The following is a 72089-nucleotide window of genomic DNA, read 5'->3' on the forward strand; positions in this document are numbered from 1 at the left end:
AAACTATTAAAATAGTTCTAATTGTTAATAATCTTCACTCGTTATTTTCATCGTCGATTTGCTCTCCATATATGATCAGCAATTTCATCACGAACATTAGCCATTTCACGAAATTGATCTCTTGAAATGCTAAACTCAACATTATCATTCAAAGTTTCGTGGGTGCTTTATATAGTAGCATCTTGTACTTCAGGAATGTCTTCATCTCCATCAAATATACGTCTTTTTAGAATTTGTCCTTATAAAGTTATGAATTCCACAACAGGCAATCACAATGTACTTCTGTATTTTAAATCATAGGAAGGCATTTGCTTTAAAATAGGAAAGCGAGCCTTCAATATGCCAAAGCACTGCTCGATGACATTTCTCAAAGATGAATGTCAATAATTGAACAACTCCTTTTTTCCTGAAGGATTACGATCTGCATATTGATTCAAATGATATCTTTCTCCTCGACATGGGGAAAGAAAACCATGCATGTTTGTATATCCAGAGGAGATATATCAATTTCAAAGAAAGTTAAGTTTAAATATTTTAGTTCTTGCCAAACTTTGAATAAGCTGCATTTAATAGTCATGTACTCATGCAATGGAGTAAAAAACATATACTCAAAAGTTTCATATCAAAACATACATACATCAAGAGTGTTGGTTCCATATCAAAACATACATACATCAAGAGTTGAGTTGAGTTGATTTGAGTGAGTGAGTGTAGGCAATGAAACAGTTATAATAATCACATCACATGTAATTCATGTGAAGCTTTTCATATTTAATGCATCCCACATGACTCTCTAAGTCTCTAGTTTGTCTAGCTACTTGAGGCTAGCTCAAGTGACCATAAAAGAAGAGTAGGTGTGTGTTGAAAGTCTTGAGTTCAAGTCCTAAGTTATGCATTATTATATATAAATACTTAAATAATAATAATAAAAAAACTACCCATAAATCACACAAATGGGTTGAATCAATACAATTGGTAACTCCCAAGTTAAAATGTTTCATTTCAAAAAGGTATTTGTAAATAAGAAACATGAAAGGATGATGTCCCTACTACACAAGAATCAACAAAGTATTCCACGTCTAATTCAGAATAAAGAACAGACTTTTCAAGCTCTTGCCTGAATTTGAGAAACAAAAAATGGAATTATATATATTTAAAACATGTTTAGGATAAAATCCACTATTTAATTGAATAGCATGGAAAAACTCAAGTGAATTTCCAGTAGTTATGTTTCAACAACACAATTGCAAAATTTCCACACAACCAAATTGAGGGAACAAAATGGTCAGTAGTTCATCATAAACAACACATAGACAACCGAAACTACACGAACCCAATGCCTTGAAAGTGAACAAAATGGTCAGTAATTCATGTAATTCAATGAACCCATATATATGTTGGGTTTTATGCCCTAAATAAAATTCCATTTCAATGTAATCCATTTTATTCAATATCAATAAAGAAACAGAAGTATTTTTCATTCATTTGTATGTTTTGGTTCATCTTATCAATTGTTTGTCTATTTGATTTATAAATTCATCCAAACCCTTTTCACATACTTGATCCTGTTTATTGTGTTGTCAACACAGTGGAAAGTAAACATGACTATGTGATTAAAGATTCCTAGATTTATCAGAACACTGGGGTTTTACTGATATGACAATCTACAACAGAGTTTACTTACATTTGGAGAAATGCTATGTTCTTTCCAGAGCATTGGTTAAAGTAAAGCTTGGGTTGGATGCATGGAGTATGCATCCGAAGGGACCGATATTGAACTTTGACATAGATTTGTTAAACTTACCGTAATATCTATTCAAGTCAGTATCACCTAGTTGATCCTAGATCAAATGATCTTAATCCTGATATGATTAGGTTCTATCTCAAGAGTGTTACTCGTGTTCTTTGATTTGTTAGTTAAGCCTACTTTTGGGTCAGGGTGATACGTACATTTTGGGAACACGGTAGTGCAATTGAGTGGGAGCGCTAACATAAATATGGAATCTATAGCTTCTATCTGGCAAATAAAAAGTAAAGGATGATTTCCTTCGAGCTTGACCAAAATGAAAATAAATGGTGGAGTACTCATTTCACTTAGCTGAAATATCATTTATACGGGGTTAAGTGTTTTAAGGATAAAATACATTGTAGGGTGTTACGGTAATCTAATCCCTTTACAGTGTAGATCATCTATATAGAGGATCATTGATCAAATTAGGATTATAACAATGGATAACTAATGACGTGTCTATATGGTGGAACATATAGAGCGTTCTATATACTGAGAGTGCAATTCTAAGTTCTATGCGTGGATTCAACAAAGAATTAATAAGTCAGTGAATTTAGGATGTAAATTCTTGATTTGCTTATTGGAAGCTCGGATATATAGACCCATGGTCCCCACACTAGTTGAGACAATACTACTTGTAAGACTTATTTAATTGGTTTTGATTAATCAATTATAATTCTCAAATTAGACTATGTCTATTTGTGAATTTTTCACTAAGCAAGGGCGAAACTGTAAAGAAAGAGTTTTTAGGGTATATTTGTTAATTAAAATACTTTGTTTGGTCTAATTAATAAATATGATAAATGATAATATTATTTAATAATTATTTATAGTTATTAAATAGTTGAAATCGACATTTAAATGGTTGAATTTGAAAATTGGCGTTTTTGAGAAAATGAGATGCAGAAATGATAAAACAGCAAAATTGCAAAAGTGAGGCCCAAGTCCACTAAGCCATGGTCGGCCACCTTTGAAGGTTTTATCATTTAATATTTTCATTATTTTAATGCCAAATAATTCAAACCTAACCCTATGTGGCATGCTATAATTAGATAATGATGGCTTCAGGAAAAAGTAACTTTTGCATCTTATTTCCTTCAGAGAAAAACCTGAGCCATCACACTAAACTGTTGGGTTTTATGCCCTAAATAAAACTCATTTCAATATAATCAGATTTACTTATTAATAAAGATCAGAAATAACATTTTATGTTGCATGGTTCACATGATTTATTTCATGATTATATGTATATAATGTATGAATTCTTTTTAAGTCCAGAACATATGAGTTTGTTAAAGATTATAGTGTTGTCAGCACAGTGGAATATAATCTTTATTATATGTTCAAAAGTTTATTCCCTGATTTGTCAGAACACTGGATTTAGACTGACATGGTATAATCAGCGATAGGTATTCTTAAACCTTGGAAAAGTGTTATGTCCTTTCCAGGACATTGGCAAAGTTTACTAGTATCGGATGTATGGAGTATACATCGGAAGGGACCGATATTGAACTTTGATTAGATATATTAAAATTTACCGTAATATCTATTCAATTCAATATCACCTGTTGATCCTAGATCAAATGATTTTAATCCTGATATGGTTAGGCTCAATCTCAAGAGTGTTACTCGTGTTCTTTGATTTGTTAGTTAAGCCTACTTTTGGGTTAGGATGATACGTACATTTTGGGAACACGGTAGTACTACTGAGTGGGAGCGCTAACATAAATATGGAATCTATAGCTTCTATTTGGTAAATAGAAAGTAAAGGATGATTTCCTTCGAGCTTAACCAAACGAAGATAAATGGTGGAGATCGCATTTCACTTAGCTGAAATATCATTTATACAGGGTTAAGTGTTTTAAGGATAAAATACATTGAAGGTGTAGCGGTAACAGTAGTGCCTTTTCAATGTAGATCATCTATATAGAGGATCATTGATCACATTAGGGTTATAACAATGGATAACTAATGACGTGTCTATATCATGGAACATATAGAGCGTTCTATATGACTGAGAGTGCAATTCCAAGTTCTAAGTGTGGATTCAATGAGGAATTAATAAGTTAGGGAATTTACTTGGTAAATTCAGTTCGACTTATTGGAAGCTCGATTATATAGACCCATGGTCCCCATACTAGTTGAGACTATATTGCTTGTAAGACTCAGTTAATTGATTTTAATTAATCAATTATAATTCTAAAAGTTAGACCATGTCTACTTTATGAATTTTCACTAAGCAAGGGCGAAATTGTAAAGAAAAGAGATTTTAGGTTTATTTATTAATTAAGAGACTTTATATGTCTAAATTAATAAATATATTAAATGGCAACATTATTTAATAATTATTTTCAAGTTATTAAATAATTAGAATTGGCATTTAAATGGTTAAATTGGAAAATTAGCATTTTTTTTAGAAAATGGGAATGAAAAATAACAAAATGGTAAAATTGCAAAGTCAGGCCCAATATCCCTTGTTTGGCCGCCAACTATGCATAACAATTACCATTTATAGTTTTCATTATTTTAATGCCATACAATTCTAACCCAAACCTAGAAGTAATTCTATAAATAGAAAGTGTTGGCTTCAGGAAACTGATCACTTTCCATATTGTTTCATTCAGAGAAAAAGCCATGCATCACTTTCCTCTCTCTTTTCTTCTCTCTAGATTTCGAAACCTTGAGTGTATGAGTAGTGCCCACACACAACCTTGAGTGTATGAGTAGTGCCCACACACATCAAGTGGTACCTCAATCATAGTATGTAAGACTATGGAATTTTTGCATCAAAGAAGGAGAAAAGAAGATCCAGATTCAGATCTTGATTATGCTCTGCTACAGAAAGGAATCAAGGGCTAGAGATCTGAATGGAAGGAGTCATAATATTCCGCTGCACCCACTGTAAGGTTTTCTAACTTTATATGTGTTTATTTTCATTGTTTTAGAATTCATATTAGGTTGTTAATCCAACATACTTGTTAGTAAATCTAGATCCTGGTAAAATAATTTCCAACAACTGGCACCAGAGCCATGGTAATGATTTACTTTCATGTAATATGAATTAAAACAATGTGTTATATGTTTCTGTGTTGATTTGGATGGTTTCATGTTGGTTTATGTGTTGTTTGATGAATGTTGATGTTGTACAGTTTCGTTTTCCATGAAAAATATTTTTTCAATTTTTGAAAATATTTTATTTGGATTCCTTGTGAAAAATTAAGCAATTTTGTTTTTTATGGAACTTGATTCCGATAAAAATTGAGAAAGTTATGAATTTTGAAAAAAATGGATTTCGGGTATGCATGGATGCTCAATCGCACGCCCAGGAGCTTCGGACAAGCTCCTCCTCCGCGCGCGTGAATTGAGCATCTAGCCCATGTGCACCCTGCTGTCCGCCCAAATACGCCCACGAAAACCCTACTGGCGCCGAGATTTCTCGCCCAGCTTCAACCTCTCCGCGCGCGTATGGGCTGCTAGCAACCCTCCTGGGCTGCAGTTGCAGCCTACTGGGCACCCAAACCCAAAGTTGCGATTTTTGGGATTTTTTCCCCAAAAATCCAATTTTTTTCATGGGATTGTTTCCCAAAATTCATTTTTCCAATTTTAAATATTTTTAAATTGAAATGTTTCCAATTTTAAATATTTTCAATTTGGAATTTTTCCAATTTCTTAAATATTTTTATTTTGGAATGTTTCCAATTTTAAATATTTCCTATTATGGTCAGATTTAAAAATTTGTTAACTTCTTTAATATTTATTTATTATTTAATTATAAGATTAGATATTTTGATATTTTAGATATTTTAAATTAAAAGATAACTTTGTATTTTTATTTAAAATATTATATTAAAATTATCTTATATGGCAAATTAAATAGTTAATAAATTTGAAATTAACATAGATATTTTTATAGATATACTTACCATAATGTTTTTCAAATTCAAAAATTTGTTATTTTGTTAAATATTTAATTATTTATAAATTATAAGTTTAAAAATAATATTTTTTCTATATATATATCATTTTTTTCTTATTAGAAATTTATAAATCATATCCTAAATATTTGAATAACATAGATATTTTTGTAGAAATTTGAATATTGCTTAATTTGAGATATTTTGACATATAATTATGGTAATTATTATTCATTTATTATTTTATTCCTAAAATAATAATTATCTAACCAAATCTATTTTAAAATTAGTTTATTAAATTATAAGATCTGAAAGTGATATTGAAGATTTTTTCCTTTCAAATCATTGATCTTATTAGATATTTAATTTAATGTGATTCAAATAAACCTAGATATTTTAAAATTAGTTTCCTTTATTTGGTTAGTTTAAGAATAATAATTTAATTATATTAATATCTTATTTTCACATCTGTTACATGGACAATGTTTGTTTATTTATATTGTTTAGTCAAAACTTTTTTACAAACCTATTATTTATCTGATCTAAATTGCTATGATTAACTTGTTGACAGATCATGATCCAATGATTTGATTTTAATCATAGTTCAATTGACGATAGATCTTATAAATAATTTGTAACAGGTAAATTTTGTACTTCTTTCATCTCTGTAAACCTAGTAACATGATAGGGCCCATCCAAATCATTTGACCTGTGTGAGCCTATATGTTAGCTTTTGGGCTTAGATGCATATAGGAAGCCCATTTAAGTTTTTACTAAGTAAATGGACTAGGTTGCTAAAATAAATTTTGACATAAGGAAATTTATTTAGGTCCAATTAGATTTGGGATTATTCAATGAATAACAATTACTTATTTAAAGGTTAAATTCCTCTCTTTTGGGCCTTGTGTGAGAGTTGGGGGCCTTAGAAGTGGGTACGACATACTGAACCCAGCTCCCCCTCACATGAACTACCCCAATTGTGAAGGCCCATCTGCCTTATTTAAATAATTGTATTAGGTTAATTATATTAGTCTAACCTAATTAAAATTGAATTAGCAACATAATTAACTTTTAAAATATATGAAATTTATTTTTCATGTAATATTTTAAAGTTAATTTTAGAAAAATACTTAGTTAATGATATATTCTAGATAGTTATTTCTAGTACTAATTATTATTTCTAATATTAAATAAGAAAATATCATTGATTGTAAAATTAATTGTTTCCTAATTAATTTTGGTACAATCTAAGTTTAGTATATTTTCCTAGTATTAAACTAGAATTAATATTTAAGTTTCCTCTTTACTTAATTATTTATTTCTTGAATTTAATACATTTAATTAAATTGAAAATTTCAATATCTAAGTTGATTTTTTTAATCATGATACTTAAATATTGTTATTTTCATGTTATTTAATTAAATTTGAAAATTATTTTAAGTTTGGAATCTTATTTTAGAATAACTTAATGTTGCCCCTGATTTTGCCCAATATACGTGGACCAACCAAACAAGGACACGTAGATCAAGCAATGTACAATCCAAAAATATTTGCTAAGTCTTTATGCCGTAAGGTGGCTTCCAGGACGTAGCTATCGGAGAAAGCATATGGAACCCCATATGCTCCCGGAAGCTCGAAGTAACGTTAAGGCATCTCCGCGAAGTGTCAGGTTTCTCCTGAGCAATCAAGTCGCATTTAATGCCGCATGGGAGGAAGCGTATTGGGACTGCTACACGCAATAAAGTTTGACGACACAACCCCCAACCAACAGCTACAAAGTAATGATCATTTAAGTCTAGCGACGGCTACACTATGAAGAGTCACATCAGTCAAAAGACAATAAGGACATTCCACATAAAAGCCCTACAGCACCTAGGGATTTGACCATGCATTACTCATGGTATATTCATTGGGAATGCCCAACTTTATGGATACTTACAAATACATTTGTAAGGAGAATTCTGGGGATCACCCCACCAAAAACACTATAAATACCCCCTCAAAGCTCATTAAATGGGATCGAGAATCTTGGGCTGCATAAGAGCAAGAAGAGTAAATACTCACCAAGAACATTCTCTGTATTTATAAGAGTGAAACACTCACCCAATACATTCTCTGTATTAAATACATCCATAAATAACAAAGACTCGTGGACTAAGGCTCATTAACGCCTCAACCACGTAAAAATCCTTCTCTAATTTTCTTACAGCTCTATAACTTTATAATATTTTATTAGTTGCCGAAAACCTCGGTCAACACTTAAGTTTGAATAATTTTCAAAATATATTTTATTTTATTTTATTAATCATTTCCCAATATTTTGAAATTGCATTTCTTTAATGCAGAAATTTTGAATTTTATTTGAAAAATAAATTAAAGTTGAAAATTATTTATTTAATTTTGGACCAACTTAAATCAGTGACTTTTTCATTTAATGGTTAATTAAAATAAATGAACTAAAATATATTATAATTAGAAATCGGATTAATTAGTCTATGAAAATCTAGATAGATATTATCTGTTTTGCTTGAAGTACTTTTCTAGTGTATTTAATTTAATAGAAAATTAATATTTAAGTTGATTCTTTATCATGATACTTAAATATTTGAAATTTTTCTTAGATATTTAATTAAATAAGGAAATTATATTTTTTGTTGAAAATTAATTTTTATTAATTTTGGGCCAACATAAAATTAGAACAATTTTCCAGGATTTATTTTTATTTTATTTAAAAGCATTTTCGAAAATGCAATATATATTTATAGAAAATTAAATTTGAGTTGTAAATTAATTTAAATTAATTTTGAAACAACTTGAATTGAATAATTTTCTAAATATTTATAGAAATTATTACTAAGATGGAAATAATTCACGTTATTTTAATATCCATCTAAGTATAATTTATAAATATTAAATTAAAATTTATATTTGGAATTTTTCATTCTAAATTGGAAATTTTAATTAAATAAATATATATTTAAAATAAATTGATTAAAATAAATATTAGAAGAAAATACAACCTTCATTAAATAATGAGCTTTATTATTATAAGGATATTCGATCTCCATTGTTGGTTTTACATAGCTATTGTTTTAGTGAGTAATCCTCCCTAATGGAGGAACGTTCATTAGCAAGTTAGCACCGTTTAATCTCGAAAGATAAGTAATCTTGTAAATTTTTTATATAGTTTATGACCACCCTAATGGTGGCGACTGTATAAGACTTGCAAGAATATGAAACAATGGTGGAAGCTCATAAGATAGAATAGCCTTGACTCTCGCCTAAACGGGACAACACGGATTTCAATCTTGATCGAATAAAAGGTTGCTAGAATGTTGATCATTTTAGATGAGCTGACAACTCTATTCAATGAATGGTAGCTTTGACTCTCGCCTAAACGGGACACTGATATCAGTTTGTTGAAAACCTTGGAAATTATTTAGGATTGTATGTTTTAGTATTTTCACTTGTCATTCCTACTTGCTATGTGCTTCATAATTTCTGAATTGTGTATGAATTTGTATTGAACCATGATATTTTCTGTTATTAAATTGTAGTTTAATTTCGAATCTTCATTATTGGTCTAACTTGGCTTGTTTTTCTATTGCGATAAATCTCTAATGGATTTTCACCATTAGACTAACATAATAGTGTTAGATCTCGAAAGATAAATATTGTATATGTAACATCTAACTGTTCATCAATTGATGACATCTTAGACTAGTATTTTACAATATGAAACAAGAAGATTGTATAAATAAGATTACTTTGACTCTCGCTAATCGGAGCATCGTTGGATTCTTATTTAAAATGAAATTATCTTAATTCCTCTTAGCTTATTCATTTCGAATCAGCTTAATAACATATCATTGGATGAATGGTCTATAAATCATATAAAGTCATTCAATATTTTCTCTTAAGAAATTAAATGACGCATATGATTATATTCCTGGAATTCTATCCCAAAATGATATAAATCCTCAATCTTAGAAATCTCCTACTTGTATAGGCAAATCATAGAGTTAGATTAGTAGTGGTGGTCCAAGAAAGAATTACTAATTATACAGTTACACTTTCACAAGTGTTTCATAACCATTTTCTTTCAATGGATTTAAACTGTATGAGTTTAGTATTCTGTGACCAGAATCCACTTGCACTATTCTAAGAACTCTTTGATGTAACTAAACTTAAGTCATCAAAAGATACAACCACATATTTTATAAATCTATGGCATTTGTATCTTGTTCATAGTGGTTTTGACAAGATCATTCTCTGCAAAGAGTTAATATGCCTATATCCACTGAAATTAAGTTCATCTCATTCGCAGATGGATGTACATTCAGGGGTGGATATGAGTTTTCGTTGTATTCTTAAAACGATCACTCTAGATTTTACCTTACGCAAAAGAAATTTGAAATATTTGAAATTTTTTTCATGAATTTCTAGCAATAGTAAGTGGTTAAAGATCTTGCGAACTGATAGGGGTGGAGAAAAAGTTAGTAGATATGCAGTTCAAAGATCATTAATTTGATTTTGAATTATATCCAAACTTACCTCCCCAGAAATTCGAGTTGCATATTGATGATTAGTTACTAGTCGTTGCCTAAATCCTTCTATGGTAATAAAATTTTAGAATGATGCAATGGTTGTATACTTAATGTAAATCATTACTAGATTCATGGATGACCTAATCGAAATCTTAAGAAAAGCTAGAACTGCTAACCTTGGTTTGCATGTTTGTTAGCTATTCGAAGTGATTAGGGGTGGAACATCCCATAGTCAATAGATAAGAAAGTGTTTGTTTAAACAAGTACTAATGTTCTAAGAAAATGACTAAGTCTGAAAATAAAGTAGCAAATAAAGGAGATATTTTTTCTTGATTCTAAAAGTGTTCTATCATCTTATTTTACAAGATGATCCCACTGCCTCTGTTGTCTTAACACAACTGAAGAGGTCTATACCATTTAGTTTTCTTAGACATAGTTCACGGTACCTTGTTGTAGTGGGAGAGTTTCTAGGAACTCACCTTCTTATGACTTGGAAGACACTAGTGATTAAAATCCATTGTGAGTTTAAACAAGTAATGGATTGTCAAGATAAGAAACTAAGAAGAAAGCCAAGAGAACTATGGTTTGATCCATTCACATGGAGTAACCTAAAATTTTCTATTACAAGGACATGAAAGGAAATTTCGTTAATAAGTCTATTCAATGGACTTAACAAAACTTTCTGCTCCTAGTATTGTAGGTTTGAGTTTATCTGAACCTATGGCTTGTGGTATACCTGGTAATTACTTACTCTAATGCAAGCATGAGATGCTGATGCATTTTCTTTCCAATGGAAATCTATAGAAGCTTTTCAACTTCTTAGATATAGATTTTATTTGTGTAAGGAAAAGTCTCTACTATTCCAGAAAAGATAAAGCCATGAAAGAATTCTTAAGTCAACAGTGAGAGGTCTTAGATACGCTTTTGTATGCCTTAGACCAGACACCTGCTATTGAGTGGGAGTAATGAGTAGGTATCAGATTAATCCAGGAGAGGAACATTGGAAGACAATCAAGTAAATTTTAAGATTAAGAAGAGGAACTATATGTTAGTCAATAAGGGTGGTTTTGAAACTCTTAGACTACACCACATCAGATTTTGAGACTTGCCTGTGTGCTAGAAAGTCTGATGAGATGGTGATTACTTTGGGGGTGGAGTAGTGATTTTGGAGAAGTGTAAAAACCTATCTGAAATCACTTGGTCTACCAGAGAGAGACTGAATGTTAAAAGTTGCAGGAAAGATACTTATTCAGTCTAAGGAAAGTTCTATACATTTGTGGCACTGTTCCAACTTGCCTTAACTACTAGGGTTACTTCCTGAATAACCAAGAAGTAGTTGCCCAAAAGTATAGAATCCAGTATCCCAAGAGAGTAGACATATAGAGAGGAATTTCACAATATCAAGGATTTTGTGGTTAAGGGAAAGTAATAGTGGAGAAGAGGTTGTGTTTAATTCAACCTGTCAGATCCTATTACGAGGAGTTTACTACTATTACACTTAATTTGTCTATCAAGGTGTTAATGATTATTTGAAATGCACTTTTTGTTTTATATTAGTGCAAGTGGGAGTTTGTTGGGTTTTATGCCCTAAATAAAACTCATTTCAATATAATCAGATTTACTTATTAATAAAGATCAGAAATAACATTTTATGTTGTATGGTTCACATGATTTATTTCATGATTATATGTATATAATGTATGAATTATTTTTAAGTCCAGAACATATGAGTTTGTTAAAGATTATAGTGTTGTCAGCACAGTGGAATATAATCTTTATTATATGTTCAAAAGTTTATTCCCTGATTTGTCAGAACACTGGATTTAGACTGACATGGTATAATCAGCGATAGGTATTCTTACACCTTGGAAAAGTGTTATGTCCTTTCCAGGACATTGGCAAAGTTTACCAGTATCGGATGTATGGAATATACATCGGAAGGGACCGATATTGAACTTTGATTAGATATATTAAAATTTACCGTAATATCTATTCAATTCAATATCACCTGTTGATCCTAGATCAAATGATCTTAATCCTGATATGGTTAGGCTCAATCTCAAGAGTGTTACTCGTGTTCTTTGATTTGTTAGTTAAGCCTACTTTTGGGTTAGGATGATACGTACATTTTGAGAACACGGTAGTACAATTGAGTGGGAGCGCTAACATAAATATGGAATCTATAGCTTCTATTTGGCAAATAGAAAGTAAAGGATGATTTCCTTCGAGCTTAACCAAACGAAGATAAATGGTGGAGATCTCATTTCACTTAGCTGAAATATCATTTATACAGGGTTAAGTGTTTTTAGGATAAAATACATTGAAGGTGTAGCGGTAACAGTAGTGCCTTTTCAATGTAGATCATCTATATAGAGGATCATTGATCACATTAGGGTTATAAAAATGGATAACTAATGACGTGTCTATATCATGGAACATATAGAGCGTTCTATATGACTGAGAGTGCAATTCCAAGTTCTTAGTGTGGATTCAATGAGGAATTAATAAGTTAGGGAATTTACTTGGTAAATTCGGTTCGACTTATTGGAAGCTCGGTTATATAGACCCATGGTCCCCATAATAGTTGAGACCATACTGCTTGTAAGAATCAGTTAATTGATTTTAATTAATCAATTATAATTCTAAAAGTTAGACTATGTCTACTTTATGAATTTTCACTAAGCAAGGGCGAAATTGTAAAGAAAAGAGATTTTAGGTTTATTTATTAATTAAGAGACTTTATATGTCTAAATTAATAAATATATTAAATGACAACATTATTTAATAATTATTTTCAAGTTATTAAATAATTAGAATTGGCATTTAAATGGTTAAATTGGAAAATTGACATTTTTTGAGAAAATGGGAATGAAAAATAACAAAATGGTAAAATTGCAAAGTGAGGCCCAATATCCCTTGTTTGGCCGCCCACTATGCATAGCAATTACCATTTATAGTTTTCATTATTTTAATGCCATACAATTCTAACCCAAACCTAGAAGGAATTCTATAAATAGAAAGTGTTGGCTTCAGGAAACTGATCACTTTGCATATTGTTTCCTTCAGAGAAAAAGCCATGCATCACTTTCCTCTCTCTTTTCTTCTCTCTAGATTTCGAAACCTTGAGTGTATGAGTAGTGCCCACACACATCAAGTGGTACCTCAATCATAGTATGTAAGACTATGGAATTTCTGCATCAAAGAAGGAGAAAAGAAGATCCAGATTCAGATCTTGATTATGCTCTGCTACAGAAAGGAATCAAGGGCTAGAGATCTGAATGGAAGGAGTCATAATATTCTGCTGCACCCACTGTAAGGTTTTCTAACTTTATATGTGTTTATTTTCATTGTTTTTGAATTCATATTAGGTTGTTAATCCAATATACTTGTTAGTAAATCTAGATCCTGGTAAAATAATTTCCAACATAAACCTAGCCGCCACTCTCCTTTCTTCTTCTTGATTGAATGTTTCGAACCCACTTAGTGATAGAGTAGTGCCCACACACAGCAAGTAGTACCTCAATTATAGTGTGGAAGATCGTGAAGAAAGAAAATCAACAAGAAGGACATTCGGGCTCAGATCTTGATAATACTCTGCGAAAGAAAGGATACAAGGGTTAGAGATCTGAGTGGAAGGAGACATATTATTCCGCTGCACCCAATATAAGGTTTCTCATACTTTATATGTGTTTATTTATAATCATTTTAGAAGTTCATATTTAGGGTGTTAATCAATATACTTGTGAGTAGATCTAAGATCCCGGTAAAATAATTTCCAACAATATATATTACACAATCAATTCCATTTACACATACCCATCTACATCAACCATCAACCGTACACTTCATTTTCAGCCCACAAATCCAACAACAAAGCATTCTCACTTTTTTGCAATTCCTATTGAACAAAATGATAAGGATATAGATGAAGATTATAGGAGGCTATTGGAATATTGCTAATGTATAATCCTATCTCAAATATTATTAATACAGTATAAATCATATTAAATTTAAATAATATTTCATCACAGTAAACTTTAGCACTTAATTAGACCTTATTGGACATTAACTTATTCAGCAAGAAGTCCATTTATTTTACAGCATATAAATATATGGGTATAGGATATATATATATGACTAAGTGTTCAAATTATAACTTTTCATGAATCGGATTTACCAGTTCACTCTAATTTCCTCTGGGCTTTCGTTTCTACCGATCACTAACATACTTTGTATATTTATTAGAACAAGAATCAAGGATAATGGTAGAGGGTCAAAACGGACGAAAGGGAAGAAGCCTAATTCTCGACGAGGCAACAAATACAATACTTTTCTACAGCTCTATTGTTCACGATCTGGCCTACAAGGCTGCAACAATAGCACTGGACAAGGAAAGTTCACTGTACCACTTTTAAATCAGTGGTCAAGTGACATATTTGTTGGACCCTCTTCAAGAAATGGTAATTTTTGTGAAGAAATTTCAGTAAAAGTGTGAGGATCACAAATGGATAAATATGGAGAAATTACAGTGTTGTCCTGGAGGAAAACTAGGCAAGGTAGAGGTGGATGATGGTGGAAGTGAAGATCGATAAAATAAGGCGTCTGTAGAAGAGAGAGCCAAGCTTTAGAGACGCACTCGCACCGTTTGAGAGATTTGTCATTGAGTCTTGAAAGAATCTCTACAAGAATATCACTAAAATGTAGAACCCAATTCAGAGTAAAATACTAAAATCTCATTTCAGAGATGAAACCCTAAATCTCATTAAACCAAAAATCTTTCAGAGAGAGAGACAGTGAGTGAGTGAGAGCAATATACATAAAGGAAGAGCTTACCTGAACGGAAGCCATTGAAGATGGTAGAGCTTGAAATCGCAGAGGACGAAGAGCTAGAGAGAAGCTAGAAAAGGGGAAAAAGTTTTTTTTTAAATTTTTTAAAATAAATTTGTTTTTAAAATTCACATAAATTTGATTTTAAATTAAAAAAACAAAAAAGAAAAAGTTTTACCGAACGTACGCTTTATTTAAAATTGTTGAATTTTTGATTAAAAAACAAAAAACTACTTTTAAAATTATTACCGAACATAAATCTGTGTGTATGGTTGATAGTGTAAATATAAGTGTATGCTTTTTTCTTATATATATAATATGTATGGATATGTGTTGTATGTTGATATATAATATATGTAATATATACAATATTTATACAGTATATTATATTTTGAAATATGTGTTAGTTTTGATTTTAAATTTTTACTTACTATATATTATATGTATATACAGTATATTATATATTTTGTATATTGTATATTGTATATTGTATTTTGTATATTGTATATTGTATTTTTTATATTGTATATACAATGTATATACAGTTTATATACTGTATATAATGTATATATAATATATACAGTATACATAAACAACTTGTAAATATGTACAAAATTATAAAATTGATATATAATTGATTATTTTTAAAAAATGTAGTAAAAAAAATTAGAATAAATCTTTATTATTAGAAAAAATACTTAGAAGTAAATATTTTTTAACATTAATTATATAAATGTAAATAAATATAATTAATTTTTATGTATGTAAAACATAAAAAAAATAAAAAATTTCATGTAAATTATTAAATAAGATTTTAAAATCTAAATTATAATTTTTTAATAATAAAAATTTAAGTTACAATAAAAATTTTATGAAATAAATACTTAATAATTAAATATAAAAAATTAATTAAATAATGAAATTTTAACATTAAAATATGTAAAAAATAAATATTAATAAAATAATAAATTTTTTAATATAAAAAAATTTAATAAATGAAAATTTTATTGTAATATTTACTTAAAAAATAAATATAAAAGCAAAAAAAAAAAATATATTTTGATGTAAAGAATTAATTTTTTTTTACGATTTTAATTATATATTTTTTTTAAAAAGATTTAATATAGGAAAATATTTTTAAATAATATTTCTTTAAAAATTAAAAATAGAAAATATATTTAATAAGGAATGTTAATATTATAATAATATATAAATAATTGTGTAAGTTATATTAAAATAATAATGTAATTTTTTTTTAATAAAATAGCATAAAATAGCATAAAATATCTTGAAATAGCATAAAATTTTATCATTTAATTTTTCTTTATACTATTAAATCTTATGTCTTCATAAAATTTTAGATGACAATCGACAAGTCTTGGACCACTTTGCGAAATCGTAGATGTCCACAATATTGGGATGGTCTAAATGCATTTTTAGAGATGGCCTCGAAATGTAAAGATTGTGATGGTAGAATTAGGTGCCCTTGTGTAAGATGTGTGAACAATAGGCTTCAAACTTTACCTGTTGTGAAAGCACATATATTCGATTGGGGTTTTTTTACTGGTTACGAGAAGTGGACTTACCACGGGGAAGCAGAACCTAGTGCCACTAATGCAATGAATGACCATGATGCCGCTGATGATGATCCTGAAATTGACGAGATGATTCCGATAGTGGATGACTTCCTTCAGCCATCATTCGAAATGGATGATAATCCAGATGCAAATCAATGGCGCGACGAATTATTTGAAGAAATTGAGGCAGAGTTGTATCCTGGTTGTAATTGGATATCTTCTCTTAAATTTTTAGCAAAGTTATTGCATTTGAAAGTTAGGGGAAAGATTCCTAACAACATATTTGATGAATTACTGAAGTTATTAAAATTAGCTTTTCCAAAGGAAAATAAAATTCCATCAAACTATTATGATGCCAAGAAAAGATTGAAAAAATTAGGGTTGGGGTATGAGTCAATTCATGTGTGCAAGCATAATTGCTGTTTATTTTACAATGAACATGCAAATAAAGATTCATGTCCAGTTTGTGGCACTAGTAGGTGGATAACTTCAGAAAATCCAGGAGCAAAAAAGGTGCCTCATAAGGTGATGCGTTACTTTCCGTTAATTTTGCGACTGAAGAGACTGTATACTTCAAGACATACGGCAAAATACAGGGTATGGCACCACAGTGGTAAATCAAAAGATGAAAGTGTGATGCGACACCCTGTGAATGGTGCAGCGTGGAAGGACTTTGATGCCAAACCTCCTGATTTTGCTAGTGAACCTCAAAATGTTCGTCTCGGTTTAGCTGCCGATGGCTTTAATCCATTTGGCAACATGAGCCAAGCTTACAGTATGTGGCCTGTAGTTTTGGCGAACTATAATCTTCCACCTTGGTTATGTATGAAAGATAATAATTTTATGTTGACCATTCTTATTCCTGGAGATAAATCACCGGGAATGGACATAGATGTATTTTTAAGACCCTTGGTGGATGAGTTGAAGGAGTTGTGGGTTAACGGAGTAGATACGAGAGATTGTCGAACCAACACTGTCTTCAAGTTGCGTGCAGCTCTTTTGTGGACAGTGAGTGATTTTCCTGCTTGTAGTTATTTGTCTGGTTGGAGTGGTCAGGGATACAAAGCTTGTCCCACTTGCAATGAAGATACATGTTCAATTCGAGGAATTGGTAAGACATCTTACGTAGGTCATAGAAGATTTTTGCCAAATAACCATCGAATGAGAAGGGATACTCAATTTGACGGACAAATTGAGAGAAGACCTCCTCCAAGATGTTTTGCTTGTGAAGAAGTATTAGAACAAGTAAACAAACTCCCACCCCATCTCCCGGGAAATCATGAGCTCTTTGGTGGTGTGAAGCGTAGGCGAGTTGCAGAAAATCATAATTGGCGGAAAAAAAGCATCTTCTACGAGCTTGACTATTGGTGTTCAAATATTCTTAAACACAATATTGATGTCATGCATGTTGAGAAGAATGTTTGTGATAGTTTATTGGGCACAATCTTGGACAATGAGAAATCCAAGGACACTACCAATGCAAGACACGATTTAAAGAAGTTAGGAGTCAGAGAATCGTTGTGGATTTATGAAGATGGGAGGGGAAAGCTATTGAAACCTCATGCACCTTACGTGCTTAAACCTGATGATAGGATCCAATTTTGTAAATTTATTAAGGATGTGAAATTTCCCGATGGCTTTTGTTCGAATTTGAAAAAAAAGTAAATGAAAATTTAACAAATGTCATCGGATTGAAATCACACGACTGCCATGTAATAATGCAACGATTACTGTCTGTTGGTGTTCGCAAGTTTCTCCCGAATGTTATATCGACCACCATCTCTGAACTGTGCAACTTTTTCAGGCAAATTTGTTCAAGGACTATAAATGTTAAAGACATGGAGGTTGCTCAACAAGATCTTATTTTAATCTTGTGTAAAATGGAGTCCATATTTCCTCCTGTATTTTTTGACATAATGATTCATTTGGTCCTTCATTTGCCTGAAGAAGCAATTTTGGGTGGACCTGTTTTTATGAAGTGGATGTATCCATTCGAAAGGTACATGAAAAAATTGAAGAACTACGTAGGAAATAAAGCACGTCCTGAAGGGTCGATAGCAGAAAGTTACGCTATTGATGAGGCTTTGACATTTTGTTCAATGTATTTCAAGGGGGTTGAAACAAGGTTTAACCGTCTTGATCGTAATGAAGATGAGGTTGTCCCACGAAAGCTTTGTGTGTTTCAATCTCAATGTCGACCCATTACAAAAGGCAATCTCTGACCACTTGATCGCGCATCTCGTGAACAAGTAGAGTGGTATACATTCAACAATTCACCTGAAATTCAAGCTTACTTAGAGTAAGTTTTTTTCTTTATTAATTTTTTTTTCACCTTAAATTTCAATCAATCAATTCAAATCTATTTTAAATTACAGTGAAAACTTGGAAGTGATCCGACAAAATTACCTGAATAGAGATCATAATGTTCCACACAAAAAACATTTTCGTCTGTGGTTTCACAAGAAGGTGCATATATATGTGTAGTAAACGTTTATTATCTTAAGTGGTGTTTGCCATTTCTAATGAGGTACTTATTTTTATAGATATATGACTTGCAGAAGTCTGGATCATTAGAGAATGGCAAAGAGTTACTAGCTTTAGCATCCGGGTCTGATCACTTAGGTACTTACAATGAAGGTTGTATTGTGAATGGAGTTCGATTTATGGCTACCAAACGAGATGAGAAGAGGAGTACACAAAATAGTGGAGTGTTTGTGGCAGGAACATAAGGTTTTAATTATTACGGCACACTCACTGAAGTGCTAAAGTTAACCTTCACTACTGTTTACTCTGTCACATTATTTAAGTGCAAGTGGTACAATACAAATCCAAGACGGAAGAAAAAAATCGTCGAGAACTTTATCACTAGTATTAATGTCAGTGGTGTATGGTATAAAGATGACCCATACATACTTGCTAGTCAAGCAAAGCAAGTGTTTTATCTCGATGATTTATTGAGAGGGAAAATTGGAAAATAGTTGAGAATGTAAATCACCGACAAATTTGGGACATCGTGGATGATGATGCTAATGTCGAAATTGATTCGGTACACGACACGAACTCATCCAATTTTGTGTTAACAATTGATCTTGGGGAGTTAATTTTGCTACCTAATCAACCTCCGATGGACATTGGCACTGAACCAAGTTTGCATGTCAACGAAGATGACCGCAACATGGACGACGAAGATGCTATTGAAGAATCTGACGAAGAAATTTTAGTTGACTTGTGTGAAGATGATGTGAATGATCATTTAGTTAATAATGATAGTGATATAGATGATTAATTTTCAATCACTTTATTTTGTAATACATACAATTATTAATTTCAAGTTAATATTTCTTATTTCAAGTTAACTTTATTAATTTTAAATTATTGTTACTATTACTTATAAATGAAATATTTTTTTTCAAAAAAAAAGTAATGTCAGCTGATGTATCCACTTATCATGGTGGAGACAGGGGTGGTACCGATCCACCAGACCCTAGTAGGGTACCGCCGACTTGTCAGACGGCTCCACCGCCAAGAAGAGGGGACGTGGCCTTGCTACCAACTTGGATGTTGAGCAAAGAAGGCGGGATGCAGGAAAACCATTACCACTAAAACTTGATGTCGTGACAGGCAAAGTGGTTGGTAAGGAAAATCAAGCTTTTGTACGTCAAATGGGTGTTGAGGTCACAATTACGTTGCCAGGACACTACTTGAATTTTAATGAAATCCCTCAACACTTTAAAGACCAAATTGTAGAAAAAATGAAGGTAAAACACATTAACAAGTTTAATGTTTCAAATATTTAATTTCAATTAATACATAATTTTTTAACAAATACTATTTGTTTGTAGTATTTGTACGATATTGATGGTCATCCTGAGCCTGAAAGAGTGATGAGAACTCTTTATCATGAGATGAAGAGAAGATATTCTGAGAGAAAGAATATCAGGCACACGTGGTTTCAGGAACATTATTCTAGGGATCCAAATGATTTGGCAAATGTTATTGAAGCTGTACCTGATCACTGCACTACAGAGAGTCGGAAGCAAATTATTGACTTATTTTTTAGCCCAAAATTCATTGCGCATTCAAATCAAAACAAGAAAAATAGAGGGGAAATGCAGTATTTGTCAACGCAAGGCTCGAGGTCGATGGCAACGTCTCGTAATGAATATGTAAGTAAAATTATCAACTTTCTATTAGCAATTCTTTTATTAAACACAAACTAACTCTATTTTTAAACAGGATGTCCCTGAAGACTACGCAATTCATACTTGGAAGAGAGGCCACCTCAGAAAAGGAACAGGAGACACTTGGATTAGCAAGACATGCAAAGAACTACATGTAAGTTTCAATATGTTTTTTAATAATTTTTTTACAACTAATGCATGATGTTGGTATTGTATTTCTAATATTTTATTTGATCAGGAGAAAATGCTTGAAGATGTTGCTAGCATGACGGATACAGAAGATGATTCCAGCAATGGGTCTGCTAGCAAATAAAAGCAATTAAAAGCTATGAATAAAGTTCTTGGGAGCCGATCAGACTATGTAAGAGGACTGGGTTATAAATAGAAAGGCAGCTCGGAAATAAGTTCTAGTACTCAAAATCGAGCTCAATCACAAGTACCGACTTCATCCATTACCCTGGAAGATATGGGAGTCTTCGCCGAGTTTATGTTAAAAATGCGTGATAAGATTGATCAGTCTGCACCTCCAGTGACGCGTCTCTGCATGACCCGCGGTTTGACAATTTTTTACAAAAATTTCTACCATCACAACTGCAAGGTAGCGCGTCCAGTTCAGCCCCCCCTCCAACGTCAGTGCCACAACAACAACAACAGCAACAACAACAACAACAACAACAACAACAACAACAACAACAACAACAACAACAACAACAACAACAACAACAACAACAACAACCATGATCGCCTCAGCTGCCTCAGCTTTTTCAACAACAACAACAAAATTCTCCCAACATGTCTGATGGCTCTTCACAATCGCCTCAGTTACATTAGATATTCGGGCTTCCCTCACAGTCTCCTCCTATATTTTTTTTCGGATGCCGCTGGAGGATCTCAGACACAACCTATGGTTGGCAATATTGGAGGCTCATCCCAACAACAATACCCTATGTGTTGGAAATTTTTTACCAGGATCTAGATTTACTACCAAGTATGTTTTATTAACATCCTAATATGAATTCTAAAACAATAAAAATAAACACATAAGAGTTTAAGAAAACCTTACATTGGGTGCAGCGGAATATAATGACTCCTTCCATTCAGATCTCTAGCCCTTGATTCCTTTCTGTAGCAGAGCATAATCAAGATCTGAATCTGGATCTCTTTCTCTCCTTCTTTGATGGTTGATTTTCCATAGTCTTACATACTATGATTGAGGTACCACTTGATGTGTGTGGGCACTACTCATTCACTCAAGGATTTCGAAATATTGAAGAGAAGAAAAGAGAGAGGAAAGTGGTGGCTCAGGAATTCACTCTGAAAAGAATGAGATGCAATTGTGTGTAAAACTTGAAGCATTTACCTTCTATTTATAGAATACCACATAGGGTTAAGGTTGAATTACTTGGCATTTAAAAATGAAAAATAAAATGAGAAAATAGGAAGCATAGTGGCCGGCCATGGAATAAGGAAACAAGCCTCTCACTTTTGTAACTTTCCTATTTTATCATTCCTAGTTTCCCATTCTCCAAAATTGCCAATATTCTCATTCAACCACATAAATGTCAAATCTAATTATTTAATAACTATAATTAATTATTAAATAATATATTGTCATTTATTTTATTTATTAATAAAAACTAATCAAAGTTTCTCAATTAATAAATATACCCTTTAAACTCTCTATTTACTGTTTTACCCTGGCTTAGTGAAAATTCATAAAGTAGACATAGTCTAACTTTAGAATTATAATTGATTAATTAAAATCAATTAACTGAGTCTTACAAGCAGTATGGTCTCAACTAGTATGGGGACCATGGGTCTATATAACCGAGCTTCCAATAAGTCGAACTGAATTTACCAAGTAAATTCCCTAACTTATTAATTCCTTGTTGAATCCACACTTAGAACTTGGAATTGCACTCTCAGTCATATAGAACGCTCTATATGTTCCATGATATAGACACGTCATTAGTTATCCATTGTTATAACCCTAATGTGATCAATGACCCTCTAATAGATGATCTACATTGAAAAGGCACTAAGTTACCGTTACACCTTCAATGTATTTTATCCTTAAAACACTTGGCTCCGTATAAATGATATTTCAGCAAAGTGAAATGAGATCTCCACCATTTATCTCTGTTTAGCCAAGCTCGAAGGATATCATCGTTTCACTTCTAAATTTCTATAGAAGTTATAGATTCCATATTTATGGTAGCACTCCCACTCAATTATACCATCATGTTCCCAAAATGTACGTATCACCCTGACCCAAAAGTAGGCTTAACTAACAAATCAAAGAACATGTATAGTACTCTTGAGATCGAACCTAACCATATCAGGATTAAGGTCATTTGATCTAGGATCAACAGGTGATATTGAATTGAATAGATATTACGGTAAGTTTTAATATATCTAATCAAAGTTCAATATCGGTCCCTTCCGATGTATACTCCATACATCCGATACTGGTAAACTTTGCCAATGTCCTGGAAATGACATAACACTTTTCCAAGGTGTAAGAATACCTATCGCTGATTATACCATGTCAGTCTAAATTCAGTGTTCTAACAAATCAGGGAATAAACTTTTGAACATATAATTAAGATTATATTCCACTGTGCCGATAACACTATAATCTTTAACAAATTCATATTGTAACGCCCTAATCTATAGGGACGTCACGTGTGTGATTTTATAAACTAATTTATAATACTAGTAGAATAATTAATTATTAAAAACCGTGATAATATTAAAAACTTGACTAAAAAAAACACTAAAAATGGACATTATGACGGCATAAAAAACGTGTTCAAGGGATCCCTGTTATAAAAAGTTTTGCTAAAGAAATATATACGACAACCATTTAAACACAAAATCAAAATACACAATAGATACAACCAGCCCAAAACAACTCCTGACAATTCAGCACGCAGGCTGGTGAGGTCAATATGTACATTGTTGGAGAAGACTGTCACCTCATGGTTGATCTAGCTTTTCTTTGCCTTTACCTGCACCACATAGCACCCGTGAGTCACAAGGACTCAGCAAGAAAAGTAATAATAACAATCATATAGTTTGTTATTCGAATATTTTCATTTATACACAATAAGAATCAAACCATCACACTTTGTTCATAAGATGAAATCCAAATCACTACTGGCATCTGCCACGAATAAACATTAGTATACAGATATTTGGTAATACAAAACCATTATACCAATAATGGAATTCATATTCATTTAATCATATAAATAATATATATGTTACCTCATAAAGCAACCATCTTCATGACATCATGTTGCCTAATCAGGCAAGTCGATGCTTTAATCTGATGATCTTGTATTGTATCGCCTAATCAGGCAAGCCCGTGCCATAGCCTGGCACCCATATGTCGTATAACTGCATCACCTAATCAGGTGAGCCTATGCCCAAAAACCTGCACCCATATATCATATAATTGCATCACCTAATCAGGTGAGCCCGTGCCACAATCTGGCACCAATATACCGCATCGTCTAATTAGACGAGCTCGTACCTACGCCCGGTACTTATCACGTCACTGACGCCCGTACTTACGTCCAGTACGTCACCAGGAAAATCGCATCACCTAATCAGGTGAGCCCGTACCTACACTCGGTACTCATCATATATCACTGACACCCGTACTTACGCCCAGTACGTTACCAGGAAAATTGCATCACCTAATCAGGTGAGCCCACATATCACATGCATAATATTATCACATTATCAATACTCAACCAATCAATCTTTTCAATATAAATAATATTAACTATATCTCAATATTAATCAATTCATAACAATACTAATTGTATTACATACAACGTACTATAAAGTACAATATACTTTTCAATATATAACAATATTAACTATATCTCAATATTAATCAATTCATAACAATACTAATTGTATTACATACAACGTACTATGCAGTACAATATACTTTTCTTACCTTTAATCTAGGTTCATATATTTCGGCCAACCCAAGTGGAGAACTATCCCCGATGATCTCGGCCCTTAAGCTTTCCCTCTTCAAGGATTTGCTATCCTGCTACTACCAGAGCTTAGATCGCTAAGTTTCAGATTGAAAATTGAAGAAAATAGATATAAGAAGAGAAAGTTTTATCGAAAGAGGGAGAACGAGAGTTCGTTCGTTCTTTCGTTAAACTGCTTACTGATATAACTTAATATATATAACTTATATAATATATTATATATGTAAACTTTCATCAGCGTGAAAGTTAAAAAAAATTAATAATAATAATAATAATAATGATAATAATAATATATAATAATAATATAATATTAATAAAAACTTTATTATTAATAGTTATCTTATTATTACTTAGTCACTAAGAAATCTCTATTTTTTAGGATATTTGGCCAACTTTGAGTACCCCAAAATACCTCGATATTTCTAAAATCAACTTATCTCAATAATCTCATTAATATTTCTAACTAAAACTATTGTGACATTTTTGGCCTCTGATCGGGTCTCTAGGGTCGCCAAACTTAAAAATATTTTTATTCCACGTATAACTCATATTATATCCACGTATTTCAAATAAATCTCCGTAATTAACAAATTACGCTTATATATCCACTTATTGAGTCTCCAGGGTCGTCGAACTTGAAAAATATTTTTATTCCACATATAACTCATATTACATTCACACATGCTATATAAATCTCCGTAATTAGCAAATTACAATTATTTACTCACTTATAGTAAAATTTAAATTTTATGCTGAAATAAATTAGTAGGATCATAATCCCACTTATTACCTGATTAACTCATAATATAAATATAAACCCTAATTATTCACCATTAGACTTATTGGGATATTACACATATGTTCTGGACATATAAAGAATACATACATTATATACATATATTGATGAAATAAATCATGTGAACCATGCAACATAAAATGTTATTTCTGATCTTTATTAATAAGTAAATCTGATTATATTGAAATGAGTTTTATTTAGGGCACAAAACCTAACACTATGTACGGTCAATTTGGGTCATTGTTGCAGCAACAACCTGTGTATGGTCAAAGGGGAGGATCTCCACAACAACCTATGTATGGTCAGTTTTTCAGTGCGCAGAGTCAGCAACAACAGCAACAACCTATTTTGGTTCGCCCGTAGGCTCGACAATTTGTGGAGATCTTACCTACACCGCAGACTAACCTTATTACCCTACCTCGCCGGCTGAATCCCTTGATAATCTTGATGGTTCAAGACTTAGCTCGAATGCAGATGAATTTTTAGAGTATACTGATTTGAACAATGATAGTTAAGCTTTTTTAATTATGTCAATTTTTATGTTTTAAAGTTTATTTAAAGATAATTTCCTAATTTTATTTAAGATAATATACTTTATATTGTAATGGATAAATTTATTTTAATGCTTAATTTCTTAATTTTAATGTTTTATTTCTAATTAATAATATATTTATGAAATAATTATTATATATAAAATAATTATTATAATTAATTTAATTATATTAAATAATCAAAATAATATTTTTTTTAATATTTAAAATATTAAACCGGCGAAACAATGATTGGGGTCCGCCGGTATTAATGCATCTGCGTGTAAAAGTGCAGACATTAATATTGGCGGACCCCACCGCTATTAATCCGCCGGTATTAATATTATTACCGGCGGAATACCATTTTTGTCGCTAATAGTCACTTATAGCAACCAATTAATAGGGACGGATAATTACCGGCGGATTCCGCCGGTATTAATTATTACTGGCGGTCTGTCCTATTAATACCAATGGATGCCTCCGCCGGTAATGTCATAATCTGTTGTAGTGAGAACACAATAGATTGAACATTCCATTTAGAAAAGAGTAAAATCGCGAGTGAAGCATAAGTGATTCAACTTTAAACTCTTGCACCTCGGATAATAATATTATTTAAATAATAATAATATTTAAATAATAATAATAATAATAATAATAATAATAATAATAATAATAATAATAATAATAATAATAATAATAAGGCTAATTAGTAATTATTCCCCCCGAACTTTGACATGTGCTAAATTATGCCCCCTAAATTTTTTTTGCCGTTAAAAATTCTCCTTGAACTATTAAGATTGTTAAATTTCGGGACTTTTATCTAATTTTAGTAAAAAAATTCTAACATTGATGAAAGTTTAGGGGGCATGATTAAATACATATCAAAGTTTGAGGGGCATAATTTGGTAGATATTAAAGTCTGGGGAGCATGGTTTAGTACATAAACAATCACTGAAACAGTAAAATCGAATGAAAGTAGACAAAAGTCCTTAAATTTAACAATCTTAATAGTTCAAGGGAAATTTTTAACGGCCAAAAAAGTTCAGGGGCATAATTTAATACATGTCAAAGTTCGGGAGAAAAATTGCTAATTAGCCTAATAATAATGTAAAACTATCTATATGAACAGTAATTACACATTACATATAGTGCATACTGCACACTATATGTTGTCAACGTTAAAATGAGATAAAAAAAAAAACAAATTTTTGCATCAAATTAATATATTAGGCGTTGGAAATGCTTTTACAAACCCAAAGCTTTGAGTACTCAAATATCTTTTGTTTTTCAAGAAGGCATATTTTCACTAGTTCTTAGAGGGATAGAAACTCAAGGAACTATAAATTGTCTAAGTCAATATATCTAAGAATGGAATGAATTATATAGCCAGCACCTTGTCAACACCAGCAATAGTACGTATGTTACATCAAAATTTATCCAAAATGATGGTGAACTTGTGGACAACCTAGGCTATATTCATCCACACTATTGGATAGTGGATGTGTATGATCACACGACCGAAAACATACTTCTCATCATGAGAGACTAGCTAATAGATCACGTGTACATAAAAATGTAATAGTGTATTCTCATATTGTCATTGTCAATATGTAAAATTTATTCTCTTCTCAACAATTATGGCCCAGAATTAATTCTGACAAGTGGCCATTGTCATGGCCACTAATTAGTGCAGATAATTAAATCAAATCCAAATAGGGAAATGCCACTAAGAGTTAGAGTGTCCTGAGCTAATTATTCATGAAGAGCAGCATCAGGTGCTACTCCATTATTTAAACCCCAATATACCCAACACCAAGAGCACCCCTCAACTTGTACCACTAATCTCTTGACCCTCTTAATTCTCCTTTTTTTACCATTAATTATTAAGTGCTAATCATATGGTGATGATGAACAATTTTGCTTCTTTCAGTAAGAAACTTGATTTGTATAGTGATTCCCCTAACAGATCACGCACCAGCACCTTATTTCGCCACTTACTCTTTCGTTCTAACCCTCTTTTCATCCAGCTTACTTACTTCTTAACCATATCGTTGGTGGGTTACTTGGCTTTGAGTGTATTCACAAAGCCAAGAACTTCTCAACCTTTGATCCCCAAACAGTTAGATCTGTTCTATACTTCTGTGTCAGCAACTACTGTTTCAAGCATGTCAACCATCGAAATGGAGGTTTTTTCCAATTCCCAGCTTATTATTCTCACCATTTTAATGCTATTGGGTGGAGAAGTCTTCGTTTCCATGCTAGGAATCCAAATAGAAAGGTCTAAATTGCCCAAACACCAAACCACAGCAGTAGATCCCACCAAAATCGAGCTACATAGCATCTCAAATGCCGCATGTCCAGATAATAATAATGATCGTTATTCTAACAATCTCTTAGACATCGACATTAATAATGAATCTCTAAAAAATAACTCTATTAAGTATTTGGGTTATGTGGTTTTGGGGTATTTGGTATTTGTTCATCTAGTTGGTTCTGCCTTACTTTCTTCATACATAACTCTATCTTCTTCAGCAAGTAAAGTACTAAACACCAAAGGCATCAAAACACAAACATTTTCAGTGTTCACCATAGTTTCAACCTTCGCAAACTGTGGATTCGTTCCCACAAACGAAAACATGATTGTTTTCAAAAAAAATTCAGGGATCTTGCTCATCCTCATTTCTCAAATCCTTTTAGGTAACACTTTGTATCCAGTGTGCCTTCGTTTAGTAATTTGGAGTTTGGGAAAGATAACAAAGAGAAGAGAGTTTGGTTACTTGTTAAGAAACTGTAAGGAAATAGGGTATGACCATCTGCTGTCTAGTGTTCGTTCAACACTTCTTGGGTTGACTGTGGTTGGGTTCATAATGGTACAACTCGTGCTATTCTGCTCTCTGGAGTGGAATTCTGAAGCCATGGATGGTATGACATTGTATCAGAAATTCGTGGCTGCTTTGTTTCAGGTTGTCAATTCCAGGCATGCAGGGGAATCAGTAGTCGATATATCCACTATTTCTTCTGCAATCTTGGTGCTCTTTGTCATCATGATGTAAGTATATATATATACATATCTACATAAATATATATACATATTACTCTATTCATACGTACGGACAATAAGAGCAACTACGTATAATAATTAACGGTAAATATATCATGACCACCTTTAAGATCGATTGGAACGTGATACTATAAATTTTATAATTTTATATATGTAGGGCGGTTATTTATATAAAAAAAAAAAGACCAACAAACACGACGAGAGAGAATGAGAGTAAATAATAATATTTATCAACTTTGTTCATGCATCAGTGGCAGGTCCACTTCCCATGCATGCTTGTAGAAATCCACTTCAACCACTAAGAGCAACTCAGTTGGCATAACATAGCAATACAAATTAATGGAAACATATATATCAATGGACTATGACATTATATATATGACAGCATATATAGGGGGCTGCTTCCCATATATAATATTCTACAGTATATAACAATATGTCTTGGAACAATATTAATTCAGAAAACCCAATCAAAGCCCTAGTGCATGCACACAAAAAACCAAAACATGCACTTTAACCACTTATCCTTTTATAAACAAATTTTAGTCAATGACTTTTATTATTATTATTATTATTATTATTATTGTTATTATTATTATTATAACTGATTTCTTTCTAAATTTTTCAACAAGCTAGTTTTAATTCTAGTTACATAAATTTACATAATTATTCTTTTTTTTTTTAAGACATATATCAATCATTTTAAAACAATTGATTTTTGAAGGTCTCTTAATTCAAAGTTTTTTTAAAATAAACTTATCATTGAGGATATATAATTATTGAAAATGTTATGATCCATCTCTAAAAATATAGGTTATCGATTCATTACTTTTATATTTTTAACCTCGAAATAATTTTGGTCTTAATTCTTTAATATAATATGTTGTAATTATTTAATACATTCTACAAATATTTAAAAAAATAAAAATAGTTTAAATTATTCTAATTTTTTTTTTTTAAAAAAAACAATTACAGTAATATAATTAAACAACTACCGTATACATCATTATTGATATCATAATTAACTATTTAAGTATCCGAAATACAAAAAATATAAAAATATATAGTACATTAATACAACTATTTTTTTAGGGTGCAATTTGAAATCACCCATTAATTACGTACTATTTTTTTTGTAAAAAAGAATTACATTTTTACATTTAAAGAATTTTTTTTACATTTTCACGGTTTTAACATGAAAATAACAAGAAAATTACATAAAAATAACATCTAAATAACATTAAATAAGTAACATACAGATGACAAAAAATTGACTGCAAATTAATTAACAAGAGTACAACATAAAAAGACCGTATTCTCTGTAAATAAAATTAAAAAAATCGTAAAAATATTTAAAATTTCGTAAAACCGTATTTTTGTAATTTTTTATTTTATTATTTTTGTGTATTTGTGAAATAATCCCTTAATTATATATGAATGTACATTAGATTTTAAAGAGGTCAACTATATAATATTTATAAATATATATTTTTTAAAGTTTGTAATAAATAATGAGAAAAAGTAATGAAAATTCTAGAAAATAATCTATTTTTATTGTTTAAAAGTTATTTCATTAAACAATATGTTAAACACTACTTGTATTCAAAAAATAATTTTTAAACATAAACATAATAATTTTTTAACACTCTCTCTAAAAAATAGTAATTCTCTGTAACATATATTTTAATTTATTTTAATTTGTTGCTATAGTAGGATAAAACTTATTTGTGTCAATATAATCTTTGCAAATGTGTTATTCAAAAGTTAAAATTTATATAATTACAGTAAAATATATAGTGCAAAATATAAAATAGAATAAAATAAAAAGCAAATACGATCAGCAATCGAGATTGATCCATTTGTTTGAAGGGGTAAAATGATTAAGCAATTAAAAAAGATTAAAAGTCTCGTATCTTCTTTCAGGTATGCATGCTTTTTTGTTTGAACAATCTTTGTATGCTTTTTTTTTTTTTTTTTTTTTTTTTTTTTTTTTTGAATTAAATTCTGTTATGCTTTTAATTATACTACAACCTTTTTCCTCTTTTTTGACAGAATTTTACATACAACTTTTTTTGATCATATAAAATCTACAATGATTCTCCAAATATTCGACCATGTACTTCTCTTTTGTGCAAATTAAGCTGAATACCCAATTGCCGGTATTAATTTTAAAATTTTCCAAATTCTTATAAACTATTAAAATAATGGAAAATTTACATAGTATACTAATTTGTTATTTTTTTCAAAAATATTTTTTTCAAAAATATTTTTTTCAAAAATACTGTCAGGCGGAATTTTTTACTTTTTTACTGTAATTTTTTATAAGTTTCATACTGCAATATACTGTGTTAAGTTGCACTGGTGTTCTATTGGTATTTTTTAATTGTTCTACTGTTGTTTTGAGTTAATCTACTTTGTGTTTTACTAGTGTTTTATAAAAACACAGTATTTTTGAAAAAATTTCTGTGTGACAGTATTTTTGTAAAAATTTACTCAAATTTCAATATTTTTATAGATTTTTCTTTAATATATGGTCTAATTTAAAATCTCGCATAAATATGTTAAGCTAACAAAAAAAAAAAATGGAAAAAAATATCACAATTAAAATAAATGAGAGCAGTTCTTTTTACGTTTTTTTTTTTCAAATGGAAATCCCTTCATTCATGACTAGCACAAGGAGAGTAAAAATGAAAAAATATTTAGAAAAAAAAAAAAGCCAAAAACAAAACACCAGAATTGTTGTCAATAACCTTACTTACATGTATGTGTTCACAGCGAAAAAATATTGTATATGTCTTCAACTATTTTTTTTTTTTTTTTGAATAATGAAGGTCTTCAACTATTAGAGCAATAAATATATATATCTTTATATATTAAAAGTGTCTATCTAACGACAATTCTTGGTTTAACAGAATATACTTAAAAATAAAAGAATATTCTGTTAAATTTAACGATTAGGTTTGATCTCCCGTTAACAAATAAACCCAATAATTAAACCCAAAAAATTAAACAATCTTTTAAATATTAATAATCTCTTTTTAAATTAAAAAAATCATCTTAGCCACATATCTCTCTAACAAACATATTTTGGGAGAATATTAAAAAAAGAACTAAATAGAATAATCTACTACTCCAATAATAAATTTATTTACAATTTTATAATTACACTAATATTATTTTTAATACATTATTAAATAATATTTCAAATATAAATATTTAATTTTTTCAAACAAAAAATTTGTAATCTTTAAAACCTAGTATATATATATATATATTAGAGATTTTTTAATTAAATTATCTCCACTATTATTTTATTTGCACTTAATTTTATAAGATCAAATTTTAATATAGTAAAACCTTCCAAACTTTTAAACTGTTAGCAAATTTAAGATTATTTCATTTATTTTTCCCAGTTAACTGCCAATATAAACTGATTATGTGTATACTTTGTACATGTGACACGTTTATATTAGTACACCTAATATTATTATTATTTAAAAATTATAAAAAAATATTTTAAAACTTATAATATTTTTAATTTTTTAAATATTTTATTTTTTATTTTTATAATTTTATTTAGGTTTGAAATAATAATATTAAATGTACCAATATAAATGTACCACGTGTACAAGAGTTTACACATAAACAGTCCATTGTGGCAGTTAACCGAATGATATCTTATATTTACTAACAGTTTAGTAGTTTGAAAAATTTTACAGCTAAAATTTAAACTTGAAGGATTAAGTACAAATAAAACGATAGTTGAGAGTTTAGCCACTAAAAACTCTTTTTTTATTGGGGGAGGGGGATTCCAACTTATAATTTTCTCTTTGCCTTTGTGTAGAGAAGTGTAGAACTACTAAACTATATAACCAATATTAGGGCTCGTTTGGAACGTCATATTAGATCGTATTGTATTGGTTATATATTATATTTTTATATAATACTATATTAAAATTTAATTTATACTAAAATATTACATATTTAGATGCCCATAAAAATTAATATCACATATAGTTTTACATAAAAATATTATATAAAAAATAATTCAATATAATACGGTATAATAATACGGCGTACCAAACGAACCCTTAAAGCAATATTTAATATATATAGAATTTCTCATATGTTTCTTTTTAATTTTAAACTAATGAGATTCTTCACATTTTTTTGGATACATTATTATAAATTATCCCAAACATATAATGAAAGATTTAGGCTACACCTATAGAGCTACAAATTACGTACCATAAAGGTTCAAAAACTTTTTGGAAGTGGAACAGGCATGATGGAAATATCATTAGAATAGGAAACTATTAATTGGAAACATAAAGAATTTATTTTTATTGCAAAGCTTATCTTCATTGTTGTTTTCATACAAATAATCTTCATTCCTATATGCCCATGTTGCCAATTTAGTTAATTAATATTGAATACCATTCCAAATTTTATATAATATATAAATATATATAGATATATATATCATATAATGTTGTTCAATATTCCTACAGGTGATATTATACTCTTTTCTATCAACATAAGATCCTACATATTTATATATCCAATTCTTATAAAATTTTATCGATAATTTTATTTGTGAGGGTGACTACTTGTCACCTCATCACCAATATACGAGAAGTAGTGGTAGCACCAATTCTTGTTTCACCACTACAATATTCACAAGACAAAATAAGAGAATACAATCAAAATACTTAAATAAAAGTATTACAATACATCAAGATTACATGAAAGCTAGAAGAAAAAAAGGATAATACACAACTAGCTTGACCAAAGCTTAAGAATCTTTGCCTTAAAAGTTATTTTCTCCATCATATACACTTAGGAAACTCTAAAAATGTTCTTAACGATTTATCAAGCCTCATATTCTCAGTCTAACACCTAAGAATGAGTATATCCTCATAATATTTTTGTTAGAGATATTATTGCAATGGAAGAAAATTACAACTCTATTGCAATATAATACAAGGACCAACAAAGAGATTAAAGAAATGTTACAACACATAATATACAATATATACACTATATATTATATATAAGAAAGGTAGAAGAAGATATACAACACATGTAATATAATATATATATAACAAGAGACTAATATATGTATAAACACTCACTCACAACCTTGACTGTAGATTAGTGGGGATCACCATGACTTGAACAAAGTATTACACCTTTGTCCAAAAGCTTATTTCTCCTATCTCTAAGCACTAAGGGAACTCTCTAGGAAATGGCTTTGGAAATTATCAAGTCTTAGGGTTTTCTAGCAAAGTGCTTTCTTGATAGAAAACTTCTTCTCTCTCTCAAATGAGCACTAAAGACCTCTTTTTATAATGTATAGGTGATCACTTAGAATTAAAAATACACAACACTCATTTCTCTTATATAAATGAGTATTAATATAGTTTGTAACAACTATATTTTATAACATCTGAATTCCATCATCAATTGTGTAACATCTCTTTTGTTACACAAAATATGATCAACCAAAAGAAGTTACAAAATTAATTAATCTTGTAATTCCTCTCCATATTACAAAGTGTAGATTACAACTATAGGTTAAATAAATTATATATTACACAATTTATTTACCAAACACTTAATATATATTATTCACATAATAGTATATATTACCATTTATCAAATATATATATATATATTACCACATTTTAATCTATACTTATTATATTATAAAATAATATAACAATTTCCCACTAGATTAAAATGTGTGACACACTTGTAACATTTATTTAATCAATCAAAATATTATATCAAATTATAACATTCCCCCACTTTGATTGAATAAATACACACTTTCAAAGAAGTCTTGCGTAGGTGCATTAGGTAAAATGTCTTTCGACTTGAATTTTACCTTAGTGTAGTTACCACAAAGTTTGATGAAATTTTGGTTGTCGTAGCATTGAACCACTATTTCTTTAGTACAAACCTGTGATAACACACACACCATTGCTAATGCTTACTTGAGATCGCATGTCTCGCTCTTGCACCGTTAATGGCCATGTGCAAGATTCAAATTCATGGACTCTCTAGAGAATAACTCTCAATTCTCATAAGAGGCGACACCACCTCTAGTCCATATAAGTAGAGTTTTAGTGTCTCACAACTCTTTAGACACTTCTTAAGCTTAAGTGAGTTTTCTTAAGCTTAAGCTCCATTAAAAAATCTTTCGGTTTTAACCCTCAATTTTCACCACATGTACTCATCTATAGATGGGACAATTGAGTACCATATTCACTCTATTGACTTGTTATTACCTATTGAACTTAAGACTAGATTTTTACTAGTGTTAAGATATGTTACCGTCAATGAGCAAAACACAAAGGGAGTTTAGGTCCCATCCCTCGAAAATTCATGCTTTAATCTTGTACAGAGATTAAGCGATTTGTTATAACCTCTCACTATTGATTCCATGTGAATCATGCATGCCAAAATATAGTGTTCACTTTGTGACCACTTTTCTCCTTAAGTACTTAAGCTTTGAAAATTCAATCATGAAAGATTAATAATTTTCACACAACTCAAATTCTCAATAATTTTGATACCAAGCATATCAAAATTAAGACTATTTTAGACACCAAACATGTTTAAATTACACTTTATTTTAAGACACCAAGCATGTCTCAAATTCTCATATTGGAGTATGCACCCCACACGTTTACATTTGACTTATCAAGATAATATCTTGATTTTAAAATATAGAAGACCATTTTGTCTCTGTAATTTCTCTTAAATTTAATTTCTTAATTCATTGAAATTATTTTCACCAAAATTTGACACCAAATATGTCAAAATTTTTACATATGCACATAGCCAAACTTGATTTAGAATTTGAATTCAAAATCAAATAAATTAATCAGCAATGTCTCAACACATTTTGATTAAATTTGTGGCTCACTCTCACATTTTTAGCATAAAGTGTATATAAAATATCACTTTTGTGTATTTCCTCTTGAAATAACTTTTTAAGGTAACTTTAAAAAATACCATTTGACATTTTTAGTTTTCTCAACAAAACTAAAATACCAAACTCACATTACTACTTACAAAATAATGTGATTATTTTTACTCATAATTTTAAGTTATCTTCTCATTGAGATTAGCCCAAAATTATATCAAAGTTAACAAAATTCTCATCAATTTTGTTCACAACTTTGATTAATTAAGATTCAAAATTGCTTCTCCAATTTTGTTATCTTTTCACAATTTTTGAATCTATATTGATTCATTTACTTTGAATCTAAAATTGCTCTTCCAATTTATGGCTCATTTTACAAGTTTGGATCTACTTTTGATCTATTTGTTCTTGCTATGACAAGACAATTCTCATAAGTGTAACTCTCATAGTTCACTTTTGTTATCTCATAATATGAGATGATTATCTCTTATAATCTAATCAAAGATGTAACTTTTTAAAATTTATCTTTTATTATCTCGATCTTCACCACTAAATTAAAAAAGAATTCAAAACTATTCTTTATTCACAAAATAAATGATAATAATTCTCACAATAATAATTAACACTATTTTATTACTATCAATATTAATATTATTATCATGCTATGTAACTCATATATTAATATAAAATAATATATAACTCTCATACATAAAATTATAACTCTCAAATTGTAATCTTATGCTAATTAATATACTATGTATGTTATTATCAACATCTCATATGTAACATACACATAATATATTAATTATTATACAACTATTATGTTACATATCTCACACATATATAATATATATAAATTTTAATATACATGCGTGATATATATTATACACATATAATATATATTATATATGTATGTCTCATATAAATACATACAAATAATAATTATTTCTACATATTTAATCTCACTAATATATATATTATATCACATGCTCTACATATATATAATATATATTACTCATATATACATGTTATATATTATATATCTCACATATATACATATAATAACATGATATAAAATTCAAATATCATATTATATACTACTATATATATTAATATGATACAAACCCATAATCACATATATGTCACATATATATAACTCATATATATATATGATATATATTACTATCATATAAAATAGTAAATCACATATACACCACCATGCTCACCCATGAATGGTTTTCATACAAAATCTTTTATTCATGTATTCTCACAATCTTGATTTATCTCCTCTTCCATTGAAAAAGGGTTAAGCTTTTGATTGTTAGAGATATTATTGCAATGGAAGAAAATCAAGATATTACAACTCTATTGCAATATAATACAAGGACCAACAAAGAGATTAAAGAAATGTTACAACACATGATATACAATATTTATACTATATATATTATATATAAGAAAGGTAGAAGAAGATATACAACACATGTAATATAATATATGTATATATATAACAAACAAGAGAATAATATATATATATAAACACTCACTCACAACCTTGAGTGTAGATTAGTGGGGATCACCATGACTTGAACCAAGTATTACACTTTTGTCCAAAAGCTTATTTCCCCCTATCTCTAAGCACTAAGGGAACTCTCTAGGAAATAACTTTGAGAATTATCAAGTCTTAGAGTTTTCTAGCAAAGTGCTTTTTTGATAGAAAACTTCTTCTCTCTCTCAAATGAGTACCAAAGACCTCTTTTTATAATGTATAGGTGATCATTTAGAATTCAAAATACACAACACTCATTTCTCTTGTATAAATGAGTATAAATATAGTTTGTAACAAGTATATTTTATAACATTTGAATTCCATCGTCAATTGTGTAACATCTCTTTTATTACATAAAATATGATTAACCAAAAGAAGTTACAAAAATAATTAATCTTGTAACTCCTCTCCATATTACAAAGTGTAGATTACAACTTTAGGTTAAATAAATTATATATTACACAATTTATTTACCAAACACTTAACATATATTATTCACATAATAATATATATTACCACATTTTAATCTACACTTATTATATTATAAAATAATATAATAATTCTAACCACAACAAATGATTTCAACTACATCTCTTACAAGTGAACAATATATGTCTCGATAGAGTTTTCACTCTCATATGAACATAAATGGCCACCATAAAATCTTGGATGTTACCAATCATAAATTGAGCATTTATGGTATTAATTGGATGGTTTAGTTGAGTTTTAGGCTATTAGAAAGACTCCCAAACTGTCAAAAATGTATACATTTGTGTGCTGAAAAAAAAAATAGTAACTAGTTACTAGTTACTATTTTTTTAGCTTTGGCCAATTCTTCTCCAAATTATTCCAAATCACTCCCACTTAATTTTGAACTATTTATACACCCTATAAATGAATAAATCAAGTCTCCAACAACTGTATTTTCAATAGCTATCATTCATTCACATTCATAAACAATTAATAACATCTTTTACTAATTTAAGAGTGAAAAGATGTGAGAATTCCATATTCAAGTGATCATCAAATTAAAGGATTTGCAACTCTTATTTTGTGATCATTCTACACACATCTTATAACTTCATAATGTATGTTATAATTTGACAAAATTAATAATTTGCCGAATTAATTTATAACTTAATTATTTAATCTAAATTATAAAATAATATAGTATTCCTCTACTAAATTAAATAATATCTCATTTGTAGCAAATAATATTGTAACACAATATTTTATTTAATCAATCAAATATATATCATGTTATAGAGTAATATAATATCCCCATCTTGATTGAATAACTCCACTCTAATTGAAGTTATTACATTTATGTATAGTGTAAAATATATTTCGACTTGAGTTTTACCTTAGTATAAGTACAACAAAGTTTATCAAAATTTTGGTTATCGTAGCATTAAACCACTATTCTTTAATAACAAATCAGTGATAACACACACACTTTTGTTATGTTCACTCAAGAACCTTATGGATTGCTTTTACATCGTTAATGGTCATGTGCACAAATCCGACTTTTTAGAGAATAACTCTCAATTCTCAAAGTCCATATAGGTAGAGTTTTAGTATCTCACAACTCTTTAGACACTTTCTTAAGGTTAAGTGAGTTTTCTTAAGCATAAGACTCTATTTAAAAACCTTTCAATTTTAAACCTCTAATCTTCACTACATGTACTTATCTATAGATGGGACAATTGAGTATCACATTCATTTTATTGACTTGTTATAACCTGTTGAACTTAAGACTTAATTTTTACTAGTGTTAAGATAGGTTACCATCATTAAGTAAAACACTAAAGGAAGTTTAGGTCTCATCTCTCAAAATTCATGCTTTAGTCTTGTATGAAGATTAAGCGAATCATGCTAGCCAAATATAGTGTCCACCTTTAAGGTGACCACTATTCTCCTTAAGTACATAAGCTTTAAAAATTTATTCATAAAAGATTAATTTTTATACAATTCAAATTTTTAATAATTTTAATACAAACAGAGACAGACCTACTCTTATCAATGGCCCCCACTAACAAAAATATTGCATTTTAAAAAATTAAATATATATTTTTTTTAATTTGATAATTATAAACCAAAATAATAAAAAAGCCCCCATAAAATTAAATAAATATAGTAAGAGTGATTATAATATAAGTATAAATATTTTTTAATGATAAATAAGCCCCCACAAAGTAAAAATTCTGAGTCTGTCACTGAATACAAAGCATATCAAAATTAAACACTAATTTAGACATCAAATATGTTTAATTACACACCTAACCTTAGGCACTAAATATGTCAAAGTTACACTTAATTTAAGACACCAAGCATGGCTGATGGCTCAAATATACACATTTTTAGTTTTAGACACCAAACATGTCTAAACTTCTCATATAGGAGTATACACCCCCACACTTTTACATTTCATTGACAATATAATATTTGTATCTTGATTTAAAAATATATAAGATCACTTTGTCTCTAACCATTTTAGATTTAATTTCCTTTTTGAAATAATTACTACCAAATTTTAACACTAAATATGTCAAAATATCACATACGCACATAGCAAAATATTAATTTAGATTATTAAATTCAAAATCACATATATATAATCAATAATTTCTCAACAAATTTAATTAAATTTAAATCTCACCCCCACATTTTACCATAAAGTGAAAATACCATATCACTTTAAAATAAAACCTCTTTATTTTATTCTCTATTAACAAAATTATACTTAAATTTTGTTAATAGATAACACAAAATTATTATAATAATAAAATTACTTATTTAATTTTATGGTTATCTTCTCAATAAGATTAGTCTAAAATTAACAAAATTATTTTTTCATCAATTTTGTTTCACCATTTTGCTTTTTAAGATTCATAATTGTTTCTCCAATTTTATAATGTTTTATCTCATTATTTGAATCCATAATGATCTAATTTCTTTGAGTCGAAAATTTTCTTTCCAACTTTATGTGCTCATTTCACAATTTAAATCCACTTTGGTCACTTTATTTTTGCTATGACAAGAAAAAATACAAAAAGGTATAACTCTGATAGTTCACTTTTCTTATCTCATAAAATGAGATGATTATCATTAAAATGAAATTTTATTTCCAAGTAATTATCTTTAATCACAATATAATCTCAAAGTAATAATAATAGAATGAACACATTTTTCTTATCATCATCTCAATTATCATACCATATAGTACATATATTAAATATGATAATTTATATACATATATTAATATACAAAATTAATATAAAACTCCGATAAAATTTGAACTCTCAAATAATTTTATGTTGATTAATACTACATGTATGATATTATACTATCATAAATAACATACACAAAATATCAATATTAATTTCACAATTAAATATACATATATGAGTGCACTATTAATGGGTATTACCCATGAATGCATAAAATTAGAAAAAAATTGAGTTTTTATGCTTAATTTTTCTATCTAATTAGAAAAATCTCTCACTTTTACATCATATGGGCTGAGATTGTTCCATCGGTTGAAAAAAAAATTAAAAAGAAAGTTTTTAGCAAAAAAATAAAATAAATAAGTAAAAGTTGAGTTTCACTTAAATATTTTTATGTGAACATATTTTTGATATAATATAAAAAAGAGATTTTTTTTATATATATCTTTTTAATTAAGCAGTTAAACTAAGCATAGAAATTTAAATTTCTCTTTTATTAATTATTCGTTATTAGATCAAAATTTGATGATTTAATATTTTTAAAATTAATATTTATAGTTAAATTTGTTTAGTAACCATTCATGGTAATACCCATTAAGAAATGATCCATATATATATATTTTACATATCTCATATATATAACATACAAATACATTAATATACATATACACAATATTTAGAAATCACTATTTTTATATATTTATTCTCACAAATATATATACATAAAAATATAAATATATCTTATGGTCTTCATATAATGTACATATAACTCATATATGTCACATGTGATATAATATATCTCTCTCACATATATACATATACTAATATGTTATAATCTCAATTATAATATTATATATCACTATATATAATAATTTAATATACACATATATATCATATATATTAGCATGTAAAAAATCTCCACCAAAATATCATATCTTATCATATGAATATGTTAAGATATTACTATCAAATAAATAGTATATCACAAAATAAATCCACAATGCTTACCCATGGATGGCTTGAATCTCTTATCACATGTTTTTCTTCTCATGATCTTGATTGATGCTCTCCCTCATGGATAACTTTTTGATTGTATGACCTCCACGTCAAGTCTTTTAGAAATAAATATATGCCATCAAAATGACTTTTAGATTGTTAGAAAATGTTTTCTTTACAAGAGAAAATAGGAGGATTACAATAAAATACTCAAAATACAAATAAAAGTATTACATCAAGATTACAAGAAAGCTAGAGAAGAAGAAGAATAACATATAATAAGCTTGACCAAGACTCAAGGATCTTTGTCCTAAAAGTTATTTCGTTCCTCATAGGACACTTATGGAAACTCTAGAAATATTTTTAAGGATTTATCAAGCCTCATATGCTTAGTCTAGAGTCTAAGGATGAGTATATCCTCACAAGGTTCTAACCGCAATAAATTTAAACTACACCTCTCATAAGTGAACAATATGACCTCTATTTATATAGAGTTTTCACTCTCATATGAACATGAATGATCACAATAAAGCCCTTAGATGTTGCCAATCATAAATTGGGCATTTATAGTATTAAATGAGTGATTTGGAGGAGGTTGGAGCTATTAGAAAGACTCCCAAACTTTCAAAAATATATGCACTTGTATGCTAAAAAAAATAGTAACTAATTACTAGTTATTTTTTTTTTCAGCTTTGATCAATTCTTCTCTAAAGTATTCTAAATCACTCTCACTTGATTCTGAACTATTTATACACCTTATAAATGAATAAATCAAGTCTCCAGCAGCTATATTTTCAATAGCTATCATTCATTCACATTCATAAATAATTAGTAACATCTTTTACTAATTTAAGAGTGAAAAAAATGTGAGAATTACATATTCAAGTTATTATTAAATTAAAAGATTTGTAACTCCTATTTTGTGATTATTGTATACATATTTTGTAACTCCATAATATATGTTACAATTTAACAAAATTAATAATTTGTCACACTAAATTATTTGTCTAAAGATTATATTATATAAAATAATATAACACTACATGGTTACAAATACCATAAATATATATTTTGCCTCAATATCATTATCATACACATTACCTTCTTATGAAATACATCCTTTATATAATTCTATTTGTTTTTCTACTATAAACGGTCAAACTCAAAAATTATTTCATATACAATTATGCTAACCATAGATATATATTAAGTTATAAAAAAAAAAATAACAATTATAATATGTACACACATAAATTACACAAAAACATAATACACACTTATGTGACAAGTCACTTATAAATAAGACTCATCTTAAATAAGAATAATTGTTTATAATTACTAGCCAATAAATGTGTAAATTATGTGTGCACATATTATTAATCAAAAAATAAATAAATAAATAAAGATACATATACAAAGTAAAGGGAGGATGATATTGATGTACGTTTGTATGGTTTTTGTACGCTGTTGTTAGAAAGAATAAAAAATTATAGTCTTGTAGTTTATTTATAAAGATAGATCTAGTAATAAATTGACTCGGATGATTATATGAAATTCTCTTATATGTTAATTAATAAATATATATACATAGTTGAGTTTACATGAACCTTATTTAATGTTGTAGGTATCTTCCTCCATATACTTCCTTCCTCCCCATAAACTACAAAGATCAACAAAAGAAGATTTTGTCACATGACAATAATAACAGTATTGGTGGAAGAAAGAGTTTATTGGAATGCTTCATGTTCTCACCACTCTCTTATTTATCCATCTTTATAATTCTTATTTCTATAACGGAGAGAAAAAACATGAAGGACGATCCCCTCAACTTCAATGTCTTAAACGTTATCATCGAAGTAATAAGGTTAGTTATTATTCTACTATATATTTCTACCTACATTCACTACACAGCTATACAGACGAGCTATGTCTTTACCTAGATCCCCACACAAAGAAGTCCCATGTTTTGGACAAAAAAAATCATATGTTTACATATACATAAAAGCTTCTAAAATTTTGAAAAATATTACTTTATACTAAAATTTTGAAAATTAACTTATTTTAAATAGAGTCTCTAACAACTCAAGTTTGATTTTGTGTAAATACATAATGTTATCAAATGATTAATATTTTTATATATAGGTTAATCTATATCAACATATATACTTAATTGCAGTGCATATGGTAATGTTGGCTTCTCAACTGGCTATAGTTGTAAACGACGACTCCATCAAGGAGGTGACTGTGTAGACAGGTGTTATGGCTTTTCTGGGAAATGGAGTTCTCAAGGAAAGTTTATCTTAATCATTGTCATGTTTTTTGGAAGACTTAAAAAGTTTAGTTTGAAAGGTGGTAAAGCTTGGAAGTTGTCTTAACTAATTAATTAGCTCAAAATGTTACTGCCTTTATGTATTAGTTAAACTTTTATATTAAACTATGAAATATTATTGTGAATGTTAGAAAATAAATTTACAAGTGTCAGCCCCAGTTAACTTATTCTGTCCTTAGTGTCCTACTTTGTAGGATTCATTGTGAAATCATATTATAATAATTGTTGCATTTAATTTTGTTATAATGTCAGTATGATATTTTCTTTTTGCAACAAACTTTTGGTGAGTTATATTATTCTAAAAGGGTATGTAATCGTTTTTCTTTGATTATATAAGGTCGGGGCCAATTCCATAAGCTCATTGAGCTATTTTTATTAAAATCTTCTATGCATTTCTTAAGTTGGTATTAGAGCTATACTTGGAGCCATGGTGACTAGATAATCAACTCTACCTCATGGAGATAGTGTTGGAGTTTCATGTTTGAGCATCCAGGTTGACATATGACATCAACCTGGATATTGGGTAAGTGTAAAAACATACAAGAGAAGTACTTTAGGATGCCTAAGTGATATTTTGAAATCCCTTAGCCTGTTTTTGTGTTCTGGCGAAGTTGGTCACTACTTCACAGAGATGTTATTGTTCAGTAGAAATGAGAGACTTGAAACTCTTCATTTCCGAGTGAGTTTTCCATGTTAGAAATGAGAAATGTGAAGTTGTGAATTTGACTTTTCTAACTTCATGGATCTTAGTTATTGTAAGAAACTAAATAGACAATTGAAACTGAATAAGAATTGGATAAGAAAAACCTAGCGCACCAGACCATATGTCAACTTGGGTTATGGATACCCTATTCCCGAGCTCCTAGGATCTTGTTTTGATACTTCTAAGGTTTCTGAACTTCAGAACGAAGTCTCCTTTCCTGTTTTTGACCATTTTGAATTCATTGGTCAAATCAAATTTGGTATTTGAGCAATTAAAGGTAGCATCCCAGGTTGGTTGTCAACCTGGGCACTAGGCCAAGTACTAGGTCAACCTAAGCACTGGGTCCTGTTTCCAGGGGCTCAGGTTTTTTGTTTTCTCCCCGAGTTTAATGTAAAGTCTCTAGAAATTCTAGGAGAGGCTACTAACAAGTCTGTAAGAGATAGTTATGAATGTTGGCATGCTGCCAATAATAAGACTCGTTACTATATGCTAAGCAACATGGTCGATACTCTAAGGACAAGGTTTGCATCTGTAGAAATTACATCCGATATCTTAGTAAAGAAATAAATCAAACTAGGTTTGAAGCTACCAAGAATTTTACCAATGCTCATATGAAACCAACGCAACACAGTTGTGATCATCTTCTTTAAATAACATACTAATTTTAGGAATTTGAACTCCATAGAGTTATTATTGATCAAGATACTCAAGTGAGTCCTCAATAGATTTGACTCTAAATTTTCTACCATTCACCTCAAACTATGATATGAACAAGTTTAACTTTGATCAGGCTAAATTAATCAATCAAATGTAGACATTTGAAAGTTTGATGGGTGAACCACAGAAACACTACAAGAAACTTAAGTATTAGCAGCGACTATATTAGGGGCGACAAAAGTCGCCTCTAATAATATGGGTATTAGGGGCGACAACCCCTAAAGAAAATATTTTTTTTATTTTTTTGACTTTGTATATAATTAGGGGCGACAAAAGTCGCCCCTAATAATTTTAGAGACGTTTTTTAATTATTAGGGGCGACTATTAAAAATTTTAAAATGTGTTTGATGGATTTGGGCGGGATTTTTCCCGCTTATAGTATTAGGGGCGACAAAAATCGCCCCTAAAAATTTGACTTCTGACACTCTACTTATTAAGGGTGACTTTTAGAGGCGACAATTGTCGCCCCAAAAAGTTGTTTCATTAAAAATCATTTCGTCTTCCCCGAGCCCCATTCTTTGTTACCCTAAAAAAATCTAAAAATCTCTCTCTCTCTCAAATTTCTTTATTACCACCAATGGTGGTCTCTTACCACCGGTCGTCGTCCCCTCCCAAGGCCTGAACGAAGTCCTCCACCAAATCTAAAACCCCTCGAAACGCCGCCCAAACTTCAAGTCTTCCCTCCCTTACTTCGTTCACTCTCGTTTCCTTTTGCTCTGCCGCCCAAACAAGCCCACAACGGAGTACGATGATGGACGAACATCGAGCTGGGGATCACGAATGTCAGGGCTTCGATGGATCAGGTAAGATTGTTATTTTTCTTCTTTTTTTTTCTTACTCTTCTGATTTGGGGCTCGATAGGAATTTTTTTTTTCGTCTTCTTTTTGGGTTAGGGGACTCTGTATATATGAATTTTGTCAAGGAAACTTTATCATCCATAAATTTTTTGGTATAAAAATTTCTGTCATTTATATATATATATATATATATATATATATATGTTAAGATTGATTTGTTTTTTTATTAATTTCATTAGGAAGGAATGCACCCATTGCAGCCAAGTCTCCGTCTCAGGCGGCGTCCTAAAGCTGGTGCAACCAAGGTCATTAATCTTTTATTTTGACTTTGATTCTTTTTTGAGATTCTGCTTTTTTGTTTCTTTTTTTTTTTTTTTTTTGCCTAATATAATAAGCTTTTTTTTAAAAAAAAAATAAAATAAAAAGGATATATGCTTATGAGGTAATTTTAACTTTAGTGTTTTGCATTATATAGAAATTTTGTGGTTTTGGTAATTGGTTGTATTTGTATTTGTTTTTCCTTTCTAAATTTTATTATAATCCTTTTAGGTTAAACATTAGATCCAGACCCTTGTTTTCATTCCATAGTGTAACTTTGTCATTTGATTTTTTTGTTTCTATAAGATGCTCTATGGATTTAGTAGCTGCAATTAGGAGTTTGAATTAAAGTGAATTGGGAAGAATATTTTTTTTTTATGTAAGTCAAATTATTTTTTGAAATTATATTTATTATTCTTACAGTATCAAATTTGCTTCTTTTATTCTCAATCCAATTTACATGAATTAGTAATGAATATTGTTTGATTTTGCTTGGTATTTAATGTGGTGTGCTTTGATTCAGTGTATTATCACCAAATATAATTATAATAAACGATAAAGATTATATGTTTACTCATTTTTTCAGTTACCAAATTAGTAATATTTGCTGATTTGTGTAGCAGTGTGAACTCCAAGTTCAGAATTGTCTATGAAAGCTCGAATCACTACCAGTCAGATCCTAAAAATGATATGGAAATTCTTGAAGACAACTATGCTTCTACTGGAAAGCCTAACCATTTGAGGAAAAGGGGAAAAGAATATAACCCTAACCTGCGAAAGCTGTAAAACCAAGTCATAAATCTGGGAAGAATAAGAAAACAAAGGGGAGGTGTTTTTACTGCAAGGATAAGGGTCATTGGAAACAAATTTTCCCTAAGTTCCTAGCAACTAAAAATCTAGGTATATTTCTAGATCTTTTGTTTTAAAAGAATGTGTTTTATAGAACGATACATATACATTAGGAATATAAATTCTAGATCTACTAAACATGCATGTACTTTTTTTCAGCTACTTTATTCGTGGAAGGGGTTAGAAGATGGAGAGTTGGAAACTAAGAGTCAATAATGGAGCATTAGTATCGTTCCAAGCTAGACGAAATGCCCGTCTTAGTTTTTATTTTTCTAGTAATGAAGTATCATTTTATTATAATGTTGTATGTATGGAAAATGAGCTTTATATTCTATGATCTAATAAATTAGTTGCTTTAATTAACTCTTTATTATAGCTAAACTTAGAACACATAAGCATAAAAATATTAATAGAATACTTGTGGCATCTAAGTATAAATCATATTGGCTATGATAGGAAAAAGTGGCTATCATTAGGATGGTCCTTTACATGAGTTAACTCTTGGTGAGTTACCAACTTGTGATTCTTGTCTAGAAGACAAAATGACTAAGAGACTATTCTCTGCAAAGAGAAATCATCAGAACCAAATAGGTAAAATGTTTAATGGGGGTGGAGAATATTTAAATATGCAGTTCAACGATCATTTAAATGGACATAGAATTCTATCACAACTGAATACCCCAGTAACTTCATAACAAAATGGTGTTGTGAAACGCCAGAACTGCACTTTGCTAGACATAGTTAGGTTAATAATTAACTACTCAACTCTACCTACGTCTTTATCAGGATATGCTATAGAAACAGTGAATAACATTTTAAATGTAGTTCTATCTAAGTTAGTTCCCAAGACACCCCTAGAACGGTGGAATGGTAAACAACCTCATATCCTTAGGAAGAAAGATTCAAAACTTGAGTCTCGTACGAAGGCTTGTGTTTTTGTTGGCTATTCCAAAGAGACTAGTGGTGGACTACTTTATAGTCATCAGGATAAGAAGGTGTTTGTCTCAATAAATGCTACTTTTCTTAAGAAAGACTATACACATGACTTCAAACCCCACAATAAGATAGTATTAGAGGAGATAATATCAAAATTGACTCCTAGAAATGTTCCTTCAACATCTACTAAGGTAGATGATTATTCTACTTCCTTTGTTGAACTAACGCAAGTTGTTGTATATGAAGAGGAAAAAAATCAATGTTACTCCAAATTAGAATGGCACGGTACTTCTATTGGTTTTATGGTACTAAATCTGGTACGCAGCGAGAGAATTTTGTATCTGATTATCATCGTACCATAGTCCGTAGGATCTCCAGATGTATATACATTAAATCAAAATATAAATTACATGAAAAATATATATACCTCTTGATAACTATCAGGGTATCCTCAAAACTTCTTGTAACTTGGATCCAATAATCCTCTCACTATAGTCTTCAAAATCGATTCACTATACACAAGGAGTAGTTTTGAGTACTAAGCTATATAAAGTATATAATTTGTTCTTGTTGAATTCTCAATACATGACCAAGAACAGTTTGAGAGAAAAACAAAAGTTTTCCTTTTCTTTTTGGTATTTCCAAAATAACAGTGTAAAAGCATCATTTGATTCTTAATCAGGCTTATATTTATCATAGTCAATTTCCAATTAATTAAATCATATTTAATTATTTAAATAAATATCTATAATCGAATTTGGTTATTAATATTTTAGATGAGGGAATATTTTAACCACTTGAGAGAATATCTCAACTAACTTGGAAATATCTTTAACCACTTTTTAAATTTAAATATCTATCTAATTGAATTAATTTATCAATTAATTAATCCAGAAAAGATAAAATTAATAGGAACACCCTACTATAGGGTAGTCGCCTACCTTGTCTTAATAAAGACAAGGATGTCGTCTTTTGTCCTAATAAATTTTTTTCCTATTTTATTAATTTTAAAAATTATTTATTACAAAAAAATAAATAATTACTACTTTTCCAATTCAAAATAGATTTTTTTAAACAAAATTATACAACTTTTTATCCCCACCCTTCACAGTGTTTTAAAATGGTGATACGAGAACTATGAACCTATAATTCTAAGCTCTAACAAACTAGATTATTTATTGAGTCTGATCAACCAAATAATTATGTTTATTAATTCCATGATTACTCCACTATAAATATTGAATTGAACTCTTAGTATTTATAGAATTATATTTAATGAGTTTTACTACATCGTCCATTGATATAATCAGTTCTCTCTTAGTTTTAATGGCTCATTACATGGCTTCTTTGAAACTAAGAGGTGCATTAGGTAGGGGGTGTTGGAAATTATTTTACCACGATCTTAGATATACTCACAAGTATGTTGATTAACACCCTAAATATGAACTTTCTACAACGAAGAAATAAACACATATAAAGTTTAGTAAACCTTACATTGGGTGCAGCGGCATATAATGACTCCTTCCGTTCAGATATCTAGCCCTTGATTCCTTTCTGTAGCAGAGCATTATCAATATCTGAACCTGGATCTTTTTCTCTGATTCTTTAGTGTTGAAACTCCTTCTTGCTGAAAGTCTTTCTTCAAGATCTTCCTCACTATGATTGAGATATCACTTGCTGTGTGTGGGCACTACTCTAACACTAAGAATTTCGAAATCTTTAGGAAGAAGAGAGAGAGGGAGTGGTCGGCCAAAGATAGGGAGAGAGAAGGCTCAGATTTTTCTGAATGAAAAAAGTCAGAAGGAAAGTGTAATTTTCCTGAAGACTTCACTATCTATTTATAGCATTCCACTAGGGTTAGGTTTGAATTATTTGGCATTAAAATAATGAAAATATCAGAGGTAAAACCCTACAAAAGTGGTCGGCCATGCAATGTGGATTTGGGCCTCACTTTTTGCAATTTTGCAGTTTTATCTTTTCTGCATCTGATTTTCTCAAAAACGCCAATTTTTCAAATTAAACCATTTAAATGCCAATTCTAACTATTTAATAACTATAAATAATTATTAAATAATATTGTCATTTATGATATCTATTAATTGAACCATACAAAGTATCATAATTAACAAATATGCCCCTAAAACTCTTTCTTTACAATTTCGCCCTTACTTAGTGAAAAATTCACAAATAGACATAGTCTAATTTGAGAATTATAATTGATTAATCAAAACCAATTATATGAGTCTTACAAGCAATATTATCTCAACTAGTGGGGGGACCATGGGTCTATATAACCGAGCTTCTAATAAGCACATCAAGAATTTATAACCTAAATTCACTGACTTATTAATTCTTCGTTGAATCCACGCATAGAACTTAGAATTGCACTCTCAGTATATAGAATGCTCTATATGTTCCATCATATAGACACATCATTATTTATCCATTGTTATAATCCTAATTTGATCAATGATCCTCTATATGAATGATCTACACTGTAAAGGGATTATAATTACCGTTACACCCTACAATGTATTTTATCCCAAAATGTACGTATCACCCTGACCTAAAAGTAGGCTTAACTAACAAATCAAAGAACACGAATAGCCTCTTGAGATTGAACCTAATCATAACAGGATTAAGATCATTTGATCTAGGATCAACTAGGCGATATTGACTTGAATAGATATTACGGTAAGTTTAATAAATCTAAGTCAAAGTTCAATATCGGTCCCTTCTGATGCATACTCCATGCATCCAACCTGAGCTTTACTTTAACCAATGCTCTGGCAAGAACATAGCATTTCTCCATATGCAAGTAAACTCTTGTTGTAGATTATCATATCAGTAAAACCCTGTGTTTGATAAATCTAGGAAACGTTATTCACATAGTCATGTTTACTTTCCAATGTGTTGACGACACAATAAACAGGATCAAGTATGTGAAAAGGGTTTCAGATGAATTCATACATTATGTACATATAATCATGAAATAAATCGTGTGAACCATGCAACATTAAATGTTATTTCTGATCAATATTAATAAGTAAATCTGATTATATTGAAATGAGTTTTATTTAGGGCATAAAACCCAACAAACTCCCACTTGCACTAATATAAAACAAAATGTGCATTTCAAATAATCTCAACACCTTGATATACAAATCAAGTGTAGTAGTAGTAAACTCCTCGTAATAGGATTTGAAAGGTTGAATTAAACACAACCTTTTCTCCACCATTACTCTTCCTTAATCACAAAATGATTGATAATGTGAAATTCCTCTCTATATGTCTACTCTCTTGGGATACTAGATTCTATACCTTTGGCAACTACTTGTTGGTTATTCAGGAAGTAACACTAGTAGTTAAGGCAATTTGGAATGGTGCCAAAATTGTATAGAACTTTCCTTAGACTGAATAAGTACCTTTCCTGCAACTTTAACATTTAGTCCCTTTCTGGTAGACCTAGAGACTTCAGATAGGTTTTTACACTTCTCCAAAATCACTATTCCACCCCCAGAGTAATCACCATCTTATCCAAAGATTTTCTAGCACAAAGGCAAATTTCGAAATCTGATATGGTGTAGTCTAAGAGTTTTAAACACACCCTTATAGACTAACATATAGTTCCTCTTCTTAATCTTAAAATTTACTTGATTGTCTTCCAATGTTCTTCTCCTGGATTAATCTGATACCGACTCATTACTCCCACTCAACAGCAGGTGTCTGGTCTAAGGCATACTAAAGCATATCTGAGACCTCTCACTGTTGATATAAGAAATTCTTTCATGGCTTTATCTTTTCTGGAATAGTTGAGACTTTTCCTTAGATAAATAAAATCTATGCCTAGAAGTCGAGAAGCTTCTATAGATTGCCATTAGAAAGAAAATGCTTCAGCATCTTACTAAAGTAAGTTGCTTGCATTAGAGTAAGTAATTACCAGGTATACCACAAGCCATAGGTTTAGATAAACTCAAAACTATAATACTAGGAACAGGAAGTTTTGTTAAGTCCATTGAATAGACTTATAAACGAAAATTTCCTTTTATGTCCTTGTAATAGAAAACTTTAAGTTATTCCATGTGAATGGATTAAACCATAGTTCTATAGGCTTTCTTCTTAGTTTCTTATCTTGACAATCCATTACTTGTTTAAACTCACAATGGATTTTAATCACTAGTGTCTCCCAAGTCAGGTGAGTTCCTAGAAATTCTCCCACTACGACAAGGTACCGTGAATTATGTTTAAGAAAACTAAATGGTATTGACCTCTTCGGTTGTGACAAGACAACGGAGGCAGTGGGATCATCATATGTCAAATAAGATGATAGAACACTTTTGGAATCAAGAAAAATATCTCATTTATTTGCTACTTTATTTTCAGACTTAGTCATTATCTTAGAAAAGTAGTATTTGTTTGAACAAACACTTTCTTATCTATTGACTATGGGATGGTCCACCCCTAATCACTTAGAATAGCTAACAAACCATGGTTAACAGTTCTAGCTTTTCTTAAGATTTTGATTAGGTCATCCATGAATCTAGTAATGATTTACATTAAGTATGCAACTATTACATCATTCTGAAATTGTATTACCATAGAAGGATTTAGGCAACGACTAGTAACTAATCATCACTATGCAAATCGAAATTTCTGGGGAGGTAAGTTTGGATATAATTCAAAAATCAAATTAATGATGTTTGAACTGCATATCTACTAACTATTTCTCCATCCCTATCAGTTCGCAAGATCTTTAACCACTTACCTTAATGGTTTTAACCATTGCTAGAAATTTATGAAATTTTTAAACATTTCAAATTTCTTTGCATAATGTATAATCTAGAGTTATCATTTTAAGAATACAACGAAAAACTCATATCCACCTCTGAATGTACATCCATCTGCGAATGAGATGAACTTACTTTCTGTGGATATAGGCTTATTAACTCTTTGCAGAGATTGATCTTGTCAAAACCACTATGAACAAGATACAATTGCCATAGATTAATAAAAATGTGGTTGTGTCGTTTTGATGACTTAGGTTTAGTTACATCAAAGAGTTCTTAGAATAGTGCAAGTGGATCCTGGAAACAGAATACTAAACTCATATTCCATACAGTTTGAATCCATTGATAGAAAATGGTTATTAAACACTTGGAAAGTGTAACTGTATTGCTTCCTGGAAATAGAAATATAAGAAAATTTCTGTTTGGATTCTAAAATTAAAGTCAAAGACTTAAATTTATACCAAATATAATGAGTAATTCTTTCTTGGACCACCCCTACTAATTTAAACTCTAAGTCAGATTTGCCCATACAAGTAGGAGATTTTTAAGATTGAAGATTTATATCAATTGGGAATAGAATTTCGGGATCATAATCATACGCGTCATTTAATTTCTTAAGAGAAAATATAGAATGACATGAAATGATTTATAGACCATTCATTCAATGATATGTTATTGAGCTAATTCGCAATGAATAAGCTAAGAGGAATTAGGATAATTTCGTTGTTTAAATAAGAATCCAATGATGCTTCGATTAGCGAAAGTCAAAGTAATCTTATTTATATAATCTTCTTGTTTCATATCGTAAAAATACTAGTCTAAGGTGTCATCGATTGATGAACAGCTAGATGTCGCATATACAATATTTATCTTTCGAGATCTAACACTATTATGTATGTCTAATGGTGAAAATCCATTAGGGATTTATCTCATTAGATAAACAAACCAAGTTAGACCAACAATGAAGATTCGAAATTAAACTACAATTTAATAACAGAAAATAACATGGTTCAATATAAATTCATACACAATTAAGAAATTATTAAACATATAGCAAGTAGGAATGACAAGTGAAAATACTAAAACATACAATCCTAAATAATTTCCAAGGTTTTCAACAAACTGATATCAGTGTCCCGTTTAGGCCAAAGTCAAAGCTACCATCCATTGAATAGAGTTGTCAGCTCATCTAAAATGTTAAACATTCTAGCAACCTTTTATTCAATCAAGATTGGAATTCAGCGTTGTCCCGTTTAGGCGAGAGTCAAGGCAATTCTATCTTATGAGCTTCCACCATTGTTTCATAATTTGCAAGTCAAATATGGTCGCCACCATTAGGGTGATCCATACCATATAAAACACTTACAAACTACTTATCTTTCGAGGTTAAACGGTGCAAAATTGCTAATGAACGTTCCTCCATTAGGGAGGATTACTCGCTAAAACAAACGCGATGTAAAACCAACAATGGAGATCGAATATCTTAATAATAAAGCTCATTATTTAAAATGTATTTTCATTATTATTTATAATAAAATATATTCATTAAATATCGAATTTAGAATTAAAATTCTAAATTAAAATTTAATTTAATATTTATAAAATTATACTTAGATGGTGATAAAATAAATTGAATTATTTCCATCTCAGTAGTAATTTTGATATATAAATATTAAGAAAATTATTTAAGTTGTATTAATTTGCAACTCAAAATAAATTTTCATAAGAATATATTTATTGTATTTTTAAAAAGAAAGTATAAAACTTTATATTTTCGAAATACTTAAATAATAATTACTTAGAAAAATACTTCAAGCAAAAACAGATAATATCTATCTAGATTTTCATGGACTAATTAATTCATTTTCTAATTAACTATATTTTACTTCATTTATTTTAATTAATCATTAAATGAAAAAAAAAAATCATTGATTTAAGTTGGTCCAAAATTAAAATAAATAATTTACCACTTTAATCTATTTTTCAAATAAAATTCGAAATTCCAGCATTTAAGAAATGCAATTTCGAAATTTGATTAATAAAATAAAGAAAAAATATATTTTGAAAATTATTTAAATTTAAGTTGAAAAAATAAATTTCAACTTAAAATAATTTTCTATTTAATTAAGTGTCATGAAAAAGAAATATTTAAGTATCATGATGAAAATCAACTTAGATATTTAATTTTCAAATTAATTAAATGTATTAAATTCAAGAAATAAATAATTAAGTGTAGAGATGGCTTAATTATTAATCTCTAGTTTAATACTAGGAAAAATATACTTAAAATAAATTGTACCAAAATTAATTATTTAAATAATTAATTTCACAATGTATAATATTTTCCTATTTAATATTAGAAATAATATGTAGTCTAGAAATAACTATCTAGAAAATCTTATTTGACTAGGTATCTTTTTCTCAAAATTTAAAAAAAATATCTAATTTAAGTTGTATTAGAAAAAATCTAGAACTTAAATATTTTTCAAATTTAAATTTAATTAAATATCAAAAATTAAGTTGTAACCACTTAATTTGAAAATATTCCATTGTAAGTTAATATTCGAAAAGATATCAACTTAAAAAAATATCTAAAGAATCTTAATAACCAATACCTAAAATTCCTCAACTTAATTTTGAAATTTTAAATCCAAAAGATATTCAGATTTAAGTTGATTAGTTATATATAACTAAATATCAACTTAAATAGGAATATTTAATGAAAATTTTAAATTAAGCTTCAGAAAGAATCTAGATGGTTATAATTCTATATTTAATTAAATACAAGAAAATACATATAGTTTAGCTTAGAATAAAAAATTCTTTAAACTATGATTTTCTTAAATTAATTTCAAAATAAATGAAATTAATTATGATGCTAATCAATTTTATTAGGTTAAACTAATTTAATTAACCTAGTACAGTTATTCAAATCAGGCAAATGGGCCTTCACAATTGGGGTGGTTCATGTGAGGGGGTGTTGGGTTCAGTATGTCGTACTCACTACTATGGCTCCCAACTCTCACACAAGACCCAAAATTAACCTTAAAATGAACAATTGTTATTAATTGAGTAGGCCCAAAACTAAATGGGCCTAAATAAAATCTATCAAAAACTATGATATTTTATTTAGCAACAACAACCTATATGCATCTATAATAAAATTAAACACATAGGCTAACACAGACACACAATTTGGATGGATCCTATCATGTTGCTAGGTCATACACAGATGAAAAAAGATTGTAAATATACCTGTTACAAATTATTTACTTGACCAAGGGAGCCATGAGTTAAAATCAGATCATTGGATATGTCAACAAGTTAACCATGGCTATTTGCAATCAAGCAATAATAGGTTTTAAAAACTTACAAACAAGCTAAAACACATACTCCTGCAACAAGGTTAGCTGGATAGTTGGATGTAGGATTTATTTAATTTTAAATAATTAAATTTCGAATAAATAATTAAATAATAAAAATATTTAATTTTCGAAAAATTTAAAAAATATATATATTAATTAAAAATAATATTTAAAATTAAACCTACAATTTTGAAAAAATTAGGTTTCAACCAACCTAAATATCATTTCAAAATTTGCTAACTACTTTTAAAAATTTAATGTTATTTTATAAATAAAAATTAAAAAAGATAAATAAATATCTTTTTCAGATTTTATGATTTAATTTAAATAAATAATATAACAAAAATTTAAAAGTTAGCAAAATATCTTACATCCATTTAAAATTACATGATTATAGTTATCTTATTTTAAATTTAAATAAGGTCAAATTATTAAAAAAAAAATTAATTTAAAATTTTTTTAATATCTGACCTTAAATTTTAAAAATAAGATAAGATATAATCAAATTTAATAATAAGATAGATAATTAAGCAAAAAAGATGCATATTTACTATTTTCAAATTCAAATTACACTAATATCATGAATTATATTTAAAAAATATTAATTAATTTAATTATGATAATTAGAATTGAATTAGGAATAGTAAATGTATAAATACAGAACTACACAAAAAATCGGAAGTTAAATCCATGAAAAAGCATGAAAATTCGAAGAAAAACGAAAAAAATGCAAGCTGTACGGAAAGTATGCTGAGCATACATGTCCGCGCGCGCATGGGGAGTGCATGGGCGTGGTTTCTCAGCGCCGGAGGCTGCATGCAGCCTGTTCCGCGCGCGCAGGAGCCCTGCTGCTCAACCCCGATTTTTTCGAAACTTCAAAAAATCATAACTAATTCAAATTAAATCGAAATTGAGTTCTCTAAAAAAGTAACTTGCTTAATTTTTTCCATACTATCCAATAAAAATAATTATAGAAACAGATATTCAATTATTTTTCATGAAAATTCACAAACATCAATCAATCATCAAATAACACTCAATACAATATGATACCATCCAAAACATCAAACAATCGTTTTAAAGTCAAAATTTCTTACAAGCAAATCAATTACCATGGCTCTGAGGTCAATTGTTGGAAATTATTTTACCAGGATCTTAGATCTACTCACAAGTATGTTGATTAACACCCTAAATATGAACTTTCTAAAACGAAGAAATAAACACATATAAAGTTTAGTAAACCTTACATTGGGTGCAGCGGAATATAATGACTCCTTCCGTTCAGATATCTAGCCCTTGATTCCTTTCTGTAGCAGAGCATTATTAATATCTGAACCTGGATCTCTTTTTTTGATTCTTTAGTGCGCTGAAACTCCTTCTTGCTGAAAGTCTTTCTTCACGATCTTCCTCACTATGATTGAGGTATCACTTGGTGTGTGTGGGCACTACTCTAACACTAAGAATTTCGAAATCTTTAGGAAGAAGAGAGAGAGGGAGTGGTCGGCCAAAGATAGGGAGAGAGAAGGCTCAGATTTTTCTGAATGAAAAAAGTCAGAAGGAAAGTGTAATTTTCCTGAAGCCTTCACTATCTATTTATAGCATTCCACTAGGGTTAGGTTTGAATTATTTGGCATTAAAATAATGAAAATATCAGAGGTAAAACCCTACAAAAGTGGCCGGCCATGCAATGTGGATTTGAGCCTCACTTTTGGCAATTTTGCAGTTTTATCTTTTCTGCATCTGATTTTCTCAAAAACGCCAATTTTTTAAATTCAATCATTTAAATGTCAATTCTAACTATTTAATAACTATAAATAATTATTAAATAATATTGTCATTTATCATATTTATTAATTGAACCATACAAAGTATCATAATTAACAAATATTTCCCTAAAACTCTTTCTTTACAATTTCGCCCTTACTTAGTGAAAAATTCACAAATAGACATAGTCTAATTTGAGAATTATAATTGATTAATCAAAACCAATTATATGAGTCTTACAAGCAATATTATCTCAACTAGTGGGGGGACCATGGGTCGATATAACCGAGCTTCCAATAAGCAGATCAAGAATTTATAACCTAAATTCACTGACTTATTAATTCTTCGTTGAATCCACGCATATAACTTAGAATTGCACTCTCAGTATATAGAATGCTCTATATGTTCCACCATATAGACACATCATTATTTATCCATTGTTATAATCCTAATTTGATCAATGATCCTCTATATGAATGATCTACACTGTAAAGGGATTATAATTACCGTTACACCCTACAATGTATTTTATGCTTAAAACACTTAACCCCGTATAAATGATATTTCAGCTTATGTGAAATGAGATCTCCACCATTTATTTTCGTTTGGTCAAGCTCGAAGGAGATCATCCTTTACTTACTATTCGCCAGATAGAAGCTATAGATTCCATGTTTATGTTAGCGCTCCCACTCAATTGCACTACTGTGTTCCCAAAATGTACGTATCACCCTGACCTAAAAGTAGGCTTAACTAACAAATCAAAGAACACGAATAGCCTCTTGAGATTGAACCTAATCATAACAGGATTAAGATCATTTGATCTAGGATCAACTAGGCGATATTGACTTGAATAGATATTACGGTAAGTTTAATAAATCTAAGTCAAAGTTCAATATCGGTCCCTTCCGATGCATACTCCATGCATCCAACCTGAGCTTTGGAAACTTTATTCACATAGTCATGTTTACTTTCCAATGTGTTGAGGACACAATAAACAGGATCAAGTATGTGAAAAGGGATTAAGATGAATTCATACATTATGTACATATAATCATGAAATAAATCGTGTGAACCATGCAACATTAAATGTTATTTCTGATCAATATTAATAAGTAAATCTGATTATATTGAAATGAGTTTTATTTAGGGCATAAAACCCAACAGGGGATCCTATATCTCCATTACTATTTGTTCTGGGAATGGAATATCTCTCTAGATTAATGTGACAGGTGGGTGAGAAAGAGGACTTTCATTTCCATGATAGATGCTCTGAACTTAAGCTCAACCATCTAGCTTTTGCTGATGATGTCTTGTTGTTTTGTCATGGAGATATCAAGAGTATCCTTTATATCCTACATGCCTTGAAATTGTTCTCTCTTTCATCTAGATTGCATCCCAATGCAAGTAAAACCACCATCTTTTGTAGCAATATGCAAAATGAAACTGTGAATCACATAATGCAGCTTTCTGGGTTTATTAGGTAAGATATGACTTTTACTTATCTGGGGACTCCAATTTGTGGGAAGAAGAAATCTGGCAAAGAGTGTGAACTATTAGGAGAAAGAATGACAGCTATAATCAAGAGTTGGAGCTCCAGAAACCTCTCCTTTGCTGGGAGAATCACACTTATAAACTCTGTATTAATTGCTATCCAGGCCTATTGGAGTCAGATGATGATCATGCCTAAGAAAGTGTTGAAAGCTATTGAAGCAATTTGCATGGCATTCTAATGGAAAGGTCAGGCTCTCTTCCATGGGGCTGGTGCAGTAGCCTGGAATAACATTTGTCAGCCTAAATCTGTAAGTGGTTTGGGAATTAAATGTTGGGTTTTGTGCCCTAAATAAAACCCATTTCAATATAATCAAATTTACTAATAAAGATCAGAAATCACATTTTATGTTGCATGGTTCACATGATTTATTTCATAATTATATTTAATGTATAAATTCTATTAAGTCCAGAACATATGTATTTGTTAATGATTATAGTGTTGTCAGCACAGTGGAATATAATCTTGATTATATGTTCAAAAGTTTAATTCCCTGATTTGTCAGTTCACTGGATTTAGACTGGCATGATAATCAGTGATAGGTATGCTTACACCTTGGATAATTGTTATGTCCTTTCCAGGGCATTGGCAAAGTTTACCAGTATCGGATGTATGGAGTATACATTGGAAGGGACCGATATTGAACTTTGATTAGATATGATAAATTTACCGTAATATCTATTCAATTCAATATCACCTAGTTGATCCTAGATCAAATGATCTTAATCCTGACATGATTAGGTTCGATCTCAAGAGTGTTATTCATGTTCTTTGATTTGTTAGTTAAGCCTACTTTTTGGTCAGGGTGATACGTACATTTTGGGAACATGGTAGTACAATTGAGTGGGAGCGCTAAACATAGATATGGAATCTATAGCTTCTATAGGTATTTAGAAGTGAAACGATGATTTTCTTCGAGCTTGACTGAATAGAGATAAATGATTGAGATCTCATTTTAGTGATTATATTATTTCACTAAAATATCATTTATAGGTGGCCAAGTGTTTAAGGATAAAATACATTGAAAGGGTGTAACGGTAATTTTATCCCTATGCAATGAAGATCATCTATAGAGGATCATTGATTATTGGGATTATAACAATGGATAATTGATAGCGTATCTATATCGTGGAACATATAGAGCGTTCTATATGACTGAGAGTGCAATTCCAAGTTCTATGAGTGGATGCAATAAGGAATTAATAAGTCAGTGAATTTACCTGGTAAGTTCTGGGTCTGCTTATTGGAAGCTTGGTTATATAGGCCCATGGTCCCCATACTAGTTGAGACCATATTGCTTGTAAGACTCAATAATTAATTTTAATTAATCAATTATAATTCTAAAATTAGACTATGTCTAGTTTATGAATTTTCACTAAGCAAGGACAAAATTGTAAAGAAAAGAGATTCTAGGTTTTTTTTTATTAATTGAAAGACTTTACTGTTAGGTTTTATGCCCTAAATAAAACTCTTTACAATCTGATTAGTTATCAATATAAGAAATTTGAAGTGATTGATGTTTGCATGAATTTTACATGCTAATGGTTTAATATGTTTAATATGTTTATTACATTCATACACACAAAATCAGTTAAATCCAGATCATATGTTTATTCACAATTACAGTATCGTCAACACAGTGGAATGTGATTGTGATCATATGAATCAAAAGTTTTGGTCCCTGTTTCATCAGTGTTATTGGATTTACACTAATGTGATAATCAGCGATGATGTGTACTTACACTTGGAGTAAGTGTTATGTTCTTTCCAGGACATTAGTAAAGTATACTAGTTTCGAATGTATGGAGTATACATTGGACTGGACCGATATTGCAACTAAGTTAAGATATTACAAACTTACCGTTATACATATCTTTCCAAGTCAATATCAGTAGTTGATCTTAAGATTGAAAAGAATCTAAATCCTGATATGCTTGGGCTCAACTCAGGAGTGCTATTCATGTTCTTTGATTTATTAGTTAAGCCTACTTTTGGGTCAGGGTGATACGTATATTTTGGGAACATGATAGTATGATTGAGTGGGAGTCTTGAACATAAATATGGAATCTATGCCTACTTGGTGTATAGAAGTTAAGTGATGATTCCCTTCGAGCTTAGCAAATAGAAGTAAATGGATGAGCTCTTGTTTAGCGACTAATTATTAGATCATTAAACACCATTTACAGGTAGCTAAGTGTTTTAAGGGGCAAAATACATTGAGGGGTGAGAACGGTAAAGAAATCCCATCTCGATGTAAATCATCTATATAGAGGATCTTTAAATCACAATAAGATTATAACAATGGTTAAATGAGATAGTATATTGGTATCGTGAAACATACAATATGCTCTATATAAGTCTGAGAGTGCAATTCTAAGTTCTAAGAGTGGATTCAACGAAGAATTAATAAGTAGGAATTTACTTGGTAAATTTGGTTCACTTATTGGAAGCTCAGCATATAGATCCATGGTCCCCATTCTAGTTGAGAACATTCTGCTTATAAGACTCATTAATTGATTCGTGATTGATCAATTATAATTCTAAAGTTAGACTATGTCTGATTTTATGAATTTTCACTATTCGGGGGTGAAATTGTAAGGAAAAGAGTTTTACGGGTTTATTTATTTATTAATGGACTTTTTATGTCTAATTAATAATTAAATTAAATGACAATATTATTTAATAATGTATTTTAATTATTAAATAATTAGTTTTGGCATTTAAAAGGTTAGAATTTGAAAATTGGCGTTTTTGAGAAAATAGAGATAAAATTTGATAAAATTGCAAAATTAAGTGGGGCCCATTACAACACCTATGGTCGGCCACTTAATATGATTTTTCAAATTATTATTTTATTATTTTAATGCCAAATAAATCCTAACCTAAACCTAGTAAGTTCTTTATAAATAGAAAGTGATGGCTCATTCACTGAAATAAGTTTTCATAAGCCCTTTCGACGAAATTTCTCTTCGGAAAACCGAGCCTTCCCTCACTCTCTACCTTGGCCGAAACCTCTCTCCCTCTTATCCTTCATCTTTTTCGTGACCCTAGTGAAAGAGTAAGTGCCCACACACGATGGCGATAACTCAATCATAGATTGGAAAGGCTTGTGAAGGATCAAAGCTTGAAGAAGAAGGAGATTCGGGCTCGGATCTTGATTATGCTACGCTACGAAAGGAATCAAGGGTTAGAGATACTGAGTGGAAGGAGACATTTATTCCGCTGCATCAATGTAAGGTTTTCTTAACTTTATATGTGTTTATTTTATCGTTTTAGAAAGTTCATATTTAGGATGTTAATAAACAAACTTGTGAGTGAGATCTAAGATCCCGGTAAAATAATTCCCAAAAACTGGCCTCGAGCCATGGTAATTGATTTACTTGCATGTAATTTGGACTTTAAAACGATTGTTTGTATGTTCTTTGGATGGTATTATGTTGTATTGAGTGTTATTTGATGATTGATTGATGATTATGAAATTTTCGTGAAAAATAATTGTTATTTCGGTTCTGGAATTATTTTTATTGGATAGTATGGAAAAAATTAAGCAAGTTAGCCTTTTACAGAACTCAATTTGGATTTTATTTGAATTAGTTATGATTTTTGGAAGATTTGAAACGGAAATTTGTCTTGATAGTTCTCACGATCGCAGAGCTGTCCGTACAGTTTCGAATTTTTCAATTTTCTTCAATTTTTCATACCTTTTCATGGAATTAACTTCCAATTTTTTGTATGGTTTTATAAATATACTATTACTATTCCTAATTCAATTCTAATTATCATTTTGAATTAATTTAATTTTTTTTTAATTTAATTCAAGATATTAGTGTAATTTGAATTTGAATAGAAGCTAAGTATTTATCTTTTTGCTTTAAAAATCTATCTTATTTTTAAATTTGATTATATTTTTTTTTAAATTTAAGGTCAGATATTTTTTGATATTTAAAATATCTTTTAAGATATTTATAATATCTTTTAAGATATTTAAAAATATCTTATCTTTTAAAGATATTTATAATATCTTTTAAAGATATTTATAATATCTTTTAAGATATTTAAAAATATCTTATCTTTTAAGATATTTTAAAAATATCTTATCTATTAAGATTTTTTAAATCTTTTTAGATATTTTGACCTTATTTAAATTTAAAATAAGATATTTATAATCATGTAATTTTAAATAGATATAAGATATTTTGCTAACTTTTAAATTTTGTTATTTTATTTATTTAAATTAAATTTAAAAATCTGAAAAGATATTTTATTTATCTTTTCTAATTTTTATTTAATTTTTATTTTTAAAATAACATTTAATTTTAAAAAAATAGTTAGCAAATTTTGAAATGATATTTAGGTTGGTTGAAACCTAATTTTTCAAATAGTAGGTTTAATTTTAAATTTTTTTTTAAAAAAAAAAAAATAATTTCGAAATTTTAAATATTTTTTTTATTTTTTCGAAATTAATTAAATTTTTTTTATTTTTTTCGAAATTAATTAAAATATTTTATTTAATTATTTATTTTTCGAAATTATTTATTTAAAATTAAATAAATCCTACTTCCAACTATCCAGCTAACCTTGTTGCAGGAGTATGTGTTTTTAGCTTGTATGTAAGTTTTAAAAACCTATTATTACTTGATTGCAAATAGCCATGGTTACTTTTCGCCGGAATCTAATGATACGATGGCTCCTTGGTCAAGTAAATAATTTGTAACAGGTAAATTTTACAATCTTCTTTCATCTGTGTATGACCTAGCAACATGATAGGATCCATCCAAAGTGTGCCTGTGTGAGCCTATATGTTTATTTTATTATATAGATGCATATAGGTTGTTGCTAAATAAAATGTCACACCATGATAGATTTTATTTAGGTCCATTTAGTTATTGGACCTATTCAATTAATAACGATTATTCATTTTAAGGTTAAATTCCTCTCTTTTGGGCCTTGTGTGAGAGTTGGGTGCCATAGAAGTGGGTACGACATGCCGAACAGGCACCCCCTCACATGAACTACCCCAATTGTGAAGGCCCATTTGCCTGATTTGAATAACTGTACTAGGTTAATTATAATAGTTTGACCTAATAAAATTGAATTAGCAACATAATTAACTTTTAAAATATATGAAAATTTATTTTCATTTTAATATTTTAAAGTTAATTTTAAGAAAAACACTTTTAGTTTAGATATTATTTCTAGATAAACTATTTGTATTTTTCTTGTATTTAATTAAATATAGAATTTTAACTAACTAAGATTCTTTAGGAACTTATTTAATTTAAATATTCCTATTTAAGTTATAAATTAGTTGTATCAAGCTGATTTTTCTTAACAAACTTAAATTTGAATATTTGATTTAAATTTTAAATCAAGTTGAGGAATCTTAGGCATTAGTTATTAAAGATTCTTAAGATATTTTTTAAGTTAATATCTTTTCAAATATTAACTTAAAATGGAATATTTTAGATATTTTTTGGTTGATATTTTTTTAAAATATTAACTTCAAAAGATATCTTCAAATTAAGTGGTTACAACTTAATTTGTGATATTTAATTAAATCTAGATTTGAAATTATTTAAGTTTTAGATTTTTTCTATATAACTTAAATTAGATATTTTTTCAAATTTTTGAAAAGATACTTAGTCAAATAAGATATTTTCTAGATAGTAATTTCTAGACTACTTATTATTTCTAATACTTATATAGGAAAATATTATACTTTTGTGAAATTAATTATTTAAATAATTAATTTTGGTACAATTTTATTAAGTATATTTTTCCTAGTATTAAATAGAAATTAATAATTAAGGCTTCTCTAAACTTAATTATTATTTCTTGAATTTAATATATTTAATTAACTTGAAAATCTAAATATCTAAGTTGATTTTCATCATGATACTTAAATATTTATTGATTTTTCATGACACTTAATTAAATAGAAAATTAATTTTAGGTTGAAATCTAATTTTTCAACTTAAATTTAAATAATTTTCAAAATATATATTTTTCTTTATTTTATTAATCAATTTCGAAAATTGCATTTTAATTATGCAATATTTTCGAATTTTTTTTTGAAAAAATAGATTGAGTTGCAAATTAATTATTTATTTTAATTAATTCTTGGACCAACTCAAGTCAATGATTTTTTCATTTAATTGATTAATTTAAAAATAAATGAATTTAAAATATATATATATATATATATTATTAGAAATTGAATTAACTAGTCAAAAGAAAATCTAGATAGGTGATATTTTTGCTTGAAGTATTTCTTTTCTATTTTTATTATTTTCGAAAATTGTATTTTTATATACTTTAATTTTTCGAAACCCAATAAATATATTCTCAAAGGAAATTTTTAAGTTGCTAATTATTTATTTAATTCAACTTAAATTAATTTCCTTAATATTTATATTTAAGATTATTACTAAGATGGAAATAATTAATTTTATTTCAATCACCATCTAGTATAATTTTATAAATATTATATTAAATTCTTAATTTTGAATTTTAATTCTTAAATTTTGAATTTAATGAGATTTATTTATTAGAATAATAAAGAAAATACATTTTAAATAATGAGCTTTATTATTATTAAGATATTCGATCTCCATTGTGGGTTTTACACCGCGTTTGTTTTAGTGAGTAATCCTCCCTAATGGAGGAACGTTCATTAGCAATTTCGCACCGTTTAATCTCGCATGATAAGTGGTTTGCAAGTGTTTTATATGGTATAGATCACCCTAATGGTGGCGACCATATTTGACTTGCAAATTGCGAAACAATGGTAGAAGCTCATGAGATAGAATAGCCTTGACTCTCGCCTAAACGGGACAACGCTGGATTCTGATCTTGATCGAATAAAAGGTTGCTAGAATGTTTAACATTTTAGATGAGCTGACAACTCTATTCAATGGATGGTAGCTTTGACTCTCGCCTAAACGGGACACTGATATCAGTTTGTTGAAAACCTTGGAAATTATTTAGGATTGAATTTTTAAGTATTTTCTCATATCATTCCTACTTGCTATGTGCTTATAATTTCTGAATTGATTTTGTGTGTTAAACCATTATTAATTTCTATTTGTTGATTTCTATTATTTTGTAGTATCCTGTTTGTCAAAATGAATCCCATGTTATCACCGTTATTGGCGAAAATAAAATTTGCCGAATGGATCTAACTTTAATAAATGGAATGAGAACATTAATATTGCTCTCATAGGAGAAAGTGCCTTGTTTGTTTTAAGCGAGCGAGTCACTGAAGTGCACAGGGATAATGCATCCAAAGGCTGTGAAAGAAAAGTATGAGCGTTGGCGAGAAGGCAAATGACAAAGCTGCATACTTTATGCTTTCTAGCATGGTTGACACCCTCAAAACTCGGTTTTCTAAAGGCGAGAGAATTTCTTGAAGTTATGACGAAGTTAAATGAGCTATTCGGTAAGGCATCACCGGTCCACGCTTTGACGCGACTAAGAAGTACATTAACGCACGGATGGAACCTCATCAAAACGTGCGTGATCATGTTCTCCTCATGTCCAGTTATTTCCAAGAAGCCCAGGATCATGGTGCTGAAATGGACAGTGCTACTCAAGTAAGTCTTATCTTGAACGGCTGACTCGACATTTCTACCATACACATCAAATTATGTCATGAATAAGAAGGAAATTGACTTTCATGAATTAGTCAATGACCTTCAAACTTATGAAAATTTGATTGGAGGACCCAAGAAGAAAGGGAGTAAACCTCATCCTGGTAATGGTAATGGGACGATGAAACCTGAAGCAAATGTCGCCTCTGCTTCAAAGCCCAAATCGAAGAAGAAGTGGAAGAACACCAAGAAGCGAACAAAAGTCATGAAAAAGACTACTCCTTCTGGTGATGCTACACTTAAAGGAAAGTGTTTCCACTTGCATGAAAAAGGCCATTGGAAACCCCAATGTCCTAAACTTCTTGCAAAGAAACAAGGTATTTCCTTTCATAAACTTTAAGAGTTTTAGTGAATTATTATCCAATTGGATTTATAATTCTGGGACTAACTTTGTTTATTTGTTTTCTTCTTCTTATAGGCCAAGCTACTTGAACTCAATTGAGTTGGATCGGCAATGGACCAAGGGTGAAATCGTCCGAGATGAAGATGAAGCTCTTCAATTTATTTTTGAATTAATTGTTTTAGTTTAAAGACAATTTGGATTTCAAATTTTAGTTAGGGATATTTATCCTTTGTTTCTCTCATATTGTTGCAATATTTTTTTATTTTTAATAAAGTTTTATTTTTTTTCGAAATTCCCTATTGCAATTTATGAGATTGAGCTTCATTTAATTCTATCTTCATCAATTATTACCACATTATATTTATATGTTTGTATGTGTAAGTGTTTTTATTATTGATACAAATTCTATAATATTTACAACTCTTCATAGAGTTATATTATATAAACACTAGAAATTATTTCTATGTTTATCAATAATTGTTCATTCTCATACAATTATTAAGAATTTGTTTAATAAAAGGATCTTATGATCTGATAGGGGTGGAGAAAAGTTAAGAAAACTATGCAGTTCAACGATCTTTTATATCTAATGAACTCTGGATAGTATTCAACTCCACATAAACTCTATCACACTTAGAGAATCATGATCTTTACAACCTTTAGGGGTGGATCATAATCTCTATATACTTAGGGGTGGAGGTTATCCATAGTACCCTATATGTATATTCTTAGGGGTGGAGTCTATTCCAAAATTCCCTATGAAACACATATCTTGTTTAAACATAGAAGTAATATAATGAGTCAGCTATTGTCAATATAAATTCTTGATCTTGATTGTATGTTCCATTTCAATTTCTTGTTGTAAGTAAGAGTTTGATACCTTTGAAAGTTCTTTGTTAAAGTTTCACACTACCTTAATTGAGTGGGAGAATTTTAAAGTTCTATACCCATCTTCATTAGGTTGATAATTGTGATAGGTACTTAAGAACACTACTGAAAAGCAAATCTAACCATTCACATGGATAGGTATAGCTTATCAGAATTATGAGAATAAGATAAAGAACTCTAATTCAGTCCATTCAAATGACTTGAACATAGAATTCTTAATCCTCATAAAATTTGATGGTATCTTAATTTTGATTACTTTATCTCTGGCATGTATTTTTCACTTCAAATACTAGTCTGCTATGTTGATGACTTAGTCTTAACTTAAAGTTTCGGACTAATACAAAAGTCACAACTATGTAACTCTCTAAACAATCGAGAGGTTAAAAGTATTATTTAACCGGACATCTGCTATTGAGTGGGAGCTATACGAGATGTAATCAAATAAGGAACATTAGAAGATATTCAAGAAAGATTTATGAAAGTGATCTATATGTCGGATATTAAGGAACTGTGTATCAGTTGTCTTTGTATCACACCATCTAATTTCGAAATTCTTAAGATGGTGTTTACTTTGGGGGTGGAGGAATTATTGTATAATAATTCAAGCTCTACCAGAGAAGAACTATAACTTGGTCTATTCGAAAATACCAGAAAGTTATATCACTGAAGAAAAGTCTACACTGTATTATCTCAATTACATATTTTAAAATATGAGAGATATGTCCTCTGTTAATTCAGATGTACTTTTAAAACAGTAAAGATTTCAGTATCCCTTGATGAGTAAAGCATATAGTAAAGGATGTTTCATAAGAGTATTTATGAACTAGTTTCCAGAAGTTTGGGTGGATTCAAATATACTACACTTGATCTAAAGATCAAGACATCAGATTGACCTATTTGCACGGTTGTTTTATATTAGTGCAAGTGGGAGTTTGTTAGGTTTTATGCCCTAAATAAAACTCTTTACAATCTGATTAGTTATCAATATAAGAAATTTGAAGTGATTGATGTTTGCATGAATTTTACATGCTAATGGTTTAATATGTTTAATATGTTTATTACATTCATACACACAAAATCAGTTAAATCCGGATCATATGTTTATTCACAATTACGGTATCGTCAGCACGGTGGAATGTGATTGTGATCATATGAATCAAAAGTTTTGGTCCACTGTTTCATCAGTGTTATTGGATTTACACTAATGTGATAATCAGCGATGATGTGTACTTACACTTGGAGTAAGTGTTATGTTCTTTCCAGGACATTAGTAAAGTATACTAGTTTCGAATGTATGGAGTATACATTGAATTTGGACCGATATTGCAACTAAGTTAAGATATTACAAACTTACCGTTATACATATCTTTCCAAGTCAATATCGGTAGTTGATCTTAAGATTGAAAAGAATCTAAATCACGATATGCTTGGGCTCAACTCAGGAGTGCTATTCATGTTCTTTGATTTATTAGTTAAGCCTACTTTTGGGTCAGGGTGATACGTATATTTTGGGAACATGATAGTATGATTGAGTGGGAGTCTTGAACATAAATATGGAATCTATAGCTTCTACCGGTGTATAGAAGTTAAGTGATGATTCCCTTCGAGCTTAGCAAATAGAAGTACATGGATGAGCTCTTGTTTAACTGACTAATTATTAGATCATTAAACACCATTTACAGGTAGCTAAGTGTTTTAAGGGGCAAAATACATTGAGGGGTGAGAACGGTAAAGAAATCCCATCTCGATGTAAATCATCTATATAGAGGATCTTTAAATCACAATAAGATTATAACAATGGTTAAATGAGATAGTATATTGGTATCGTGAAACATACAATATGCTCTATATAAGTCTGAGAGTGCAATTCTAAGTTCTAAGAGTGGATTCAACGAAGAATTAATAAGTAGGAATTTACTTGGTAAATTTGGTTCACTTATTGGAAGCTCAAAGATATAGATCCATGGTCCCCATTCTAGTTGAGAACATTAAACATAAGACTCATTAATTGATTCGTGATTGATCAATTATAATTCTAAAGTTAGACTATGTACGATTTTATGAATTTTCACTATTCGGGGAGTGAAATTGTAAGGAAAAGAGTTTTAAGGTTTATTTATTTATTAATGGACTTTATATGTCTAATTAATAATTAAATTAAATGACAATATTATTTAATAATGTATTTTAATTATTAAATAATTAGTTTTGGCATTTAAAAGGTTAGAATTGGAAAATTGGCTTTTTTGAGAAAATAGAGATAAAATTTGATAAAATTGCAAAATTAAGTGGGGCCCATTACAACACCTATGGCCGGCCACTTAATATGATTTTTCAAATTAATATTTTCATTATTTTAATGCCAAATAAATCCTAACCTAAACCTAGTAAGTTGCCTATAAATAGAAAGTGATGGCTCATTCACAAAATAAGTTTTCATAAGCCTTTCTGACAGAAATTTCTCTCTTCAGAAAAACTGAGCCTTCCCTCACTCTCTACCTTGGCCGAAACCTCTCTCCCTCTTTTCCTTCATCTTTTTCGTGACCCTAGTGAAAGAGTAAGTGCCCACACACAGTAAGCAGTAACTCAATCATAGATTGGAAGACTGTGAAGGATCAAAGCTTGAAGAAGAAGGAGATTCGGGCTCAGATCTTGATTATACTCTTGCTGAGAAAGGAATCAAGGGTTAGAGATCTGAGTGGAAGGAGACATTTATTCCGCTGCATCAATGTAAGGTTTTCTTAACTTTATATGTGTTTATTTTATCGTTTTAGAAAGTTCATATTTAGGATGTTAATAAACATACTTGTGAGTAGATCTAAGATCCTGGTAAAATAATTCCCAACATTTACTAAGTCTAATTAATAAATATATTAAATGATAATATTATTTAATAATTATTTTTTAGTTATTAAAAATTGGAATTGGCATTTAAGTGGTTAAATTGGAAAATTGGCGTTTTTTGAGAAAATAAGATGGGAAAATGACAGAATGGCAAAATTACAAAGTGGGGCCCAATCCAATACATGGTCGGCCACTTTGTATGGATTTGCCACTTTATTTTTCTATTATTTTAATGCTAATTAAATCTAACCTAAACCTAGGTGGTTACCTATAAATAGATAGTGATGGCTCACACTTAAAGATTGAT

General features: G+C 29.5%; 2 protein-coding genes and 1 long non-coding RNA gene across 3 annotated transcripts; all 3 read left to right on the top strand.

Annotated features, from left to right (window-relative positions):
* Positions 1–16438: 16438 nt before the first annotated feature.
* LOC115713237 (uncharacterized) lies at positions 16439–18319 on the top strand. The gene has a single exon (XM_030641721.2). The coding sequence runs from the start codon at positions 16439–16441 to the stop codon at positions 18317–18319; it is 1881 nt and encodes a 626-aa protein (XP_030497581.2).
* A 9674-nt stretch (positions 18320–27993) lies between these two features.
* LOC115712052 (sodium transporter HKT1) lies at positions 27994–44519 on the top strand. Its single transcript, XM_030640272.2, has 3 exons — positions 27994–29226; positions 43569–43808; positions 44121–44519. The coding sequence occupies exons 1-3, from the start codon at positions 28076–28078 to the stop codon at positions 44317–44319; spliced, it is 1590 nt and encodes a 529-aa protein (XP_030496132.2). The 5' UTR covers positions 27994–28075; the 3' UTR covers positions 44320–44519.
* Positions 44520–46051: 1532 nt separating this feature from the next.
* Positions 46052–47467, top strand: LOC133036526 (uncharacterized). Its single transcript, XR_009687142.1, has 3 exons — positions 46052–46496; positions 46730–46795; positions 47432–47467. It is a non-coding gene; the product is annotated as an uncharacterized LOC133036526 (long non-coding RNA).
* The last annotated feature ends 24622 nt before the right edge of the window (positions 47468–72089 follow it).

Source organism: Cannabis sativa, chromosome 4 (assembly GCF_029168945.1).
Source record: "Cannabis sativa cultivar Pink pepper isolate KNU-18-1 chromosome 4, ASM2916894v1, whole genome shotgun sequence".
Taxonomy (NCBI): domain Eukaryota; kingdom Viridiplantae; phylum Streptophyta; class Magnoliopsida; order Rosales; family Cannabaceae; genus Cannabis; species Cannabis sativa.

Coding starts and splice junctions, on each gene's coding strand:
- LOC115713237 (XM_030641721.2), top strand. CDS start 16,439: ATGACAATCGACAAGTCTTGGACCACTTTGCGAAATCGTAGATGTCCA.
- LOC115712052 (XM_030640272.2), top strand. CDS start 28,076: ATGGTGATGATGAACAATTTTGCTTCTTTCAGTAAGAAACTTGATTTG. Junction 29,227..43,568: donor GTGCTCTTTGTCATCATGAT/GTAAGTATATAT, acceptor TTAATGTTGTAG/GTATCTTCCTCCATATACTT. Junction 43,809..44,120: donor GTTATCATCGAAGTAATAAG/GTTAGTTATTAT, acceptor ACTTAATTGCAG/TGCATATGGTAATGTTGGCT.